The 56,050-nt window shown below is 38.2% G+C and overlaps 1 protein-coding gene across 2 annotated transcripts; it reads left to right on the forward strand.

Moving 5' to 3' along the window:
- The first annotated feature begins 8,373 nt into the window (after window positions 1–8,373).
- On the forward strand, window positions 8,374–44,488 carry LOC124231364 (MORC family CW-type zinc finger protein 3). 2 transcript variants are annotated; one of them, XM_046648141.1, is made up of 17 exons: window positions 8,374–8,500; window positions 17,745–17,817; window positions 19,591–19,723; window positions 20,654–20,868; window positions 21,442–21,589; window positions 22,971–23,118; window positions 24,997–25,125; window positions 25,339–25,458; window positions 28,090–28,187; window positions 31,409–31,513; window positions 32,904–33,026; window positions 33,133–33,207; window positions 34,198–34,243; window positions 35,604–35,770; window positions 37,964–38,849; window positions 40,133–40,290; window positions 42,894–44,488. In XM_046648141.1, the coding sequence occupies exons 1-17, from the start codon at window positions 8,462–8,464 to the stop codon at window positions 43,045–43,047; spliced, it is 2,817 nt and encodes a 938-aa protein (XP_046504097.1). In that variant the 5' UTR covers window positions 8,374–8,461; the 3' UTR covers window positions 43,048–44,488. The 2 variants fall into 2 exon arrangements, with proteins under 2 accessions (XP_046504097.1, XP_046504098.1); XM_046648142.1 differs by lacking the exon at window positions 8,374–8,500 and adding an exon at window positions 15,794–15,838 and having other exon boundaries at window positions 42,894–44,485.
- Window positions 44,489–56,050: the final 11,562 nt, after the last annotated feature.

A 56,050-nucleotide genomic window follows, 5' to 3' on the forward strand; every position in this document is an offset into this window, starting at 1 on the left:
GATCCCCACCGCTGGAGCACTTTCCAGGGGCCCAGCATGGCGCGAGCTGCATCATGTGCGTGAGTTTCTTTCTTATCCCGCCTTAGGAGGTGGGCTGGTCTACAAAGCCATCAGAGCCAGGAACCGAAACCTAGGTCTTCCTTGTTCTAGAGCCTCACGTCCTCAACCCCGGGGCTGAGAAAGTGAAACAGGAAAACCCTGTGGTGGCTACTGGTCTCCGGATGGCAGTTTCTGAGACGACCCCACCCACTCACAACTTCCTGCACAACCAGCTCATCTCAGGGCCACCACACAGAGGAGGAGCCTCCTAGCTCAAGGTGTGGTGAGGCGCCTTTGAAAGGAGAATAAGCCTTATTTTCCAGTATTTGTACATTATGACCAGTTAATTTAGGAGGAGAGGTAGCTAGATTTGTGGAAATAGTTAATGAAGCCTGTATGTAAAAGTCTTAAACAACTACCTGGGAGGCCAGACAGAATTCTGTGCCATTGCAATTAAATGCTGTGCTATAGGGGCTGGCCCCATGGCATAGTGGTTAAATTGCACCCGCTCCACTTTGGGGGCCCTGCTTCATGGGTTGGGATCCAGGGCATGGACCTACACCACTTGTGTCAGCCACGCTGTGGCAGCAACATATGGGATAAAGTAGAGGAATATTGGCAGAGACGTTAACTCAGGGCTAATCTTCATCAAGCAAAAAAAAAAAAAGGAAGATTAGCAACATGTTAGTTCAGGGCTAATCTTCCTCAGCAAAAAAAACCTCTGATGTAAGACAATGCCCTCTAGGAGGTATTACTTGTAATTCAGTGGGACACACAAACCATATTATCTTAAAGGAAGAAAATATAAGAGAATATGATTAGGAGTAGGACCTGGGCCAGCTAAGGAGCCCACCCATTTTCCACTAAGAGGCAACAGGATCTTGTGAGAATCACGTTAGTATCTTACGTGTGTGATCATGCTTATGTAAGTGGTATAGTAATCATTCCATGCCATGAATTCAATCAGACTCCGTGCTGGCTCTGAAGTTCAGAGTGAAGAGAAGCCCTTCAAGCGTTTTTCAGGATGGTTATGAGGACCCTGCAGTTAGAAATCTGTTGGTTGCAGTTGTAATCTAGCAAAGCAAGCATGCTTAACAGGGATCCTCGCACTTGTGTGTGCATGAGAATCATCTGGAGAGTCTGCTCCCTTCCAGAGTGCCTAGTCTCTCCAAAGAGTCTGAGTCAGTAGATGGGATGACATTCAGGAATCTGCATGTGTAACCAGTTATTTTTTATGCCGGTGCTTCTTGGACCGCCTGGAGAAACACTAGTATTCAGAGCAGTGCCCTCACAAAGATGATAGCTCTCACGGGAACAAGGAGGAAGCCAAGCAAGGCTGAAGCTTGTCTGGTTACTTCTCATCCTGTACAGGTAGTTCTTTCCAAGTGGTCTCCATCTAAATCGAATAAGCCCACCTTTAAGTCAAGGGGGAAAGGAAATGGACTTTAAAATACTATGGGTCTAGAGAAAGAGTATGACAGTTTCCCAAAACCTAAAAATAAAATTGCCATATGATCCAGCAATCCCACTAAAAAGAACTGAAAGCAGGGTCTTGAAGAGAGATTTGTACACCCATGTTCATGGCAGCATTAGCCACAATAGCCAAGAGGTGGAAATAACCCAGATGTCCAAGAACAGATGAATGGATAAACAAAATGTGGGATAGACATGCAGTGGAATATTACTCAGCCTTAAAAAGGAATGAAATTCTGACACATTCCACAACATGGATGAACCTTGAGGACATTATGCTAAGGGAAATAAACCGGTCACAAAAGGACAAATATTGTATGACTCCACTTAGGTGAGGTACCTAAAGTAGTCAAATTCACAGAAACAGAAAATGGAATGGTGCTTGCTAGAGACTGGAGGGAGGGAGGAATGGGAGCACTTGTTTAATGGCTACAGAGTTTCCATTTTGCAAGATGAAAAGAGTTCTGTGGATGGATGGTGGGGATGTTTGTCCAACAATGTGAATGTAATTAATGTCACCGAATTGCACACTCGAAAAGGGTTGAAATGGTAAATTTTATGTTCTGTATACATTACCACAATAAAGTTTTAAAAACCAAGTACTGTGAGTTTGAAGTGAGAGTAGGGGACATACACTGCTGATGGGAATGTAAACTGGTGCAGCCACTATGGAAAAAAGTATGGAGATTCCTCAAAAAATTAAGAATAGAAATACCACATGATCCAGCTATTCATTCCACCTCTGGGTATTTATCCAAAGAGCACAAAAACACGAATGTGTAAAGATATTTGCTATGTTCAGTGAACCGCTATGTTCCTTGCAGCACTATTCAAAATAGCCAAGACTTGGAAACAACTTAAGTATCCATCAATAGATGAACAGATAAAGAAGATGTGGTATATATACACAATGGAATACTACTCAGCCATTAAAAAGATGAAATCTTGCCATTTGCGACAAGATGGATGGACGTTGAGGGTATTAGGCTAAGTGAAATAAGTCAGATGGAGAAAGTCAAATACCACATGATTTCACTCATAAGTAGAAGATAAAAACAACAACAACAATAATAAACAAACATAGATACAGAGATTAGATTGGTGGTTACCAGAGGGGAGAGGGGAGGGCAAAAAGGGCAATAGGGCACATGTGTATGGTGATGGACGGTAATTAGTTTTCGGGTGGTGAACATGATGTAGTCTACACAGAAATCAAAATATAATGATGTACACCTTAAATTTATGTAATGTTATAAACCAATGTGACCTCAATAAAAAATAAATAAAATGAGGGCAGAGGAGACAGTCAGGCTCCCCTCCTCTGAGGAACAAGCAGCTGTCTCAACCTGATTTCCTCCCCAAAGTTAACCAGAAGCACATGAGAGGTGGGACATTAAGGAACAACTTGCCCGTCAACGTTTGGGCTCTAGAAAAAGCGCTCACTTCACATTTTACCCTAAACTGAAACTGTAATAATGACTCTTGGGACCTGATGGAGGTTTCTAGCCCCCTTCCTGAAGCCCCTCATCCATTTCTTCTGTCTCCTCCAACCACTCAGGGTTTCTTATCTCTTGCATTTTTTACATATCTTGTTCCATCTGCTTAATACTATTTTCTCCTCCTCTCACACCTGGCAATGTCCTACTCAAGCCGTTTGTTGGTTTACTTAACAAATATGTGGCAACCTGTCTTTGAGATCCAAACTCCTCAGTCTTGCTTCTTTCTACACTTCCTCAGGCACAGCAAGGCACTTTGTCACATGGGCCCTATTAAAGCACCTAATAATGTCACAGCCCATCACTGGCTACAAGGCAAGCACCCCTTTCGTGAAAGAGATGGAGCCTGTATCTTCAGTTCCTTCGGTATCCAGCATATATAGGCAGCCAGTAAATAACTAAATGGAGAACATGAAGGTTGATTTCTCAGCCCAAGGTGGTGCTAGAAGGAAGAACAAATTTAGAATGAATGAATTGCAGGACTACATAGGTGGGGGCTCAGGGAACAGTGGGTTTTCTGGCCCGAACTTGGATTCTCCATCACTCTAATAATCACCTCCCTGGGCTCACGCTGTTTCACTGACCACCCACTTTTGGCACATGAGGACGCTCTGCTTGGCTCACTTTCCACACTCTCCCCTGCTGGTCCCAGAATGGCCCTATTACATAGAGTCAGTCCAACCCACTGAAGCGTTCGTGAGGCTGCCCATTCTCTCTTCACTGGGCTCATCCTGAATTCTTACTAGACCCTTGGAGAGGCAAAAACTTCTGTGCCGTATGGAGAGTGAATGCCTGACTCTGCACTGCTGTGCCGTATGGGGAGTGAACACTTGAGTGTGCACTGCTGTGCCATATGGGGAGTGAACACTTGACTCTGTACACTGCTGTGCTATATGGAGAGTGAACATTTGACTCTATGCACTACCATACTGCTTAGAGAGCTCTTTGTGTCATATTAAAGATACTATTTTAACTAATAAGTAGTTGATTGTATATTGTTTCACATGTTTCCCTTCTAATTATTGTGTGTGTTTTGAATCTAAGCCTGGCTAACAATCTAAAGCCCTTCAGGAAACAGACAAATTGGTTAATTCAATAGGGTGGAGTGGAGCTTGTGGCCAACTGAAGAGTATAACTGGCCCAAAGGCAATTAAATTAAAAAAAAGTTAACATATATACATCAATATAGTGTTTTGTTCTTTTTTTAAGGAAGATTAGCCCTGAGCTAACTGCTGCCAATCCTCCTCTTTTTTTCTGAGGAAGACTGGCCCTGAGCTAAAATCTGTGCCCATCTTCCTCCACTTTATATGTGGGACACCTACCACAGCATGGCTTGTCAAGTGGTGTCATGTCCACACCCGGGATCCAAACTGGTGAACCCCGGGCCACCAAAGCGGAACGTGCGCACTTAACCTGAGCCACCATGCCAGCCCCAAGTTTTTTGACATCAATATCTTTTTATATGTATAAATGACCAGTTATGAGATAAATGAAATCCCACTTACACTAACAACAATAATAAAATATCTAGGAAAAACCTTTATAAGAACTCCTTGAAGAAAACACTACCAAAGGAGTAAAGACTTGGAACCAAAGGCAAGGTTTCCTAGGTCTTGAAGAGGAAGATTCAACATCGCAAAGTTGTAAATTCTAAGTTTATTTATAAATTTAATACAATCCCCTGAAACCAACACTTGGATTTTTTTTTAAGCAGATAAACTCATTCTAAAATTTACATGGAAAAATAGGCAAAAGTAGCCACAAATTTTCTGAAAAAGAAGAGTAATGAAGAGAACTCACCCGAGCAGATCTCTAACATATTATGAGGCTAAAATAATTGGTACGAGGGCCAGAATGGACAGGAGATCAACAGAATGAAACAGAAAGTCCATCAGTAGACACAAACGCATAGAAATATTTAGTGTATAATAAAGATGGCAATTCAAATCCATAGAGGGGAAAAAAGGTGGCTTATTCAATAAGTGGCATTGGGATAACTGGGTAACCAACAGGGAAGGAAATAAGTTGGATTCATACCAGACATCTTTCATCAAAATAAATTACAAAGAGATCAAAGATTGAAACCATGAAGAAACCAGGAAAATACTAGAATAAATCAAGAGAAGATAGAAGCCAAGAATGGAGACGATCTTTCTTAGATGAACATGAATTCCAGAAGCCATGAGAGAAAGTTCTATAATTTTGACTATATACATTTTCTTTTAAAAATTAAGCAAAGTAAAAGACAAATGGCAAACTGAGAAAAATATTTAAGACTCATATTACAAAGGGCTAATTTCTCCAATACTTAAAGAACTATCAAAAGAAAAAGAAGAGAAAAATGGGCAAAAGGTATGAATAGGGAGTTCATACACACACACACAAAAATTGGCTTTTACACTTGTCAAAAGATGTTCAACCTTACACTATGAGAAAAAAATTAAAATTGTTCTGAAATATTATTCACTGATCATTTCAGCAGATTCAGTAATAGGAGGAAAACAGGATCCCTCCTTTATTGCTATAGAGAATATAAAATGGTACAAGTTCTGTGGAAGAAATTTGGCAATTTTTATCAAGAACTATGAATGAATATATCTTCTGACCCAACAATTCTACTTTCAAGAATTTATCTGACATACATACATACGTGCAAAATGACATGTACAAGTTATTCATTGTAGTATTATTGATAATAGCAAAAATTTGGAGACAACCTCAGTGCCTACCACAAGGAGAGTGGCTAAATAAAATTACAATACATCAATAAGATGGACGGTTATGAAGCTGCAAAATAATGTGAGGGAGCTCTTTACAGACAGCTGTGAAAGGATCTCCAAGATATAGTGCTCAATGTAAAAGTCAAGAGGTATAACTGTATAGGTTTGTGAAAGCAACCAGATTCACACTGGGTTTGATTTAGATCGGGCGGAGTTTTCATTTTATCTGACCAATATTCTAACCCTCGAATGGACTTTAAAATTTTCTCTCTCCCTGTCTTAGTCCATTTGGGCTGCTATAACAAAAATACCACAGACTGGGAGACTTAAACAACAGACATTTATTTCTCACAGTTCTGGAGGCGGGGACGTCCAAGATCAAGGCAGCTTCTTGGTTCTTCTTGCTGTGTCCTCACATGGCAGAAGGGTTTACAGACCTCTGTAGGGTCTCCTTTATAAAGCCATTAATCCCTTTCATGAGGGCTTCACCCTCGTGACCTAATCACCTCCTAAAGGCTCCACCTCCAAATACCATCACATTGGGTGTTAGGATTTCAACCTATGACTTTTGGGGGGAGACAAACATTCAGTCTACAGCACTCCCCAAAGAAGATAGTTTTTATCATAAAAAAAATCACATCAAACTCAGCTTTGACATTTATTAAAATAAATATTTTCAAGTAAGCCTGAGTTTGTCGATATTAGTACCAGAAGGGTGTGGTGGAATATTTCCTTTTCTGGAAAAAGCCCCTTTTAAACCAGCCTACTGTAAGTTTAGCCTGTACATGTTTGCCTCACATTTCTTCTCTATGAGTCAGCCTTGAAAATGTAGCATTCCACAGTATGCTCAATTGGGTTAAAAAGGTGGCGGCGGCGGGGGCGGGGGGGGGGGGGGGGGGGGGGCGAGGGGGGGGGAAGAATTTGAATAGACTTGTCTATTCCTGTTGATTTTCTAACAAATCACCACAAACAGTGGCTTGAAACTACAGAGATTTATTCTCTTCTAGTTCTGGAGGCCAGATGTCTGAAACAAGTTTCACTGGGCTGAAACCAAGGTGTCTACAGGTTCTCACTCCCTCTATAAACTCCAGGGGCTCTAAAATGGAGTTCCCTTGCTTTCTCCAGCTTCTAGAGTTGCATTCCTTAGCTCATGGCCCTTTCTCCATTTTCAAAGCCAGGAACATAGCATCTTCAGGTCCCTCTCTGCTTCAGTGGTCAAGCAGCCTTCTGTGACCAAATCTCCCTTTGCCTCTGTCTTATTAAGACACTTGTGATTGCATCTAGACTGCACCTGGATACTCCAGGCTAACTTCATCTCAAAATCAAAGTAACTTGCTGAACATCACACAGCTAATAAGTGAAGAAGTTGGATATAGGGCTGGACAGACACTGCACTATACTATTAAATTAAAATTCTATTCTATTTTATTTTTTACAAGGTGCTAGTTGAGACTCACCAAACTGACTTTGCAACTCACTAATGGGCCACAACCTATTTAATAAACACAGCCTCGAGCGGTATTTCTCTATTTTGCTCACCGCTACATCCTTAGTGCCCTCACTTTGACAGCCACAAAATGAGCTCTCAATAAATAGTTGATGAAAGAGCCTCGCATGTAACAATACAATTTTAAAGCTGGAGGAAACCTAAGATATCATCCAGTTCAGAGTATTAATGTATTAATTAGAACTCTTACTTAGATGACTCATATTGTCATTTACTCAATGGTCAGTGGCAAGGGTGACAACAGAACTCAGGGTTTTTTTTTAACATTTCCTCACTCATTTATTTATTCATTAATCAAAAATATTTGAGCACTCACAAGCCTCAAGTTGAAATAATTGCGAAAACACAAGTTGCAGAAGAGTTTGTAAAGTCTAGCCCCATATTGTAAATAATATCTAGTATACAGTAAGTCTGGATTAATGTACACCAAATTTGTTTATATGTTCTGGTGAAGGATTGGGGGTCAATTTTATGTTTTATACTTCTGTATTATTTGAATTTTTACAAACAAAAAGTATTACTTTTACAATTATAAAAACAGAATAGATATTTTTTAAAAACCTTTCAATCCTTTCTTTACCTGCAATGTCTGACAGCCCTTGACTTACTCATTTCTATATCTTGCTCAGCCCAATGACTGGCTCAAAGTCGACACTGAGTAAGTGTGCACGAGCGAAAGCACTCAAGAAATGTGCACGCGAGAAACGACTCTCTTTATCAGGACGAAGGATGACAATTTTCAGGGTAAATCCAGAAAGTGCAAATTAGTGTCTGCATTTCCTTAACAAGGTTTCAAATCACGTTGACACTGGTGGGCATGGGGTGGCTTTTTTCAGCGCAATTCACCTCCAGCCAGGTCAAGCGCCTCGAGCGCACCCCTGCGGACCACCAGTGCCCATCGCGCCAGGCTTCAAACTCCGAACTCCCAAGCCGGGTAAGGCGGGCACCAGTACGCGCCCGCGGCGCCTCACGCAGGCGCCCTTCCCTCACAGGGCCCTGCGCTGCAAGCCCCGCTCTCCCGCTCTCCCCGCTTTCGCAAGCCCGGCAAATTCATCTTCCCTGGCCTTGCAATTCGACTGCGCCTGGAGGCGGAAGTGGGTGGGCGGGGCCAGCGCGCGCCACGCCCCGGAAGTGGGCGGACCCCCCCGCGCGGCCTCACAGTCTTCGCCTCCACCTCCCAGTCGGGTTGCGGCCGAGGCCGGTCCTGGCTTTGTAGCTCGCTCAAGATGGCGGCGCAACCACCCAGCGGGATCCGCCTCAGCGCGGTGAGCAGCCGCGAGGGGTGGAGCGGGCCGTGTCCCAGGAGGGCGGGCAGGCGGGCAAGCGAGGGGGGGCCGGCAGTGGGCGGTGGCGACTCGTTGGCCCGGCGCGGCGGCTGGGGCCGCGGCGGGGCTCGGGGAGGGGGCGGCCATCTCGCTGCGCGCGGCGGAGCGGCTCGGCGGCGGGCAGGGCAGGGCCGGGCCGGGCCGCGTTCCCTTCCCTCCGCGTTAGGTTTCTGTTTTGCCCCCGCGGCTTCGGGGCGGGCCGGGGCCGCGGCCCCTCCTCCTGGCTCGCTCCTGGCTGCCTCGCAGCTGTCGTCCGAGGGCGAGGCCTCGGCGGCCGGCCCGCGCGCGAGCCCCTCGGCCCGCGGGGCCCCTGACCCTTCCCGGCCTGCGGGCCCGCGGGGCGGCCCGGAGGGGGAGGGAGCAGCGTCTGCGGCCAGAAATACCGGGCGGCCTTGACCTCCTGGCAGCGGGCTGCGGGGAAGCGAGTCGGGACGAGTTTTCCTGACTCGTTTAAATTCCTGCCGCTTCCCTCCGGTGACGTCCTCGGGCCCAAATCACTAGGTCATCTCGCGCTCCTGTCTCCCTTCTGGCTCCTTCGTCACGTCTGTTTCGGGGCGTTTCGGGTTTTTGGAAATCCTTGGGCATTTGTGGTATCTGGGAGTCTCCACTGGCAGGGAGCGGTCACACAGTATGAATTAGAATTTCACTTCCTGCAATGTGGGCGTGCCCTCCCTACCTGATTATCCTCAAAAAGTTGGTGTTGTTATGCAAAAAAATACCTTCTCTCTTGAGCGTGTTGACTGTTGGCAAAGAATGGCTGCTCCAGTTTCGTTTAACATTAAAATGGTCGTGGTGCAACCGGTACTTAAAAAATGGTGCATTGCCCTGTGACTTCTTTCGTTCATTTAGCCAGATTGTTACCAACACCTGGTATTGTCGGACTTCCTGTCTGATGAGAGTGAAACGGTATCTGGGCTTACTTTGCATTTCCTTGACTGCGAAGTTGAAAGTTTTTCACATTTCACTTAAAAAAGCCTATTCATATCCTTTGCCCGTTCTTCTGTTTTCTTTTTCTTTTGGGGGGAATCGTTATTGATTTATAAGCGTTCTTCACATATTCTGAACATAGGTCCTTTGGTTACATAACTGGTCTATTGAATGAGATAGTGTTTAGTAGTTTGAATATAGAGAGCTGCTGGATTCTTTCTTACCGCTGGCTTTAAACGTTGTTTTCGCTAGTTGTTCTTGCCCACACCTGGGTGAATCTGGGCCGATTCTAACGCTTTCCAGTTGGCCTCGGGGGTTGTAAAGTCTGACCTCGTCTAGTTTTAAAATTTTTTGTTTCGTTTAATGCCCCGCCGCAGTCTTCCGCCCCCTAGATTGGGCCAAATTGAGGCCCAGAAACCTGTAGTGGGGAAAAGGAGTGAACTCTATTTCTTTCTGTTCCTGCGCTTGAATTCTCTTCTCCTTTCTGCGGCCCCTCCCATATTGCTGTCTCTGGCCCTTCAGTGTTGAGCTTAAAAAGGGAGGGAAGATAAGGGTCAAAACAGTCTTGAAGACGCTGGTATTGTTGTTTGCCGACTCCCTGGGTGAAGCAGCTGTCCATGTGTTAAATCTTTCTTTTGTGGGTAATATGGGCTGTTTGGAACCTCATTGACAAAAGTCTCCCCTCTGCAGCTTCTGGGCTCTCTCTCCACTGGTCTCTTTGCTCTGGGACAGGAATTGGCAGACTGCAGCTCATGGGCCAAATCCAGTTTGCCACCTGTTTTTGTATGGACCACGAGCTAAGAGTGATTCCTAAACGGTTGGAAAAAATCAAAGAATAATATTTCGTAATATGAAAATTATGTGAAATGGACTTTTCCGTTTCCATAAATGAACCATGCTCATTTGTTTATGTATAGCTCTCAAATGGTTGCATTAGGAGAGGGTCTAGGAATTAATGAGTTTATGCATTTGTCAAAGCCGTGGAACCTAATGCACAAAGAGTGAACTAGAATGTATGCAAATTTCAAAAAATCATTTAGGAGGTTCCGGAATGGAATGTAGAGTAACAAAAACTTATTTAAAATTTTGCTTTTTGCCTCCATATTTCTAAGTAAAATGCTGATACCATTTTGTCGTTGTTTTCCAGAAATCTTGCTGTGGGTTTAGCTGACACACACACACACACACACACACACTCTTTTCACCTCTTCCCATCCTTCCAGTTCTTTACATCACTTTGGTTGAATTACCGTATGATTTGTTATCATTCTTCAACTGTTCACAAGTGAGCCCATCAGCTATGACTGCCGTTTTCTTTGCGGTAGAGCATTTTGTTTGCCCTGAAGTTAATAATTGATTTCTATTTTGTTTACTTGCTTACTTAGTTTTTCTCCATACTGATTACTATTTCATCCAAACTTTCAGGGAACTGGGAAATTTTTTCCAGATGTTGTTCAAGCACACCCAATATTTTGTCAGTTTTGTTGGCTCAGTTGTGATTTGGGGACTTCCCTTTATTATTTTTCTGGAAATTTCCTTCCCTTTTTTGTTGTGTCTCCATCCCACATATTCCTCTTTTGGGGTTCACTCCCTTAGCAAGCACAGTAGCTTGTGACCGAGAGCATGGGCTCTGGAGCCTGCCTGCCGGTATTCAAATTGTGACAGACAACTTGACATGTGACCTTGGGCAAGTTACTTAACATGCTTGTGCCTGAGTTTCCAATCTGAAGGATGGGAATAATAATCTGACATTCCTCGAAGGGTTGTTATAAAAATTAAATAAGCAGATACATCTCATGGTCCTGTGCATGCCATAAGCACTCATTAAATATTTGCCAGTGTTGTTACTGGTAGTGGTGGAGCCCATCCATCCTTCCAAAAACGGGTGTAGCTTCCTAAGGACAGAGTGCATGGGAAGAAAAAACTTTTGGTCATTTCTTGGAACTGTTTATACTATCATTGCTTGCTTTTTACATATAATTTTGCCTGGTCACATTTTAGATATAATTTGGCTGGATTTGTAACTCTAGATTAGAGATAATGTCTCTCAGAATTTTAAAGGCATGCTTTATTCTTTAATAGAATCCTATGCATTGTATTGGGCAGTTAGGCTAGAAACTCAAGTCCTTAATGTCTGGAAGATTCTCTCATTTATTTGACAAATTTCTCCCCCTTTTTCTGTTCCCTTTGGCTCCTGTTTCCCATCTCATTGTTTTTTCTTTCAGGGAGATTTCCTCCACTTGATCTCCTACCTTTCTCTTACCATATATTACATTATTATAAATACTGTCTTATTCTCTGAATGTCTTTTTAAGGTCTTCCTGGACAAAATATTTGTTCTTATCACTGGGCATATTAATCATAGTATTTTTGAAGTTTTCTTTTACTCACTGCATTGCCTCTATGTTCTTTATGTTCCTTTTACTGTGTGTTTTAGATTTCTAATGTTACATATTCTCAAATGGCTGGAGCTAGCTAGCCTTCTGCTTACATTTCCAACTGAGACACTAAAAGTTGACCAGAAGGTGTTCATACATGAGTAGAGCTAATCCTTTGTTGGCCTTCAGTGTTGGGTGATCAGATCGGAAGGAGCCAGCTATTTTGTTGTGGGCACCCTTTGGCAGTATCTGTAGACCCTAAAGAATGGAAGTGTTAGACTATATAATAAGAATGTTTAAAATAACTTAAATTTTTTTTTTTCTGCTGAGGAATTCACCCTGAGCTAACATCTGTTGCCAATCTCCCTCTTTTTTTTGCTTGGTGAAGATTAGCCCTGAGCTAACGTCTGTGCCAGTCTTCTTCCACCTTTTACGTGGGTCGCCACCACAGCATGACTGACAACGGTGTAGGGTCTGCGCCTGGGGTCTGAACCTGCGACCTGGGTCACCAAAGCGGAACATGCTGAACTTGACCACTATGACATGGGGCCAACTTAAAAATTTTTTTAACGGTCATTTTTAAAAAGTGAAAGCTATGAAAATAAGATGCTGTCCAGAAAGATCTGGCACAGTTGTAAAAGAACTAAGTAGAACTTCTAGAAATCATTCCATTTTTCAGAGAGGAATTCTACATCTAGTCCCCTGCCATAGTATATATAATCCTGGCTGTTCTTCTGGAAGCCCAACAGGGGAAAGGAGATGGAAGTATCCCATTGTTCAGTTTGCTGAGTTTGTATTTGTTTATTGTGGTAAAATACATATAACGTATAATTTACCATCTTAACCACTTTTAAGGGTACAGTTCAGTAAATATATTCACTTTGTTGTGTAACCAATCTCCAGAACTCTTCATCTTGCAAAACTAAAACTGTATACCCATTAAAAAAAATAGCTCTTCATTCCCCTTTCTCCCAGCCCCTAGCAACCACCATTCTACTTCTGTGCATTTGACTACTTCAGGTAGCTCGTATAAATGGGCTCGTACACTATTTATCTTTTTGTGACTGGCTTATTTCACTTAGCATAATATCCTCAGGATATTATGTTGTAGCATGTGTCAGAATTTCCTTCCTTTTTTTTTTAAAGATTGGCACCTGAGCTAACATCTGTTGCCAGTCTTTTTTTTCTTCTTCCCCTCCCCAAAGCACCCCAGTACATAGTTGTATATTCTAGTTGTAGGTCCTTCTGGTGCTATGTGGGACGCCACCTTAGCATAGCTTGATGAGCGGTGCCATGTCCATGCCGAGGATCCAAACCGATGAAACCCCAGGCCGCCGAAGCAGAGCACATGAACTTAACCACTAGCCATGGGTCCAGCCCCTACCCTTCCTTTGTAAGGGTGAATAATAGTCCATTTATGAATATACCACATTTTATTTATCCATTCATTCATTAATGGACATTTGGGTTGCGTCCACCTTTTGGCTATTGTGAATAAAAATGCTGCTATGAACATGGATATACCAATATCTCTTTGGGACCCTGCTTTCAGTTTTTTTCAGTATATACCAAGAAGTGGAATTGCTGGATTATATGGTAATTGTATATTTAATTTTTTTTGAAGGAACTCTCATACTGTTTTCCATAGTGGCTGTACCATTTTAGGTTCCCTCAAAGAGTGCACAGGATTTCCAGTTTGTCGACATCCTCCCCAACACTTGTTATTTTCTGGTTTTGTTGTTGTAATGTACTTGTGGAATTTTTGTGTTTTTTGCTAGTAGCTGTCCTAATGAGTGTGAGGTGGTATCTCACTGTGGTTTTGATTAACATTTCCCTAATGATTAGTGCTTAATGGACACACATCTTTTCATGTGCTTCATGGACATTTGTATACCATCTTTGGAGAAATATCTGTTCAAGTCCTTTGCCCATTTTTAAATTGGATTTTTTTGTTGTTGTTATTGGGTTGTAGTTCTTTATATATTGTGGATATTAACCCCTTATCAGGTGCTTGATTTGCAGATGTTTTCTCCCGTATGTTGCCTTTTCACTTTGTTAATTGTGTCCTTTGATGTACACAAGTTTTAAATTTTGATAAGGTCCAATTTATTTATTTTTTCTTTTGTCTCCTGTGATTTTGACGTCATATCCAATAAATCATTGTCAAGTCCAATGTCATGAAACTCTTCCCCTACGTTTTCTTCTAAGAGTTTTATAGTTTCAGCCCTTATGTTTAGATCTTTGATCCATTTTTAAGATTTTATTTTTCCTTTTTCTCCCAAAACCCCGCTGTACATAGTTGTGTATTTTTAGTTGTGGGTCCTTCTAGTTGTGGCATGTGGGACACTGCCTCAGCATGGCTGATGAGCGGTGCCATGTCTGCGCCCAGGATTTGAACCGGCGAAACCCCGGGCCACTGCAGCAGAGCCTGCAAACTTAACCACTCGTCCAGGGGGCGGCCCCTTGAGTTAATTTTTGTATATGGTGTAAGGTAAGGGTACAACTTCGTGCTTTTGCATATGGATACCCACCTTTCCTAGCACTATTTGTTGAAAAGACTGTCTTTTCCCCGTTGAATGGTCATTACATCCTTGTGGGAAATCATTTCACTGTATATGAGAGGGTTTATTTCTGGGCTTTGTGCTGTTTTGCTTTTTAACCCACCTGTTTTCAGTTGTCCCTGAGCCTGACATCATCAGTTTCTCCAGTGAGTAGACCTCCAGTCTTACACAGGGTTGCCTAGGGTAGTTGCAGGGTTGCTCAGGGCTAAAGGAGGATCTGGAAGATCAACTGCTTCTTTTAAAGATTTTCAGCCTATCTTGTTTTCATACAATCCTTTGATTCCAAAGGCACGAAAGTAATTCCTGAGCCTTTCTGGGGTTCTGTCAAGGTTCCTGGCCTGCTTTTTGTTGGGTTCCCCATCTCCTGTAGGCTTCAGATTTAGCTCTTTCTAGGTGATTAAATCAGTTATCACTAGTCTGTACTTTCCACTTTCCAAACTACTGACTTGTGTCTCCTGTTATCCATCACTTCTCTGATTCTTTCTGTTCTCAGTTTATGCTTTTCCCCCCCCTTAATTGTAGAGCAGTTTCAGGAGGAAGCAGAGGCAAACACTCTCCATGTGCTCAGGCTTCCATGTTTAAAAAATTTTATATTTAAATGATTTTTAAATTGTGGCTATTTGTCAATTCTGAAAGTTCTGTTGATTCTTTAAAAAATCTGGTCTTCATAGCATCTCATTTTTGTATGTGTGTTTTTTTGGGAAATTACTTTTTAAATGTCTAGATATTTAAAGGGATTTACAGGGCAATACTTTTACTTAATGTCCTGGGGCGGGGCATCTAATACTGCTGTGTCTTGTCTGCTAACATTTTCTCCTGCTGGATTGTCTCCTTAAATATTATTTTAGATTGTGTACTCAAATAGTCCCTAAATAATGATGTAGGGGAATCCTATGCTGTCTGGTCGAGGCTCTGTCTCCATGTGGTTCTGCAGGTTGTGTAAACTGAAACGCTTAACCCAAGTGAAGGCATGCCTCTTTTTACAGAACTTCACTTTAGACGTTTTTTTTCCCCTGACCTAGAGTTCAAAAAACAGACAAACTTCCTCTTAGGCAGATTCCCTCCACTCCGTCTACTCTTTTTATTTGAGGGGTGGGGATGGGGGGCAGTTACTTCCAAGTTCATGCTTCTCTGTTGCCAAATGTGCTACCTGCAAGTCTCCATTAAAACCGAAACCTTCGTGTTCCAGTTTAGCACTCCACTCTAATCCGCACTGCATCCCTATTTTGAAATCTTATTTTTGTTTTTAATTCCTTTTTGAGGCCCTTGAGGATTTTCCTTATTTTTATGTGAATTCAGTTTGCCTTTAAAGGAATGCTTATTTTTTTTAACGCACTCTTACAATGCTTTTTATGTTCCAGGTGTTCTTCTAAGCATTTACAAATATTAAGTCATTTAATTCTCTTTACCTGGTAAGCTGATACTATCAACATCCTCATTTTTACAGATGACAAAACTCGAGGCACAGAGGTTGAGCTTCTTGCCCAGGATCACACAGCTAGTTAAATATACTCCATAGTTTTGTCTGTTTCTAGTGTGTGTGTATTACACTGCTTTGGCTGTTCAGGGATGTTTTTCTTTCCAGCTAATGGCATGTTCTAGAGATTAGTATTGAGAATAGCTGAAAATAATTGCTTATATTTAAATACCTGGAAAGCCACTGTGTAGCATTCATTATTTCTTGCTGATGCCTTCTTTGCTTTGTGCTCACGGGACTCATACTGAAGAAAGAACAACGCGTACCATGTCAATCTGTAGTCAGTGTATAGCATGAAGTCATGAAATGAAAATTGACATTTCCACTGTCACACTAGGCCATACAGCTAAAATCAAAAGTGTTGCAGTGTGGACCAAGATACCCCATTTTTAACTCTAGACTTCACGCCTGACAGAAATGCATAAAATAGAACAGAGACAGAAACGCTAAGGGTTTATGGTGGTTGCTTAATCATTTTCTCCATTGGTAGCCAGAAATTTTTCACCCCCAGGTCATGCCCCCATGGTAAGATTTAGAATGAATGAGGAGTACACCATTCTTTTTATAAATGGTAGAATGACTATTGTGCAAGAGGAGAGGCTGGGACAGGAAGATTTTCCCGATGGCTGACTGCTGGCACATTCTCAGATTAATTAGAGAAAAGGCTTCTCGTGCAAGATAAAGATGTGGAAATTCATTTTCACTAAAAACTCTTGTAGTGTATGCTTTAGAAAGTCTGAATTAATTTATACACCATATTACATGAATGTATGCCATGTTACATGGTGTATGCCACAGAACGTCTGAATTACATACACTCCAGTTGGAAGACCTTTCTACAGGATCCCATTTCTCAGATGTGTACTTCAGCCTAATGGTGAAGAAATGCTTGGGGATTGTCTAAAATCTAGTGTGAGCAGAGGAAAAGTAGACCTTTCTGGCACCTTGTGGCAGCAGCTTAGCACTACAAACATTTATAATTGAATCACATTTCTAGGGCTCTTAACATGAAACACTTAAAAGTGCTCCCTCTTTTTTTTCTTAAATATGAGAGAATCTGTTCAAAATGAATACAAAAAATCCTCATTACATGGAAATTCTCTGCATGTTGAAATTTTCAAGCCTTGGCCTTTTAAAACCATTTGTACATTTTTATACATTTGATATATACGTTACTCAGGAATTTAGAGAATTCCCTATACCATAAGGTTGATTGGCATATTCTTCCATACTATATTACTGTAGAATCAGACATAAAAATTCCCTAGAAATCAAGAAGATTCGTTGCATTTGAACTATTATTTGACATTATTTGAAGGATTTGTAGGTGTATACTACGCTACTGCCGGAAGTTCAACTATAATGAACTTGCAATAAATAATATAAAAAAGTGTCAAGTATTGAGAGACCACCAGAAAAGCCTGTTGATTAATAAGCGAAGCTAAGTTTATTAAACCTAATGCACTAAGGAGGAAGCACCATCTTGACAAAGTCTTAGGGTGTCTCACAGTAGGGATATTAGGAAATGATGTTTCTGGATTTTAGGGCCTTGCCTGGGTAATTTTGAGGTAGATCTTGCAAGGCTGGTAACTTTGTGATTGGGCAGTTTATGATATGGCTTTGGATTGGTGGACATAAGGAGGCAAGAGTTTTGAAGCAAGTCTTGAGTAAACTATTTAATTGATTCACAGCCTTATCTTCCGGGTGTATCCTGAAGCAAGCAGCTAAGTTATTTTTGCTTGGTTTCAGTGTTGTTTCACACAGGGATAGAAAATTATATTGGTTTCTGTTCTTAAAAGTAAAACCTGAATTAATTTACATGAATCATTGGTGTGTTGCAGCTGTGCCCCAAGTTTTTACATACAAATTCCACCAGTCACACTTGGCCATTCAGTGCAGTTGCTGAATTAATAGGTATGTAAAATTGACATTTCATATGTAATCTCTTGCTTGCAATTAAATTTGTAAAAAACTTTTCAGTGAAATATAGTATGTAAATATGCTTTTTAAAAAACATGTATCTTGAATGATAACGTTGGTAAAGGTTACCTAGCATAACAACTATTCAAATGGATGTCAAATTAATCACTGTTCAACCTTCCCTGTACTGCTATCAAAGTATTTTAATTTGCTAAGTTCATAAAGCATTTATGTTGAAAGTGTTTTTATTCTGATTATAAAAGAAATGTCTATTGCAAAAAATGAAAATTATGTTTTTTAATAGTTGGAAAGTATGTCTAACATAGAGTGGATTCATTTTTCTGGTCTTAGTAGAAAGATTAATGTTTTGTTAGTTTTGTGATTATATAAATTCTTGTTTCCTCCAATAGGCTGAATGATCAAGGTATAGGATTGTATTTTAATAATGTCTTAACGTGAGAAAAGAGGCGAAGTTGTGATCAGATTTACATTATGGGTCATTTTATTTTTCTGGGGAAAATTAATGCACATGAATTTTTTTGTATTTAAGCATATATTTTAGAAACATAATAAAGGAAAATTATATTCTTAGGAATTCTTAGATATACTTCAGATTCTTTATCAAAAAAGGGTTCTATCTTAGATGTTCAAGAAAAAGAAAAAAGGAATTTGTGAGCATCCTTCTTTTCTTTGGTATAGATTTTCCAAAGTCTCCCAGCTAACATGCTATTCAGGTAGGTTTTTTTAAACTCTGGAATGGATGTGCTATAGCATTGCAGCTATTCACGATTATTCTTTTTTTGTGGCAACCCAGGGGAGAGGTACCCAACCTGGGATTGTTCATTCACATGGAATGATTCTCTAGCTTTGGGTTAGAGCAACTGAAAGTCGTAGTGCTTGCTCGTTGTGGTATATCAGATTTTAAGTTTTTTATGAAACAGTCTTTCCTGAAGTGGTTGATTAAGAAAGGTTATTTGAGTTGAACTGTAGGCTGCCTTATGGAAAGATAGTTTGAGAACCATTTTTATAAAGACTTCAAATATATCTCAGGTATTTTCAGTCAGTTAAGGATATTCAGATGGATATTCACAAGTTGATTTTATTACTGCTACTGTTGAAAATCTTCATTTTTCTTTCATGTATTCCTTCATACTTACATATTTTGAGAGAAACAAGGATGCTAAACAAGGATGTTAAAACGGGGAGAGATCACAGAAGTATAAAAGTGTAAAAGTCACTGGAAACTTAGGTTAGATTGAAGGGGCCACAATTTGAAGAATATGTAGAAAGTAAACCTTCATCCTTGTGTGTAACTTAGCAGAAAATGATACTGCTTTCTCATTTAGTCAGTAACCACATTGTGTTCTTTCCATGCCGGCTCATAGTGCTAGTTGACACTCAGCTCTCAGTGATATTCTTTGATAGCCAGGCTAGTTCTTTGGGCAGAAGAAGACTTTCCTGTCTTGATCATCTCGGTAGTACAGTAATTCTTCTTGCTTTACACTTTTTCAGTGTAGTGGGTACCAGTCTTTGCTCTCTATGTAAAGAATGGAGAGCTTTGGAAAGAGTTAATTCTGTAATAGTCAATGAATGATATATAGCAGGACACAGTTTAGTTTCATGTTTTCAGATTCTAGGAGTTCTTAAACATTTCAACTTTTTAAATTTCCTTGAAATATGTTACTCTGTTGCTTGTTAAAGGATTGTTGTGAACTAATTGCTTTTCTTTAAAATGCAAATCAAAATTCTCAAAACTTTGTTTCTCAGATAATGCTTATGATCCTGATGTGAATGCTAAACAGATATGGATTGACAAAACAGTGATAAATGACCATATATGCTTGACGTTCACTGATAATGGGAATGGTATGAATTCAGATAAATTACATAAAATGCTAAGGTATGTAAAAGTGTCAAACTTGAAATCATTGCTTTCACCCAACTCAAGGGTTTCCTGCATCATACTTACTGCATGTAGCTTTTGTTTCTTAAACATGAAATGCTGTACCTACAGTGCTCTATTTCTAAGTCTTCCATCGTTTTCAACTACTATTTGATTCTTAGGCAATCCCTACCATTCTCATCACCCTCTCCCCATGTCTGACCTACCTAAAATGCCACCGTTCCTAAAGGAGTTGTAGCACATTGATAGCAGTTATTTATAATGTAGCGTAAATTAGTTTTAATCAGTATTTCCAGTAAAACTTACCACTTTGTGTGTCGGGGGTTAATTTGAAAGGGATTCAGAGGATGAGGAAACAGCATAAAATAGTCACAGGGTCTTGGGCTCTAGGATCGCAGAATAGGATGTTAGTATGAGGCCAAATGTGTTTGAAATGGAAACTAGGATACATAATACCAGATATGGGGTAGAGGGAGAATTTGCTAGCAGAGGGCTTTCTACTGTTCCTCAAATACTGCTTATACTGCCAGAAAGTCAGGTTGAACCCATCAGTAATCATACTACAGTAGGCTTGCTGAGAACAAGAGAATCATTCAGACTTAGAGGAAGAGATTCCATGGGGTAGAATCTCAAGGTTCCCGCAGCCCAAATTATAACTCACCTGTTTAGCCAGGATGTGCCAGGCAGTGAGCTCCTGTTTTAGTATGTGTAATCCTTAAACACTACTGTGATGTAGATTTGGTTTCCTTCATTTCAGAGATGGGGAAATGCATCGACATAGATTAAAAGTAATTTGCCCAAGATTATACAGCTAGGAAAGTGGAGGCCTGCATATAAACCCACGCTTTTTACTTGGTATGATAGTTTCTGAATTTAAAAAATGAATATTATATGTATTTATTTTTTAAATCTTTCTTTTCTTTTTAGCTTTGGCTTCAGTGATAAAGTCACCATGAATGGTCATGTCCCAGTTGGATTGTATGGGAATGGCTTCAAGTCAGGTTCTATGCGTTTGGGTAAAGATGCAATTGTTTTTACCAAAAATGGAGAAAGCATGAGCGTGGGCTTCTTGTCTCAGACCTACTTGGAAGTCATAAAAGCAGAACATGTTGTTGTCCCAATAGTGGCCTTCAACAAACACCATATCCTTTTGATTTTGAAATAGAAACTATGTAGAAACTCTAAAGAAATATTCTGAACCATTCTATCCTTTTGCCCTCCTCCAGATTCTTGTTTTTTAATCACACCTTCCATGCTAGCTCTTGTTCCAATCCATTGCCTCTACCCTACATCTGAGGCTGTGTGTTTGTCTTTTCTATTCTCTGTCAGAATTGTGCTATGGAAATCTTTAACATAAGGTGGTTGCATTTTATGTTAAGCTTTCCATAGCTCTCCTCTTTATTTCAGTTTTATTGTGATCTAATAAGACTTGTGGTCTGGTCTGAAAATTTCACTAATTACCATGAAAAGCAAGATATCTGTAGGAAAACACCTTCTGTATAAATACATTCAAATTTGGAAACCATTAAATTAGGAATAAAAATAAACTTGCTCACACTTTATTCTTCTTGGTGTTCATTTGAAATCAAACTGCCATTTTAAAACTGAGAAAATAGTTTAGGAAATAGTTTTCTGTTAATTTAAATTTGAGTTGGTTTCTATATTACAATTGTGAAAAATGTGTTGTTGGTTTAAGTCTTTAACTTGGGATATACGACAAATGATTAATTTAGCAGAATCAAAAGCAAGCCTTTCTGCAATTCTGGAACATTCTCTGTTTACTACGGAACAGAAATTACTGGCAGAACTTGATGCTATTATGGGTAAGAAGGGGACAAGGATCATCATTTGGAATCTTAGAAGGTAAGTGTAGACCTCAGCTAGTTGTTAACCATTTGAGAAGTAAAGTACACGTGCAGGAATGGTTTCATTACATTTATTCATTGTTACACAGAGTAGAAATACATTGGAAGGTACTCATTTTTTGGCATAGTTAATGATTTGTCTTTTCCAAGGGTATTTTATTGAGGCCCTTTTGGCTTCAATCTGAGATAATTTCGTATTACTCAAAATAAATTTCCTAACCCTGCCATTCAGTCTCCATAGTACTCTGTTGTACTGTTTGTGATTCCAGCCCTCTCCTCCAAAAATGAAAGAAGACGAAAGCTCAGCTTAGTCCTAGTCATATAAGTTAGAAAGAGAAATCTTTGTCCATTTGGTCCATTTCTTAAAGCTAAGCATGACTTAACATCCAATGAGAAAAGTAATATAGATGAGATTTCCATTTTACTAAAATTTGTAATCCTTTATCCTTATAAGGATAAAATCCTTCGCTAATAAAAGTTTTAAAATTTAGAGTGAATTTGTAATATTAAGAGATCCTAGAACATACTGAACCATAGAAATAAAGTACAAATAATGGTAAGCCTAAAATACTTTAAATTTTATGCTTTTCTGGCCTCTCTATGTTCCCTTTTTTTTCTGTTGACATTATCAAATTGTCATTGACATTGATACAATCTAGCTAGACATTACAGACATTGAAATCACCAGGATCCCTCCCGTTGCCTTTTATGCACGCACCCACTCCTCCCTCCTTAATCTGTGGCAACTTCTAGCATGTCCTCCATTTCTGTTACTTTGTCATTTCAGGAATGTTATATAAATGGAATCAATCACACAGTGTGAAACCTTTTGAGATTGACTTTTTTTCATTCAACGTAATTTTCTGGATATTCATCCAGGTTCTTGCATGTGTCAGTAGTTTGCTTCCTTTTTCTTGCTGAGTGGTATTGCATTGTATGGATGGAGCACAGTGTGTTTAACCATTCACTGGTTAAAGGACATCTGGGTTGTTTACAGTTTTTGGATTACAGGTCTATAAATATTTGTATACAGGTTTCTGTGGGAATATAGTCTTCATTTTTCTAGGATAAGTGCCCAGGAGTAGATTGCTGGATCATATGGTAGTTGCATGTTTAGTTTTTTAAGAAACTGCCAGAATGTTTTTCAGAGTGGCTCTACCATTTGATATTCCCACCAGCAAGATGTAAGCAAATACAATTTTTCTGCATTTTCCTGGATTCCTTTTCTTTCCTTTGTTTTCCTTGCTTTTGTTCTCCCCCCCACTACCGTGATGCCCACCATATGTAGGTGTTTTGTTCCATTTTGTTAGCTAATAGTATTTGCTTGCTTATCTTTCTGTAAAGTAAAATTTAGCTCCTTCAAAAAATTATTTTTACAGCTACAAAAGTACAACAGAGTTTGATTTTGATAAGGATAAATATGACATCAGAATTCCAGAAGATTTAGATGACACAACTGGGAAGAAAGGTTATAAGAAGCAAGAAAGGATGGACCAAATTGCCCCTGAGAGTGACTATTCCCTGAGGGTATGTACTCAGCTCTCTTCTTGGAAATGAGAAAATCATCAAATAATGGAGATTATGTTATCCACTTGTGTTATAAATGCTGCCAGCGATCTCTAGGTGACAGCATCTCAGACATGAACTTACTAAACTTGTGTAACCTTTCATGGGCACACTGGTTATTTTGTTTGCTTAGAAACAGGGGGAGGGTTTTGGGTGTTTTTTGGTGAGGAAGATTGTCCCTGAGCTAACGTGTGTCCATCTGCCTCTGTCTTATTTGTGGGACACCACTACAGCATGGCTTGATGAGTGGGATTGTAAGCCTGTGCCTGGGATCTGAACCCACGAACCCTGGGCTGCCGAAGCCAACCAAGCACGTGAACTTAACCACTACGCCACCAGGCTGGCCCCAGGAAGCAGTTTTTTTCATTGCAAAATCATCAGGTTTAACGGTGCTTGTAGTTCTTTCACTGTGTGATTAGATTATTTGAATTAGGAATACTAGAATCAGTGTATTCCGTGATGGCCCTATTGGTTAATTCTATCAGAAAATACCAAATTCAGTGTCTCTTTTTTTTTTATTTAAAATATTCGAGAATACACACACACACACACACCCTTTAAATGACATCCTAAAGCAAGAAATTATGTATAGACTACAGTTAATGTACATTAATATAATTTTGTGCTAAATATCTCTGAGATTTGACCTTAGACATGGGTATGTTTTTAGGATTGAAGAAATTAATATCTCAATATAACAATGTTGATATAATAATATTAAGTTTCTTAGTCACTATAATAGGACTTACAATACTAACTTTTCCCTTTATTTTTTGTGCTAAAGTTATTCCATAACCCCAAGCTGAGGACACATCTGACATTTACAGGTTTACTATGTAACTTTTTCTGAGATCCTAGCAATTACAATGGCAGATATTACTATTCCTTGATATACCCCAGTGTGTTGTTGAAGTAGGTCCTAGTTGTTAAGAAAGGCTTGCTCAAGTGTGAAACAGGTCGAAGCAGCCAGAGCAGATGGTGTGGTTTTAGTATACCATCAAGTAAAATGTTTTAAAATATCATTAATGAATTTTATAAACAACAGAACACCACTAATTTTGAAATCAAGAGTCAGAAAAAAAAGTAAGAGAAATGTTCAAATTTTAATTTTGTGTTGCACTTTTCATCTGTCTTCCTTGAGTTACTCAATTCATTTCCTTCAGAGTTTCTGATAGTTTGGAGGCAGGCACAGAAGAGCATATTTTAACATGTTTAGGATGTAAAATTTGGTCAAGATTCTAAACTCTCTAAACTTTCATGCGTTAAGAATTGAAAACACATTTAGATGACTGCTTATTGTTACAGGTCAGTTTTGAAAAAGTACTGTTTTTGTCTTCCCTGTTTGAGTGTTCGTATTTATAATTTTTTCCTTTTCAAACTGAATTCCCTTTGTTAAATTAGATTTTGCTTGTTATTTTTGGCTAAATAAAATTTCTTGGTGCTTTTTAAATTATAATAGTAATATATGTACTTGACAGAAGAATCAGGAAATATAGACCTTTTTGTACATACATACACTTTAAAAAGAAATTAAAATGAGATTATACCATATATGCTGTTTTGTAGCTTTTTTCACTTAACTTATTAACATCTATATAGATCAATAGATTGTTTTCTGCAAATCATTTTTACTGGCTACAGTATACTGAGTTTATTTTTAATGAAAATTAGTCACATTAACTAATACAGGATTGTAGTCTGTATTATTATTTTGAAGAGTTAGTGGGTCTTTTATCAAAGCAAGGTGGTGGCAGCTTTCTTTTTAAAGATGTGTAAGTGATGGTGAAGAAATCTAGGTAATTATTTGGAAAGGACAGATATTGTTGTGTGTCTTTGCAGGCTTACTGCAGTATATTATATCTGAAGCCAAGAATGCAGATCATCTTACGAGGACAGAAAGTGAAGACACAGCTAGTGTCGAAGAGTCTTGCCTATATCGAACGTGATGTTTACCGACCAAAATTTTTAGTATCCTTTATTTTCCTTCTTAGGATGCCATATAGAGCTATGTCAGTCAAGGGTATTTCCCTTCCCCCTTTCTCCTTTTATCCTGATACACATTCTAATCCTCTCCAACTTTGCCCTTTTTTATGCACTTTTGGACTCAAATAAATAATGAAATAGAAAGGATGATTTGAAGGGAGTGAGGTGGTATGTTCAGAATTTTCCTTAACACTTAAGACTAAAACGGTGAGAATTACTTTTGGATTCAACTGCAGAAATAAAGATCATTATGGGATAATGATGTATCACAGAAATAGGCTTATCAAAGCTTATGAAAAAGTTGGATGTCAGTTAAGGGTAAGCTTCATATCTGCAAATGTCTATATCTTTTATAAAAGTTAGAATAACTTGCTTTTGGGTCAGACATGAAATAATGTGCTTTTTGCCTAATGACTTTTAAATGTCGGTGGTATAGCACTTGAACTTAGAATACTTTTATATTAATTTCTCATTTGGTCCTAAATAATCTTATGAGGCAGGGATAGAATATTTTATCTCTGTTTTACAAATAAGGAAATTGGGGCTAATAATTAGTTAAGTAACTTGGCCTGGACCCAATAGTGAGTATGGATATCAGGTACAGATGGAAATCTTTTGACTGCATTTGGATATGGATCCCTGATTATTTTATGCTGGAGTGAAATTGGTTGTTTTTAATTAGTGCGGACTCAGTAGCCTGAAAAACAGTATCTCATAGGCCATTGACTTTTTTGGAGTTAGTTCCTTAAGTATATTGGAGCTTTCCTCCTGAACCACTTCCCTTGTTAGAGAATTCAGTTTAGGATGGTGAACATTGCCACTCTGTCAATCTGTTTATCCTTTACATGTTTTCACAGAAAGGTTATTTTGGGGTGTGTATGGTTAAGAATTCAGTGGTACAAATTCTGAAAATCACCTTTCTTAAAGGTTTTAAGTCTAGGCAGATTTTGGTTTTTAATTCTATGGTTTTAATTTTCTTTTCATCTTATTTCATTTTAAATTTTTTGTAGGATGATGTGAGCTCTATACAGTATAATAGTGTGGGTTTATCTTGAATATTATTCAACAGGTGTTGTAACTGTATTACATATTTTACATGGAATGAGCTCAGAATATAGCATTTTTGCAAAGGTAAATGAGCTTTGTTGAATTCTTCGTAACACTAAGTTTAGTCAAAAAATAAAAAGTCTGGCAACCATGATATGAGGTATCAGTAACTTTTATTTAAAATGCTAATTTTCATTTATAACTGGAATAGTAATTTTCACCAGAAATATTTTATAATTAAAGTTACTGAATTTCATTGGTAATTGGAAGTGCATTTTTGGTAATAAGCCTTGTTTCTCAAGTGCTTTGGGATTCAAAAGAAATAATGTATCTGCTACAGAATGTAAATTATTATTTTATTTTATTCCTTATTAATCTGACTTAGGTCAGATACATAGTCCATTTCTCAAACCTTGTTAAATTTGCATTGTGTATAATTTCTGGTTAAGGTTGACCTTTTGAAAAATAGGCTTTTACAACCAACTTTTAGTGTTTTCTTTAACCAGATGATGGACTGGGCCTAGTATTTGCATTCTGTGGATTCCAGAAATATTTATTAAATAGGTGTCAGATACCTGGTACGATTTGCCATGCTAGACACTCAACATAAAAAGATGATAAGAGAGAAAGCATACCCTCAGTGAGGGGGATGTGATACATCCTTGGAGCATCAGAAAATGCTTCTTGGAGAAAGTGGTGATTAAGATAAGTCTCAGTTTATTATAGTGTTCTCGAAAGTCTGGCAAGGATTTTCCAGGCAGAGAAAAGAATATCGGCAAAGGAAGAGAAAGACTTCCAAGAATATGACATCATTAAGGGAGTAATTTGCTATGCCTGGACCAGACGATAAGTGAGTAACAGAGTAATGAAAGAGAAACAGAAAGAGGAGGCTGCAAAGAAGGTGCACAAGAACTACAGATTGAAGGATACTGTGGTTTACAAATGGTGTGAGATGTGGAACCACTGACGGTTTTTAAAAGAGTAGGATTGTGATTAGATTTGCATGGTTTTATCTATAGCTGTATTTATGAAAATTTTCATTTAAAAGTTACATATTCACTTTTTGTATGTAGATTCAGAAATAAGCTGCAATTGTGAACAAAATACACTTGTTAATCACATGTAGATGATGAGAATGTGACTCAAACTTTGAGGTCAATATTTTAGCTAGCAGTGTTTAAAAATAACCTCAATTCAACTAACCTAGGTTTTTATTTCATCAGCATTAGCAACTGGCTGTGTAACTTTGGGTAAATGACTTGAATTTTTATCTAGCAAACTTATAGAGTATCACTTGCCAGAGCCGTTGCTAGGCACTGTGGAGACAGACATGAGTGAGTTGTAGTTTCTGCTATCTAAGAAGTTGCATCCCAGTAGCAGTGGTCCTTGCTCCGTTGTATAAAATTAGGGATGCTAATACTTGTCGAAATGAATTCGTTTTTTTCCCTAAAGATTTTATTTTTCCTTTTTCTCCCCAAAGCCCCCTGGCACATAGTTGTGTATTTTCAGTTGTGGGTGCTTCTAGTTGTGGCATGTGGGATGCCGCCTCAGCATGGCTTGATGAGTGGTACCCTGTCTGCGCCCAGGATTCGAACCAGTGAAACCCTGGGCCGCTGAAGCAGAGCGCTCGAACCTAACCACTTAGCCACGGGGCTGGCCCTGCTAAATGAATTCTTGACAACAGTGGAAGTGGTTTTGGAGGAATGCTTTAATATAGTTAACCATTAATTTCCAGAAAAGTAAATTACCTACTAGATACTTTTTCAATCTAAATTTTATGAGAATCATATGAGATAAAATATGGAAGATGATTCATATAAATTGTAAATCTTTGTGGAAGGGTAATTATTCTGAACATCATGTCTTATGCTTTTAAAATGCCAGTTTCATTTTATTTTCCAGGCAAACAACATGGGTGTTGGAGTAGTGGGAATTATAGAGTGTAATTTCCTAAAGCCAACTCATAATAAACAGGATTTTGACTATACTAATGAGTACAGGTATGTTATCTATTTAAATTATTGACTTCTTACAGTTTCTTTTGGAAATACTTCCATAACGTTTTCTAAGATGAATTTTTTTCTATCTTGTGGATGTTTTTACATTATAGAATTTTAAGGATGGGTAGGTGAGAGGCTTGCACAGAAAACAAGTTAACCGTCTTCTCCCATCCTGGGAATTGCATTCTTCTCCCTCATGAGTAGAAGTATAGTCTCCCCTGTCTTTACTGATGAAGTATTTCTGAGATTCAAAGAGAAGAGAGGAAGTTCCTACTTTGTCAGTATCAACATTTTTTGCATAATCATAAAATCCTGAAACTTTGTGCTTAGATGGGAACTTAATACTCATACCTTTTAAGAGTGGTTAGAAGTCATAGAATAAACATGACCATCAATTTTACTGTAAATTTAGGAAGCACAAACAGTTGTCCTGATGAGCGTATATTATGGAGTGGAATGCAAACGTCATATAAATATTTGTGATAAAGGCCATAGGCCCTCTCCTCAAGTAAACAACAAATAAAACAAAGTGGAAGGAAGGACATAATAAAGATAAGAGCAAAATCAGCAAATGAGGAAACACACAACAATAGAGAAAATAAATATATCTTTCAGAGTTCAGTCCTGAGACAGAAGATATCCCTGTTATTGGAACAGGGATAATTTAGCATGAGGAATTAACTAGAATAATAGCAGGTGATTACTAAAAGGGTACAAGAAGACAGTCGGTGTCCAGAACTAGCAGGTACAGAAGTACAGCTATTACCTCTGGGTTGAGAAAGAGTGGACAATAAAGGAACTAGGAGAAGGTCTCCCTACCTCCAAGTCAGAGATTCCCATCTCTTTGTAGAGGTCATGGCACAAACAGGAACAAGCTACCTGCCATAGCAAGAAACTTGCCAGAAGGCCTGGCCAGTGCTGGTGTGTAGACATGGCCTACTGTTGCTAGAGGGTATGACTGGGCTAGAACTGGTTTGTAGAGGAGGCCTGTCTTTGCCCAAGGATCTGGGCACTGGAACTGGTCTCTTGCTGGAGGGCAGAGCATGGCCTGAAGGCACAGCTGGAGCTCCACTTTGCTCCAAGCAAATAACAATGCAGTACCAAAACTTGAAGAATGAGTGTCTTGCTGCTATCACCTGGTAGGTTCATTGCCCTGTTAACCCAGTTTAACATTCCTGAGGCTAGCAAAGGATAAATGTTTACAGGATGAAGCTCCAGTATTATAAAACTGAGCAAAGACAACTGGATTTGGAGTTGAGAGACAATAAATTGATACTTGACGCCATCAGAAAGCCCCAAGTTTATTCTTTGATAAGATTAATAAAGCGTATAAGCATCTGGCAAGATTAAGGGGAAAAAGGAGAGAACAGAAATCATCAATATCAGAAATAAAAAGGGGGGGAGGATATTACTACACATTTACAGACAAAAACATCAAAGGGATAGCATCAACAATATTTCACCATTTTAGATGATATGGACACATTCCTTTGAAATTGAATCAATTTTTAGAAAACTTCCCACATATTAAATTCAGACATTTAAGGAAGAAGTGGCACTTTTTCTTTTTTTTTACAAAGATTAGCCCTGTGATAATATCCACTGCCAATTCTCTTTTTGCTAAGGAAGATTGGCCTTGAGCTAACATCTGTGCCCATCTTACCCTATTTTATATGTGGGATGCCTGCCATAGATGGCTTGATAAGTGGTCCCTAGGTTCGTGCCTGGGATCCAAACTGGCAAACCCCAGGCCGCAAAAGTGGAGCCTGCAAAAGTGGAGCACACAAACTTAACCGCTACCCCATTGGGCCAGCCCCCCAAGTGACACCTTCTTAAACCCTTTAAAGGTTTTATGAGGCCACATAACTGGTAGTGACCTCATGAGTATGTTACAAGAAAGGAAATTTATGTCAATTTCCCAGGCTCAAGATGTAAAAATCTTAATTAAAATAATAGTAAATACCATCTAGTGACGTATTAAAACCAAGTGGATTGTGCTTCAAGATGGCAGGAGTAGTTTTAATATTCAAAAACCAATGTTATTCATCACATTGATGTTAAAAAAGAAAGCTCTCATGGTTATTTTCATGGGTACAGAAAAAACGTTGATAATCACAACAGCCTTTTGTGGTTTAGGGAAAAGGGAACATTTACAAAACCATTAGTAGAAGGGCATATTAATGATAGAGTATTTACAAAAAACAGCAACCATCATTCCTAATGGTGAATTATTAATAGCTTTCCCCAAGAGTGAAAATGAGATGAGAATATCAGCTACTCACCATTATTCTTGAGGAAGTAAACAGTGCAGTAAGGCAAGAAAAAGAAATTATAAGGGATAGAAAGGAAGGAATAAAACTTTTCTATAGATGACAATGTTAAATATATAGAAAGTCCAGGAAAATATGCAAATTTAGAATTAATAAAGAACAAGTAATATGTATTCAAAGGTTGCTGGATAAGTATTCAGAAATCAATTGTAGTTGTGTATATCAACAACAACAAAAACAACATGAAATTGTTAAAAAATAATTTAAAATAGCATAAAACAATCAAATACTTGGAAGTAAATAAAATATGCAAGGACTTCAACACACTGAAAAGTACAAAACATTGTGGAATGAAATTTAAGACCTACATAAGGGGCTGGCCCAGTGGCCTAGCAGTTAAGTTCATGTGTTCCACTTCGGTAGGTGCTTAACTCATTAACGAGTGATTACTCATTTGTGGCTTTAGTCTTATCTCAATAGATCCCATTAATTTGCTTTTTATTGACATCTTATTGTGGGAGAAGTGAAAGTCTTAATTGTGGGACAGAAGTATACTTGCTGGTAGTGATCGTATACTTTTATAAACCAGAAGTTTGGGTGCTCATTCGAATTAAAGTTTATAAGTTTGGTTGGAGTTGAAATTCAAAGAGTCTGTGGTTCTCCCAGTAATGATCTACAAAATACTTTCTCAGCAGAGGACCCAGAGTATTAACTGTTTTATGTCTTATTTCCTAGATGATCCTGGCTCTACTCTAGGAACTTAGAAAGGTCCTTATAGAAAATTGCCATTACTTTGAGTGTTCTTCTTTAACTGTACTTTTGGAGTCCTCCCCACTCAACCCTAGTGTCAACATGATCATTAGGTTGTTTATACTTTCTCTGTGTTTCACAAAGATTTAATCTTTATCATTTTTTTTTTCTTAAATTGACTTTATAATTTGCTTTTTTAAGACTTACAATAGCAGCACTAGGAGAAAAGCTGAATGACTACTGGAATGAAATGAAAGTGAAGAAAAATGCAGAATATCCTCTAAATTTGCCAGTTGAAGATATACAGTAAGTACATTTAAAAATTATCAACCCTCTAATATTGGATATTGGAGGGTATATGATTGTACAGTGTTCTCAACCTTTTGAGTGTAACCCATGGTAAGAAATAAATTCTACAATTCAAATCAGCATGGCATTAAATGAACAAATGAATATATACATATACACAGAAGATTCTTGAAACAGTATTTATCCATATGTTGTGTGTTGATAGCATTTATTTGATTTAAAAAATGCAAGTCTTGACCCATTAAATTGATTTCACAATCCACTAGTGGTTTGTGTCTCATAGGTTGAAAGCCCTGCTTTTGTGTGATGACTAGGTCATGAGTCTAAAGCCAGACTCGAGTTTAGATTCTAGTCCTACTGCTTAAGTAGCTTTGTGACACTGAACATGTTACTTGGCCTCTTAGAAGTGTCTGTTTTCTCATTTGTAAAATGTAAACATTACTAGCACTTAACCCTCTAGAGTTGTAAGAATTGAAAGATAGGATGCCTGCCAAGCACTCAGTAACACACTAGCACATAATAACAGTCCTGTGAATGAATAATAACTGTCCTGATGGAAAGATGACAAAAAAGATGCAACTCACTGTATTAATTTCTCATTGTATTTTGCAAGTGTCCATATACACAAGTGTAATTCTATAAGCATAGAAAATTTCTGCCAGGATTTAAAAAATTAACAGTGGTAACCTCCTGAAACAGGGAGTTTATATTTACTTTATATACTTCTGGATTGTTTGAAGTTTGATGGAACTCTGTAAATGCATGTTTTTTTAAAGCTAGATTTAAAAAGTTAATGGCATTAAGGTGGAGTCTTCATTATGTTAAATGAGTGTACATAAATTTTTTACAGAATCATAATTTTTAAATGATAAAAATATGAGAGCATTTTATAAACTATAAAAGAATATACAAATTTTAGTTATTCAGAGATAATGCTATAGTAGAGGATAAAAGTGTAATACAACTATAGAAAGTTACTTAAATTATAATACTACAACTTGTCTGTTTTCTGTACTTGAATAGTTTATTGTGCTAATCAGTATATTACGTTTGACATTGCAGATGTTAACTTAATATAAATTTCAAAGCAAGGCATTTAGAATATTTTAAGTTGAGTTTTTATTAGAACAAATTTAATAGTATGCTATTAAGCAAGACATTTAAATTGCTTTGTTTAAATTAGACTGTTACCTTTAACCTTTGAAGGTAACCAAATTGTTTTTAAAAATTTAACTTGCTCTACAACAATAGTAGTTATATCACAGAATTTTCAGGGATAGAATTAAATCATAGGGGCATTTTGTGGTGTAAATGATGCAGAAAATCTAATGAAGTGTACTTTGCAGCCATATTTCCATGGTAATATTTTCTTGTGGTTTTGTTACAGGAAACGTCCTGATCAGACATGGGTTCAGTGTGATGCGTGTCTAAAGTGGCGAAAATTACCAGATGGGATAGATCAACTTCCAGAAAAATGGTATTGCTCCAATAACCCTGACCCACAGTTCAGGTACCATATAGTTGGTAGTACCCTTTTTGGAAAGGCAGAAAGTACTGTTCAAGATGTATGAACAGGCGCTGGTGACGTGTTATTCCCATGTGATTTTTCTGACTAGAAATTGTGATGTTCCAGAAGAACCTGAAGATGAGGATTTAGTACATCCCACTTATGAAAAAACCTACAAAAAGAAGTGAGTGTTGTATTAATGTATAGTGGGAAAATAATGCCCAAAGCAACAGTGGTATGTCTGCAGCATTAATTGATGCTTCTCCAAGATAAAGCTAGTACAGCCAGAAAAGATGATGGCCCAAAAAAAGATCTGATGTGGAGTGCATAATAGGAAGTGCCCCTTTTTAAAAGTTTATGCTGTGGATATCTGCCGTTGATTGCTCTCCTGTCTACACAATAGTTTGCATACAGAATAATTTGTCTTTTGGGGCCACACACAGACGAATCCTAATGAATACTGCCCTGTATGAGTTATAGTCTAACAGGGGAAGTGAGACATGGGTGTATAGAAGTTGGCGAGTACCATAAAAGGTATGATCCAGTCTTGCTGGAAGCCCACGGGGAGGGACTACTTATGACTGGGGATGGGAGGGCAGAAATGGATCAGGAAAATTCGTGAAGGACATTTTGTAGTAGACCTTGAAGAATGAGTAGGATGAGAATGTACAGGGAACAAGGATTTGTTCAGGTTAACTAGAGTAAATATGTGAATGGGCATAATGGAAAACGGAGGTGAGATAGAGAAGCTGGGTAATGAATGATAGTCAGCCCTGGTGAACTTTAGGCTGATGTACTGCACGCAGGAAGCTGAGTTCACTAAGAAGTTCCAAGTGGTTTTAATTTTGAGTGCACTTTTTGAAGATAAATCCAGCAGCAGGATTGGAAGTAAAGAAACCAATTAGAAGCCTGTGTGATATTTCCCTTCAGAAGTCTGAGAATAATGCTAATGGGGATGGAAAGCTTGGGGCAGACACATTAGTGCGATAAGAGGTGGAAAGTATTCCCCTGCCTACGGGCTTACCACTGATGATAATGAAAATGAGGCAAAGTTCAGTGTACATATCGGAGGGACTCGGTAGTGAAAGGCAAGTATGTCACTGGAAAACAGAATTGAAAAATGATGACGTAAATTTAAATATGTTCATTTTTCATCTTTTTTTTTTTTTTTAAGAGAGAAGGAAAAATTCAGGATCAGACAACTGGAAATGGTCCCTCAGGTAATTAAGCCTTCATTTTATAGCTGTGTCTTATATTGGATAGTGGTTGGTGTAACAAATACAGAATTTTAAAGCTTAGGAGTTACTAACAAATTGAAGTGATCCTATTCATTCGGTTCACTATTCCTCCTTTCTTTTACCGTCCTTCCCAGCCCTCCCTCCCTAACCCAACAACTTCATTCAAACTGTTCAGTTTATTTTTTTTAAGATTTTACGTATTTATTTTTCCCTCTTCTCCCCAAAGCCCCCCAGTACATAGTTGTATATCATAGTTGTGGGTCCTTCTAGTTGTGGCACATGGGCCACCGCCTCAGCATGGCTTGATGAGCGGTGCCATGTCCGCGCCCATCCCCTAAACTGTTCAGTTTTGTTGTTTGGTTGGGCATCTTCTGAGGAAAGGCAGACATCCTTTTAAGAATCTTATAGATAGGTAGTCAAGAAAAAATTCTCAGAAACTCCCAGGGAGCCATGTTCTGCTACTAACCTGGACTAACGCTCCAGTGTTTCTCTTTGTCTGTTGCCTGCTGTCCCTGGCCCTTCCCTTTCTCTCTTAGTGCTTAATGGTGTCAAGGAGTTTTTGCTGAGTATATGAGCAAGTAGTTGTACTTCTTGTGTAAGAAGTTTTGGTCTGCTGCAGATGTGTATGTTTGCTTATAATTACATTGCAATGTTTCCTTGTATGAAGGCTGAGGGTTTCAGAGTGAGAATGGAACTGGGGGACAAAGAATAATGGGCTTACTTTGGTTTTTAAAGGCAGAATATTTATGGCTTTATCTTCAATTTCTTTCTCTTAGAAAAATAAGTTTTTATTATATCTTGATAAGCCCTGTATATAGTACAGGGTCAGCAAATCTTTCTGTAAAAGGCCAGATAGTAAATATTTTAGTTCTTGGGGGCCACATACAGTCTCTTACATGTTCTTTTTGTTCACACCTTTAAAAATGTAAAACCTGGGGCCGGCTCCGTGGCTGAGTGGTTAAGTTCGTGCGCTCTGCTGCGGCGGCCCAGGGTTCGGATCCTGGGCGTGGACATGGTACCGCTCGTCAGGCCATGTTAAGGTGGTGTCCCACATCCCACAACTGGAAGGACCTGCAACTAAGATATACAACTATGTACGGTGGGGTTTGGGGAGATGAAGCAGGAAAAAAAAATGTAAAACCTTTCTTTGCTCCCTTGCAGGCTGCTTTTGGCTCATTGGCCTGTTGTTTGTTGCTCCCTGGTATAGCACAGGGAATTTACATGGTTAGCATAGTTCTCAATGTCTTCTGGGATATGAAGAAAAGGGCAAATATTATCTTGTGTTTTGGACATGGCACATTTAAAAAAATCCTTTAAGATCAATTTATTTTTCCTCCAACAGATTAATCATGAATTGTTGCTTCGGCCAGCCCCTGTGTCAAGGCAAAGTTTTTCTCCCGTGAAGGAAGGTGTTCCAAGAGGACATCTTTCAGAAGCAGCTAATACTTATGCAACAAGACTTATAAATAACCATCGAGGTTCACCCCAGTCTGAACCTGATAGCAACAAGTCAGTGGCTAAAATGTGTTTTTCCATTTGGGGAATGAATATTAACCAGCCTTTATTTGACACTAATAGGGCAATAATGCACTTCTAGGAAATTATAGTTTATGCATGTAAAAAGTCTTAAGGACAAGTTACTTCGCTTTTATTGTCCAAACTTAACCCCACCCCACTTATGCCACCTATTTAAATCAATTTAAACATTAATTGTATTCCTGTGGATTTGATCAAATTGTTACCGCTATGAAATTCCATATCGTATGAAAATTCTTGCTTTAAAGATTATCGGTATCTAAGTAAAAGAAAAACATGAGGCAGTTAACAGCACAATACTATACAGTAATGTCAAGTATAACCCATAAGTTCTTAGCATAGCCCATGACATGCTGTATATTTTGGGTGAGTGGATGGAGAAGGAAGAGAGAAAGAAAGGTAAGGTGATATGTGCATTTTTCAGTTAGGTCTCCTGATGGGAATGGTCAGGGAAGGCTTTGCGAGGGGGTAGTACTTAGTTTGGTTCCTGAAATTCTGAAAACAGTACTCTGCACAGGTCGCCCATTCAAAGGGACTAGAATGAACATAGGTAAAGAAGAAAGGGCATGATGCCAATAAACTAGTAGATCAGACCAACTACACCTGATATTTGTTGTTGAAACAAGGTTCTCTGAGATGGTGGGGCCAGATTTTCTGAGAGGTTGTGTAGCCTTATCAAATTCTCACAGGACTTTTTGACCTCAGAAAAGATTAGAAATAACTGCCTTTATGCATATATACACCAAGGAGGGCATGTTCTAAAATAGTTTGCTGTTTATAGCCTACATTTTGGGGGCTCAATTTGGGGCTGGATTGCTACTTAACTGAGAACTTGTATGCATTTTTTTTTAATCTTAATATTCTTGGCTTTTCTTCATAAAGATGGTTCCAGACAAAGTAAGAAAAAGTAAAATCTGTAAAGTTTACAGACAAAAGATAAGGAATTTATTTTTAAAAGTGCCATCCAAATGGAAGAAGAGAACAGAAAATTTTCATTAATTTTCTTTTTTGGGTGAGGAAGATTGGCCCTGAGCTAACATTTGTTGCCAATCTTCTTTTTGCTTGAGGAAGATTGTTGCTGAGCTAACATTTGTGCCAATCTTCCTCTGTGTTTTGTATGTGGGGTGCTGCCACAGCATGGCTTGATGAGCAGTGTAGGTCCAAGCCAGGGATCTAAACTCATGAACCCAGGACCACCGAAGTGGAGTGCACGAACTTAACTGCTACGCCACCTGGCCGGCCCCATCATTAATTTTTAAAGCCTGTATTTATTCTCAAATTCATAGAGCCAAAGTCTGTGGAAAGGTGGTGCCTAAACTAAGTCTTGAGAAAGACAAATAGGAATTAGCCTGGTAGGAAAAATAATAGGGCAACTCCCAGTTAAACGATTAACTCTAGATCTCTAGACAATCTCAGAACTTGGGAGCACTAGGTACTTTTGAAGGTGGAAAACAGCGGTGGGAACAGGAGGCTTGTTTGAAAGTTTAAGGAAGAGTAGTTCCCTAGGCCTCTTCCCAACCTGCAAAGTCTGGCAATGCTGTTTCTCTTCCTCTGTCAGAAGGTAGCAAGTTTACTTTCTGGAGCATATATATGCTAGAGAGTGGATCTGTACATATATCCCTCTAAGTGGGGCAAAAAGTAATCAATTGGTGATACATTCACAGAAAACTAAGCAGATGAAGAAAATGAGGCAATTTTCAATACAGGGAAAATTGTTTTACATGAAAGGATAGGGCATGTTCGTTTACTTTGTGGCTCACCTTTGATCACTGAATGCCAATAAAAATTAAGATGGGCAGACGGGAATGGCAGTGCCATTCATTGAGCTCTAGCATAGAAGGAGCGGACCTGGGGTGGGTGATGGCATTCTCTTTTGGACATGTATACAGTGAAGTGGCCAGAGGACATCAAATGAAGAGATGTTTGGTGGTGTATAGATCTGGTACTCTAAAGAGATCTCAGTAGTTTAATTGTTTTCTCATCTGTAAAAGGAGAAAATAATCTCCACTTTGTTCAATCCATTGGGCAGTACTGTGTAATATATCATTTTTTTAAAAATGAGCATGGGCATTTCTTAGAATTTCAAGATAGATTACTTCAAGGCCATCCATTTTGTCCATATCTGTATTTTATAACTTTATATTTTATACATAAAATTTTTTCCAGCCTGAAACGGAGACTCTCTACTCGTTCTTCAATTTTGAATGCAAAGAATCAGAGATTGAGTAATCAAACATTTGAAAATTCAGCTTATAAGGACGATGATGAAGATGTTATCATCTTAGAAGAAAACAGTACTCCCAAGCCTGCTGTAGATCATGATATTGAAATGAAATCAGAACAGAGTCATGTTGAGCAAAGCAGTGTTCAAGCCGAGCCTGTGGGTGATAATGAATCTTGTGGCCAGATTGGTTCACTAGGCACGTCATCATCCAGGTGTGATCAGGGAACTGCTGCAGCTACCCAGACTGAAGTACCAGGTTTGGTTGTTAAAAAGGAAGAGACTGTTGAAGATGAGATAGATGCAAGAAATGATACAGCTGTGCTGCCATCTTGCGTGGAAGCTGAAGGAAAGACTCATGAAACCCAGGAAACCTTTGATAAATCTGCGGGTGATGCTGATTGCCAGTTAAATGAACTGAGAAATGAGCTGCTTCTAGTTACCCAAGAAAAAGAAAATTATAAAAGACAATGTCATGTGTTTACTGACCAAATCAAAGTGTTACAGCAGAGGATACTGGAAATGAATGACAAATACGTGAAGAAGGAAACTTGCCATCAATCTACCGAAACTGATGCTCTATTTTTACATGAAAGTATTAACGGTAAATCTGAAAGTCCAGATCATATGGTCTCTCAGTATAGGCAAGCTTTGGAAGAAATAGAAAGGCTGAAAAAACAGTGTAGTGCTTTGCAGCACGTCAAGGCAGAATGCAGTCAGTGTTCCAGTAGTGAGAGTAAGAGTGAAGTGGATGAAATGGTTGTGCAGCTTGACGATGTATTCAGGCAGCTGGACAAATGCAGCATCGAGAGGGACCAGTTTAAAAGTGAGGTGAGTTATCATCATTCAACATAATGATGGTCATGGGGGTCCAGAGGCATCTGAACTTTTAAAGAACTGCCAGTTGCTAGTTAGGAATAAATCACCTAATAATATTTCCATTTATTGACTATCTGTTATTCCACTGGTTCCCAACTGGGGATTGGTCCTCTTGGGGGCATATGGAAATGTGGAGATGGGCATTGCTGGAATTTGATCGTGGTGACCAGGCATGGTAAATGCCCTCTAGTGCACAGGACATTGCTGTACAATGAAAGGTTGTCCTGCTAAAGCTACCAATATCATTCCCATTGAGACACTCAGTTACTAAATATCGTGGGAACTTTGCATCCATTATTATAAGCCTTACAATAACCATACAGGGTAGATGATGAGATATCCTCATTTTATAGATGTACCCTATATTAGTTATGATTAGGTTTGTTTGCATGTGACATAAAACCCCAAATAACTGGCAGCCCCACAGTCGTCAGAGACACAGGCTCCTTCTGCGTTGTTGCTTTGCTTCTCAGCATGCAGTATGTAGTACATTCCAAGCAGCAGGAAAGAGGAGGAGTATGGGTCCTGAAAGTTGCTTATAGTCCATCTGTCAGAACTTGGTCATCTGGCTAATAGGTGCCTTGGAAATGTAGTCTATTCAGGGGTTCTTTTACTGAGAAAGGAGAAAAACGATAGATACCACCAGGAGACAATTAGTAGCCTCTGCACATGCCCCCAATTCAGATTTGGGTGGCGCCTTTTTAAAAAAATCTATTTTATGTGTTATATTTACATGATGTTTGAAAGGAGGGTTTCTCTGCTAAAAAGAGTTTGGAAATGACAGTATGGTGCAGTATTGTCCCTTCTTCCTGGAAATATTGTTGACATAACTGTTCATTCAGACGTTCATCTTGATGTATTGCCTTAGGAGCTAGACAACAAAATATATAAAAATCAATATAAACTTTGTTACAACTTACACTTGGTGAGTGTGCAAGAAATGAAAGCCATTGACTTCAGCATAATTTAGGCATTTATCTTGGTTTTTCAGTTTTTAGAGTCCATTTGTTTTAGTCAAGCGGTAATTCACGTTTTATATGCTTTCAATGTAAAAAGATGGAGAGGTGAAATTAAACAAGTGAAGCTTTGTTTATAGAAAGCTATTGGATTTTTTTGTGTAATATCTTTTGGTGGTAATTTTCATCAAGCAGAATTTCTACATCTCTTAGCTTAAACTTGTACGTTGATGTTAGTACTTTTAAATTTGACAGTTATAAAATTAATTTTTTTGTCAGGTTGAATTATTGGAAATGGAAAAATCACAAATCCGTTCACAGTGTGAAGAACTGAAGACTGAAATAGAACAATTAAAATCTACAAGTCGACAGATAGGAACGGATGTTTCAACTTCGAGTAACACTGAGGAGTCTGTAAATTATACTGATGGGGAAAGGTAATATTAAATGAGGCATTTGGCTGGGGTGCAGTTGTGGCTGGCGTGATACTGTTTGCTAGCAGACATCAAACAGATATTGTTCTGTCAAAAGAAGTTATTGACTGTCTGCTCTCATCCCAACATCGTGGTAGACAAAGAGAGATGCAAAAGAAGTACATGTGATCAACCTTCCCTTTAAGGAACAGTTTAGGTTTAACTTAAGTGAAATAGGAATTTCGAGGGAATAAAGCACTTGAGTGGTCAGAGTGGCTTGGAAAGCTTTTGGGGGAAAGTGAAAATTGAACCAGATATTGAAGAATGGGATGAATTTGGCCATGACTAGAAGACAAGGGAATATTTCATGAAACTTAGTTTTTCACCTTGATTTCTTTTACTTTTGTACCTGGCACCATTTTTTTCGTGGTTTGTTATCCTCATTTTACTACATGCCCTCTCCAATCTTAACTTTTAGGAAATAACAAAATTACTAAAAATTGCCATAGTCCATGTGATTATTAGGAAGAAGTTTCTTCTGTCAGAATAAGAAAACAGTAAATCATTGAGGACCCATCTCAGCAAGATATAAAATGGGGTTAGGGTTCTGTTTCGATGTGTTTTGTTTTTGAGAGTGGGGGAGGCACAGGTTCAGGTGGGAGGGGATGACAGTGGTGGTGTGTTGATGACTCACATTCAAAAACAGACATTAAGGGCTAAAATTGTACAACTCTTCCTGCTAGTATGATAAGACTTCAGAGCTAAAAGTACTGTTGTCATCCTCACTTGACATCAGTTATATTATTACTTTGCTTTTTAGCTTAAGTTTCTGAAGGATTTCATTAAATCTGTTCATGGCAATAGAAAGAATAGAGCAGTACATATAAGCGTGGAGGGCACGGGGTCAGAAAAAATCCCACTTGGTGTTTCTGAAAATGGGAACCACAAGAATCTGTGGTACTTGTAAGAATGCAGATCCTTGGACCTCAGTCCAGTTTATTAAATTGGAAACTTAATCTCCCAGGTGATTCCATTGCACATTAAACTTTGAGTAACTGATGATCTTTTAGCCCTATGCTTTCCAAAATAGTATAGCTACATGTAGCTACTGACACTTGAAATCTAACTAGTCTGAATTGAGATGTGCTGTAAATATAAAATATATGCTGGATTTTGAAGCCCTAGTGTAAACAAAAAAGAATTTTAAATACCTCATTAATAATATATTTTGATATGATGAAATATTTTAGCTATATCACTTAAGTAAAATATATAACAGATTAAATTTATTGTTTCATTTTACATTTTTTTTTTCTTCTCCCCAACGCCCCCCAGTATATAGTTGTAGATTCTAGTTGTGAGTGCCTCTGGTTGTGCTGTTTTACTTTTTAATGTGGCTATTTGAACATTTCAAAATTGTATATGGAGTTCACAGTATTTCTCTTGGATGGTGCTGTTCTGTATGCCAAAAATAGGAATCTGTCACATGTCCAGTAGACAGGAGGAATTAGCCGCTGACAATCAAAGACTTAAAGGAAAGGATGGGTAGAGGGTCGTAGGGTCATCATAGTCTTTCATCTACTTTTTATGTAGATGACAAAGGGAATATTCTTGGTAGGACATAGGATGGTTAATAACTTCAGGAAAGCAAAGCAGAAAAGTATTTAGACCGTGGACCTCTGATCAAAGATGATTGGGAAAGGTGGAACGAAAAATGGCTGGCATGGGAATGATGGAAAATTTTATCAAAGGTCCGATGGAAACTTAACCATGCAAGCTCACAAAACATGCTTAAAGTCACATTTTTGTGCATTGTCAACCCAAGGATGAGCATCTTGCCCCTTCAGAGATTTCCACCAGAGAAAGATCAGTATCTAAACTCAATGTGGACTTCTGTATCTGGGAGGGGGGCAGAACAAGAGCCACAGTGACATTCTCTTCATCCGTGTGTTTCACTCCATCTTTGAAGCAAAGGCTACTTACTATATAGCTGTAGGTATTTAAAGTCTAGAATGTTGATATTCAGATCCGTGTATATACACTTGAAAGAAATGATAAAGATGATCTAATCCAGGGTTTTCAGCAAAACACTGTCACCTATAAATGCACAGTAAAATGGATAGACAGTGAACTTTAGCATTTGAAAGGTTCAAAGAAGTCATGCATTTTAAAAAGTCTTGTTTAACATTATTTAACCCAGGGTTTTATAAGCCTATTTGACCACAGAACCATTTCTTCTTCCTCTTCTACAACAATGGATATCTCATAGAACATGTTTTAGGGAACAATTCGGTTCATCTTCAAAAGGAAGCGGAAATCTCATGATGCATTCTTAGTCTTAGACCAGTGTTCTAGTAGTACGTCCCTACTGTTTTCCAGGTGATAACAATATTTTAAATTATAACTAACATCTTGTAATTTATTTTATCAGTCCATGTTTTCTCCAGTCTCAAATTAAAATTTTATTAGTTGGAACCAAGTGGAGCCACTAGTTTTATGAAACACTCTACTTACCAACAGATTTATTAAATTAAATGTATTAATGTTTCACTTAAATTTTAAGCCCTAGATGAATATTAAACTGTATTATAATGTTCATCTAATAGATGTAATATTTGTATTTGCAGCCTCAAACTTCGATCTCTTCGAGTTAACGTAGGACAGCTGCTGGCCATGATTGTACCTGATCTCGATCTTCAGCAAGTGAATTATGATGTTGATGTAGTTGATGAAATTTTAGGACAAGTTGTTGAACAAATGAGTGAAATCAGTAGTACCTAAAGTATATTTTATGTGAGATAATAAAAATATTTGCTCAGTCCTTTTGGTTGTACAGTTTTGAAAATGTAAACAAATTTGTTTTATAGATATGATAGGTAACAGACTGAAGAACCATAATCTTTATTCTATGCATTCAAGCGTGGCCACAAATACTGTGGACACATTCTCACTTCTTTGAAATGCCTGTGAATCATTGGTATTGAGCGGCTGAATAGCTGGCTCATGATTCTGTTCTGAAATGTAAATATTTGTAATTAAGTCTGCACATATTTTTTTATTACCCTAGAAGATTTAAGTGTTTTTCACCAAGAGGTTTTCAGGCTGCCCCTAACCTTTCTGTAATCTTTTCTGGTTCCCTAAAGTGTATTTTTCTCTAAACTGAGGGCTGTGCCATAATACAAATGGAAATGTTACCTTTGATTTTCTTACAGAGAAGTTTAAACAGGATTTTTAAAGAATGGAATAACACTCTTGATAAGATAAGTTGTAAGTGAATTGAGCATTACTGTTTCTTTTCTATAAATTCTTATCTCCTGAATATCTTATTCATGAAAATAAAGTAAGCAGAAACTCTCCATCCATTTTGCCAGGATTTTTCTTCTGCTGAGATTGCCAATCATGGTTAAACACAAAGTGTTTTTATAGAACAAAGAAATTATCTTAGTATAAAAAAGTATCAAAAATATGAAATGTTCCACCACGTTTATTTTGAAGCCCATTTTTGGCTGCTTAATCGGCATGGAGTGGGCACAAGAATTGTTAATATTTCTTTTTGTGAAATTTCCTGTACAGCCTTTTGTAGGATTACTACAGGTTAATGTGAGTTGAGGAAGACAGTCTTTCTCAAACAAAACTGCATACCTTTTATTATATTACAAACCTAAGTGTTTTATATCCTGGAGTTAAGCAACAAAATGCCCTAGGATTATAGTATTACATGCCATAAAATTTATGCTTCATTTGTCCCATGTTTTGTGCAATTTTAAAGAGATGGCTTTCTATTAATTATAACTATGTATATATAATTAAGAATCATATTTTCCACAACTAAAATGTGCATTATTTTTTCAAAGTTTTATCATGCTATTTATTTTTACTTTTGTTTCTGAACATTCATGTTCCTTTTATATGGATGCTTAATTATGTCTGTCATATACAGTATTACATTTTTACTGTACATTAACTTCTAGAAAAAGCAAATAAATGAAGATTGTTTTTATTTGCTTGAGAAAGTAATTGAAAGTGTATTTTTGGTATGAAGCTGGTTTTCTGTCATAACTGTATCTGCCCAAATTTTAAAATATCTTGTAATAAAATAAAATATATATATGATGGCTAACTCTTCAGATATTACTTTTAAAGAGTCCTATATTCAAATTATATTTTGAAAACTAAAGTTGTGTCCATGAAGACCCTCCAGTTGAGGGGCCAGCCCGGTGGCGCAGCGGTTAAGTCCACACGTTCCGCTTCGGCAGCCTGGGGTTCACGGGTTCGGATGCCAGGTGCAGACATGGCACTGCTTGGCACGCCATACTGTGGTAGGCGTCCCACATATAAAGTAGAGGAAGATGGGGACAGATGTTAGCTCAGGGCCAGTCTTCCTCAGCAAAAAAGAGGCAGATTGGTGGTAGATGTTAGCTTGGGGCTAATCTTCCTCAAATAAAAAAGACCCTCCAGTTGAGCTCATTTTACTATATTAATTACAAATTATATTTAGAAGACTAAGACTTTGTTTCCAGTAATATTAATCTAAGTTCATCTTAAGAGACTGTATTTTACACTTGGGAAGAAACTTTTTCATTGTATAAATCATTTAATCTGAAGAAACTTTGCCTAAATGATAGCAGCTATGTAGAGCATGTCTAAGTTTGTGAATATTTATGTAGCAGTTCTTTCTGGAATTTGCTGTTTTTCCCCTTTGGTCAGCTTTATTCTTGCAAAAATACACATTGAAATGGCTGTTACCTGGCTTAATGGGAAAGTTAATCATAGGATTAGTAAGAGAAACTTGCTTGCTAAATTGATTCTTTGGAAGTACTTAGATATTTTTCGCCCTTTAAGAAATTATTGCCAAGATAGGATTCTTTGAAAATGTGGTGAACAAGAAATTTAACAGAAGAACACGGGCTTCCATGGCTTATATAATATTCATACCTGTCTTTTTTGTTAAGTTTGTAAAAGGCTAGTGAGAGGACAGTGTTGCTTAAACTAATTATTACTTTAAAACAAAAACAGTCTAAGGAAGTAAATCAGATAGTCCACAATCCCTACAAACAGGCCCACTTTTACTCAGCTGAGGCTACAAAATCAGTAAAAGTAAGTGTTGACACAGCAGGAATGTGTCCTTTATTTGGGTCTCAAAATCCTAATGTGGGCAGGTACTGCTGGTGACTCTGCATATGATCGCAGATGCTTGATTGTTCTTATCAGACAGCCCATTAGGTCATTATTTGTCATTGAGGAATAAGTAAAGTGATAGGTACTGGTGTTCTCACCATTGGCTGCATATTAGAATCACCTGGGAGTTTCTAAGACTCCCAGTGCAGGGTTGTACTCCATAACTAATTAAGTCAGTCTTTGGGGTTGGCCCCAGATACCAGTATTTTTTTTTTAAGACTTCTCAGTGTGCCATTGGAGCAGAGAACCTTTGATCTAGATCTTCCAGTAATGACTATTTACAGATACTGAACTCAAGCGGTTCCTGAAGCAAATTCAGGATCAGCATGGCCACATTCTCACGTGCAAACAAGGAGGGGGAAAGGGAAGCAGAGCTGGTACCCAAGTTAGAAATGTAAATGGAACAGAATAGTATAGAGTGAAAAGACTTCCCCACTACCTCCCTAAAGGTAACCACTATTGCTTTTTGTCCTTCAGAAAATATTAGCTGCATACATACACACATTCATACATATGCATTCAGTTTATGTTAAATTTTATATCTTTATATTCGAATCTCAGATTTACACAAAGGTGTTAAACCATGTAAGTGGTAAAATGAGATGTACAGATTTCAGTTCCCTGGTATGAAAAGTGATGTGGCAATTTTATAAATGTTGCTTTCTGGTTTTTATCAGAGTGAGAAATTAAAATTGATTTCATATAAAAATCTTATTTCCATATTACTCTTTTGAACAGCTTTAGTAATTCTATGATATGAATATTCTAATGCTCATTTATTTCTCTCCTTTTGAGGTTAACAAGTGTTAGTGTGAAAATTAATAAATAACACATCACACACTTTTTCAAGTATATCCAGTGCATAAATTCCTTGCAGTAAATATGGATGGAAAAACAGTGTATGCTATGTAAATTTTAGTAAATGTTGCCATCCAAAAATGGTTGCAGGAACTTATACTCCTATGAAAAATAAATGTATGTGTGTGTTTTGTCCTCTATACATCAAACTTACTTTTGCTAATCTGATATGTGAAAAAATGGCAGCCTGCATTTCCTTGTTTCAGGTTGAACATGTTTTCATGTTTTATTGGCCATTTTAATTTCTTTTTCTGTGTACTATATTCATATTCTTTGCCTGTTCTTTTCTACTGAGTTCTTTGTCTTAATACTTTAAAAAAGCTAAAAGCTTGTGTTAATGTGGGTACAAACACTACCCAGACAACTCCTAGCTTTCAGAAAATCCACAGTAGGTTAAATCTTATTTTTGTACAGTGTCTCAAACAGACTCATGGGAGTGGAGTGAGAGACCTCCTGTATTCATGTCTTTCGTGTATTTGTCTTTTGGACATTGGCCATGGCTCACAGAAGGAATGCCATTAATACCTGCTTGGAGTAAAGGAAAATATGTATGTGTTGCTTTTTAGAATTAAATTTCATGATCACAAAGTTATTTGGCATATACTGGCCTATAGGGAGAAAGTCAAGACTAACAGAGACAGTCTTGGTAAATTCAAGCCATTCAAATATAGGTGAAGTTACTAAATGCGGCGGCCACAGAATGAATTAACCATTAGAAAACGCATGTGAATCACAACTGAAGTTAATTTCCTACACAAATATTCTAATAATAATGAGTTGTGAGTAAGTGCAATTTCCTATTTCAAATATGTAAAACAAGTTTAACTTCAAGGTTCAGTGTTCATTTCTTGCAAAGCAGTCAGGACTCAATATTATGGTAACAATATATAGAATGAGTTAAAATCTGACTCAAAAGGACTTTTACCCCAGCCTGGCTAATATTTAGGTTATGAGTGTCTTCAGTTTGTAAATATTATCCAGAATTCGGCTGTATCTTCATAACAAAAGGTCATGGTGCTTTATATTCACAAAGTATGCGAGCCAACAGTCTTCCTAATCTCCCATGGGTTTCCTGTTGAGTGTTGTTGAAAGTTGGGGCTTGGGCTGCCCCAGTGGCGCAGTGGTTAGGTTCACACATTCCACTTCTGCGGCCCGGGGTTTGCTTATTCGGATCCCGGGTGCAGACCTATGCACCACTTGTCAAGCCATGCTGTGGCAGGCGTCCCACATACAAAGTAGAGAAAGAAGGGCACGGATGTTAGCTCAGGGCCAGCCTTCCCAGCAAAAAGAGGAGGAATAGTGGCAGATGTTAGCTCAGGGCTAACCTTCCTCAAAAAAAAAGTTGGGGCTTGTATTTTGAAAGTTTATAGTGTGATCTGAACCAAGGCTGATTTAAAATAATTTGGGTTTACAATTTTCTTTTTCTGTGCAAGCACTTGTCCCATGTTTTTGTGACTCCCTTTTTACTCCCTTGGTCGAGTATCTCTCAAACTGTGGTGCTCCTGGAGGCAGTTGAGAGACTGTAGCGCACTGTTCCCAGTTTCCTGTATGACTTTAGGCGGTTCAGTTCTCGGGGAGAGGTGTTCGTAGACTGCAGCATGGAAACTTGCTGGGAGATGCTCAGAGTTCCAGGAGTGTGAGTCATCTAACCGGCTGACAGAAAGAGAAGTGACACAGCCTGACATAACGATACCTGTTATCTCTTTTCCTGGGTAGGGAAATACAGGGGTCCAGGACAATATTACTAGTTTATTATATATCACATATTAATGATAATACTTAAATGTACTTATATAAAATATGATAGTGTTATACACTGTAATCACTCTTAAGCAGTAGTTTTTCATTTCCCACTAATTTACTGTGTTCTTAAATTGATATTTTTTAGTATCCGTTATTTTAACCTATTAGGGAATTTTCAAACCCATACAAAAATAGAGAAACTATTATAATGAACTGTGTACCTGTCATCCTGCTTCAATGATTTTCAACTCATGGTCAATCTTGTTTTATCTATGCCCCTATTTACTTACCCCCTCCCATAATATTTCGTGTGTGTTACAAATATTAACTCATTAATTTTTTATTGTGGAAAAATATACATAAAATTTACCATTTAGCCATTTTTAAGTGTACAGTTCAGTGGCATTAAGTTCATTCACATTGTTGTGCAACCATCACCACTGTCCATTTCCAGAACTTTTTCATCATTCCAAATAAACTCTGTATTCACTAAACAATAACTCCTCATTCCCCCTGGCCCCCAGCCCCTGGTAACCTCCACTTTATGTCTCTATGAATTTGCTTATTTTAGGTACCTCGTATAAGTGGAATCATAAAATATTTGTCCTTTTGTGTCTGGCTTATTTCACTTTGCATAATGTTTTTAAGGTTCATCCATGTTGTCATGTATATCAATTATTTAAGGCTGAATAATCCATTGTATGTATTTACCACATTTTGTTTATCCCTTCATCCATCCATGGACATTTGGGTTGGTTCCACCTTTTCCTATTAAGAATAAAGCTGCTATGAGCATTGTTGTATAAGTATCTCTGAGTCCTTGCTTTCAGTTCTTTGGGGTACATACCTAGGAGTGGAATTGCTGAATTATATGGCAATTTTATGTTTAAATGTTTGAGGAATTGCCAAACTGTTTTCCACAAAGGCTACACCATTTTACATACCCATCAGCAATGCAGAAGTTTTCCAGTTTTTCCACATTCTCTACAATACTGTTATTTTCTGTTTTTTGATAATAGCCATCCTAATGGGTGTGAAGGGGTGTCTCAATGTGGTTTTGATTTGCATTTCTCTAATGGCTAGTGATGTTAAGCTTCTTTTCACATGCTGATTGACCATTCTTATGTCTTCTTTGGAGAATATCTATTCAAGTCCTTTGCCCGTTCTTTAACTGGGTTGTTTGTTGTGGAATTGCAGGAGGTTGTTTTTTTTTTAATGTATTCTGGATATTAATCTCTTATCGGATATATGATTTGTAAATATTTTCTCCTGTGGGTTGTGTTTCGCTCTTGATAGTGTCCTTTGATGAATAAGAGTTTTTAATTTTGGTGAAGTCCAATTTATTTTTTCTTTTGTTGCTTGTGCTTTTGGTATCATATCCAAGAAATTATTGACTAATCTGATGTGAGGAAGATTTTCCCCTGTTTTCTTCTAAGAGTTTTATAGTTTTAGCTCTTACATTTAGGTCTCTGATCCATTTTGAGTTAATTTTTGCATATGGTATAAGATTCCAATTTCATTCCTTTGCATGTGCTATCTAGTTTTCCCAGCACCAATTGTTGAAAAAGACTATCTTTTTCCCGTTGAATGGTCGTCTCACCCTTGTCAAAAATTGATTGGCCATATATGCAAGGGTTTATTTCTGGGCTCTCTATTCCATTGATCTATATATCTGTCCTTATGCCAGGACCACACTGTTTTGATTATTGTAGCTTTCTAGTAAGTTTTGAAATCAAGAAGGGTGAGTCCTCCAAATTTGTTCTCTTTCAAGATTGTTTTGGTTACTCAGGGTCTCTTGAGATTCCCTATGAATTTTAGGACAGGTTTTCCTATTTCTGCAAAACACACCATTGGGATTCTGATAGGAATTGCGTTGAATCTGTAGACCATTTTGAGCAGTATTGTCAGCTTAACAATATTAAGTCTTTCAATCCATGAACCATGAACATAGGATGTTTTTCCGTTTATTTGTCTTCTTTAATTTCAGCAGTTTTGTAGTTTTCATTGTACAAGTCTTTCATCTACTTGGTTAAGTTTATTCCTAAGTATTTTATTCTTTTTTGATACTATTGTAAATGGAATTGTTTTATCAATTTCCTTTCTGAATGTTCATTGTTAGTGTTGAGAAATGCAACTGATTTTTGTGTGATTTTTGTATCCTGCAGCTTTGCTGAATTTATTTATTAGCTTTAATGAGGGTTTTTTTTGTCAAATATTTAGAGTTTTCTACATATAAGATCATGTCATCTGCAAAGAGATAGTTTGACTTCCCTCTTTTTAATTTAGATGTCTTTATTTTTCTCGTGTAATTCGTCTGGCTAGAACTGCCAATCCTGTGTTGAATAGAAGTGGTAAAATTGGGTATCCTTGTCTTGTTCCTGATCTTTGAGGAAAAGCTTTCAGTCTTTCACCATTGAATATGATGTGAGCTGTGGGTTTTTCATCTATTACCTTTGTGATATTAAGGAAGTCTCCTTCTACTTGTAGTTTACTGTTTTTGTTATTTTTAATCATGAAAGTGTGTTGAATGTTGTGAAATGCTTTTTCTGCATCAAATGAGATGATCATGTGGGTTTTCCCCCTCTTCATTCCTTTAATATGGATTACATTGATTGATTTTTGTATGTTGAACCATTCTTGCATTCCAGGAACAACAACTCCTTGGTTGTGAATAATCCTTTTAATATGTTGCTGGATTTGGTTTGCTAGTATTTTGTTGAGGTTTTTTGCACAAATATTCATAATATTGGTCTGTATTTTTCTTTTCTTGTAGTGTCTGTCTGGCTTTGGTATCAAGGTAATGCACCAAATAGAATGAGTTAGGAAGTGTTTCCTCCTCTTTAATTTTTTGGCAGAGTTTGAGAAGGATTGGTGTTAATTCTTCTTTAAATGTTTGGTAGAATTCACCAGTGAATCCATCTGTCTAGGGCTTTTCTTTGTTGGGAGGTTTTTGATTATTGAGTCAATTTCCTTACTAGTTTTAAGTGTTTTCAGATTTTCTACTTCATAATTAAGTTTTGATAGATTGTGTGTTTCTAGAAATTTGTCCATTCATATAGGTTATCCAATTTGCTGGCATACAATTGTTCATAGTATTCTCTTTTGGAGGGGGGGGGGAGGAAGATACATCTGTTGCCAATCCTCTTTTTTTTTTTTTTTTTTTGGCTTGAGGAAGATTAGCCCTGAGCTAATATCTGTGCCAGTCTTCCTCTGTTTTTTTGTATGTGGGTCACCTCCACAGCATGGCTGACCGGTGGAGTAGGTCCGCACCGGGGATCCAGATCTGTGAACTGGACCGCCAAAGCAGAGCACTTGGAACTTTAACCACTTGACCACAGGGTCGGCCCCAGTATTCTCTTTTTATTTCCATAAAAATAATCCTCTTTATTTCCATAACATCAATAGTAATATCCTTGCTTTCTTTTGTGATTTTAGTAATTTGTGGGGTTTTTTTCTTAGTCAATCTAGCTAAAGTTTTGTCAGTTTGTCTTCTTCCTTTGTTTTCTTCCTTTTTAGTTGTTGAAGAAACAAGAACATTTTTCTTTTAGAATCCCTCATTTGGGTACCATTAATTTTTTAAAAATGTCTCTCTTGTATTTCTGTAAACTGGTAGTTAGATCTACAGAGTTAATCAGATTCAAGTTCTTTTTCTGTTTCATTTTTTGGGTTTTTTTGAAGAATTCTTCTTAGGTGCTACTATATTCTTCCTATTGTATCATATTAAGAGGTACACAACGTATAGTTGTCTCTTTTTGTTATGTTAAGATTAGTCAGTGAGTTTAGGTGTTGTCATCCTAATCCATCCATTATAAAGTTTCCTATCAGTCTTTTACCTAATGATTTTAGCATCCATTAATAATCACACCTAAATCCATTATTAGGAGTTGTGAAATGGTGATATTCAAATTTCATTATTCCTTTTGAATTGGGAAATCTATAAAGAAAACCTATTTAGTTATCCTGAGGTACAGTTCATACAGAATAGGCAGTATAAATGCTTGACTCATACCTCGTTTCCAGATTTCTTCCAAAGGTAACCAATGAGGTTTTTGTTATTGATGTTAATATCATTATGAACTTGTGAATTTTAACATTTAATGTGTTTCAATCCATTGTGGCAATTTTCCAATGTTAAATTGTCTCACTTTGGCTGGAGGTCTCTTCAGATTGGCTCCTATGTTTTTGTTACATAATCCTAGTAGTCTGATGATTTTCTTCCTTTTTGGTATAATAAGGTTTCAGGCTCATCAAATACATTTCCTGTTCTGGACATGGAAACATCCTTTTCTCCAAGGAGCTCTGGTTCTTTGCATGGGCATGCTATTTGGAGACCATAATCTAGGCACAGATATAGTCAATGCTTCTTGTTTGGGCATTTCTTGTAGGCCTTTTTAGTGGACTGAGTTAGGAAACCCTTCTTTTTTTAAAAAAGAAAATATATATTGAACATATATACCAATATTGCCAATTTAGTGATTTTATTAATTTTCTTAGATTTTAGATTTCTAGATTTCTAGTCTTTTTTGCTGGAAATCTTGGTTCCTAACCCCAAAATATAATTATTTACTTGCTTTTCCCAATATATAGATAAACACATATGTATGTATACACATATGTAACAACATCAATATCACTTTAGCCACAGGATGACTGAGAAAGTTTAAGGTTTCTTTGGGATATCATCACATTTCTGTTTGCCAATCACTTGAAATAATTTCTTCTTGTGTTTATCATAATGCTTCTTCATCCATGCTGTTGCATGTGTCAGTATTTCTTTTTGATCACAGAATAGAATTCCATTGTATGGATACGGCACAGTTTGGTTACCTTTTCTATTGACGGATATTTGGATTCTTTCCAATTTGGGCTATTATGTATAAAGCTGCTATATACATTCTTATGCATTTTTCTTTCATACATACCAAGGAATATTGACTTTGACTTTATTAGAAACTATTGAGCAGTTTCCTAAAGTATTTGTCTTAGTTCAGGCTTCTGTAGCAAAAACACCATAGACTGGGTGGCTTCAATAACAAACATTTATTTCTCATGGTTTTGGAGGCTAGGAAGTCCAAGATCAAGGTGCCAGCAGACCCCGGTGTCTGGTGAAGGCCCTCTTCCTGATTTGGAGATGGCTGTCTTCTCAGGGTCTCCTCACTTGGCAGTGGGAGAGAGTGTCAAGTTTCTTCATCTCTTATAAGGACACCAATTCCACCCCCATGACCTCATCCAAGCCTAATTACCTCCCTAAGCCCCCACCTCTAAATACCATCACATTGGGGATTAGCCTTCAACACAGGAATTCTGGGGGGACACAAACATTCAGTCCATAGCAATTTGTATCGATTTATACTTCCACCAGCAGTGTGCCAGAGGTCCTATGTATTCTCTTGTGCTGATTTCTGTCATTTTCTCCTGTTTTTCCTCTGTCTTTTTATTCTGATAAAATTTTCTCAGCTTCTTTTCCCAACCCTTTATTAAAGTTTCAATTTCTGCTATTAAATTTTTTGTGCATTCCTATTTCCTATTCTTTAATAATGTTTTATTAGTATGTATTCTGACTTCAGATTTTTATTCCAGAGTTTTCACACTTCGAAAAGGAAATCATAGTAGAGTGGATTCAGAGAAGTCTGTTTTTGAAGCCAAGTTAAGATTTATTGCCTTTATATTAATTTTCACCAGAGAAAAGTTCTTGCAAGACCAGATAACATTGGTCCCCTTAGAGTGATACAGTTCTGCTAAAATCAATGCTGGGGCTCACACAGAAGTTCGGTGGTGGTTGAGGCATCTAGTTGGAACCACTCGCAGTAGAACTTCTTTAGTCCAGCCTGGTGCAAAACGCTGGGGTCTCAACCAAATACTTTTCTTTCTTTCTTTCTTTCTTTTTTTTTTCCTGCTTTACCTCCCCAACCCCTACCCACCCCCCCACCCCCCCCGCCCCGGCCCCGTACATAGTTGTATATCTTAGTTGCAGGTCCTTCTAGTTGTGGCATATGGGACGCCCCCTCAACGTGGCCTGATGAGCGGTGCCATGTCCACGCCCAGGATCCAAACCGTGGGCTGCCGCAGCAGAGCACACAAACAACCACTCGGCCACGGAGCCGGCCCCTCTTTTTTCTTTTTTGAGAAAACATTTGGCCCTGCCCAGGGCCCCACTCTGGGCCACCATCTCCTGCATGTGACGGCTCACCAGGCAGGCACTGATGTCAGGTCCCCAAAATTTTCATCCAGAAAGCCAACTCTTTCATGTATATTTAGTACCTAAGCATATGTCTTATCTTTTTAATCCATAGTCTAGAATCCTAGCACTTCAGGAGATGATCAGAGGATTCATTTATGAATTGACAGCATTTGTCAGAAATTTGGAGAAACCTGATGGTTACAAGAGACACTGAACCCCGGGCTTTCCAAACCAGATTGATTATCAGACTCACCTGGGAGTTTGTGAAAATGCAGGTGCCTGGGCTCCTCTGCTGGATATTCTGAATCAGTGGGCCTGGGTGGGGGCAGGAATCTGTACTTTTGAAACAGCCAGATTATCTGCAGTACATATTAGTCACTCCCAGTCCAAGCTCTCTAAATCCAAGCCATGATTTAAGAGAGAATACCTAACAGCTGTGTATCTGGATTACATTATCCTAGCTTCCCACAGAAACCAGGCTTAAGGAGGCTCCAGTCATTCTTGTCAACATGAGGCATCCATTTGTAGACAATTTCTATACCTTTCATAAAACTAGCTAAAAGTATCAACCAGCATTTATATAAGAATCCATGTCAATTCTTCTTCCTAAACATGCCAGGAAGAGTTTACTTCTCAGATGGACATGGATGTTCCTTTTATCAAGTAAATGCTCTGCATCACCAGGTGTTTGTTTCCTGGCCTTCCAGGAAGCTCATGGATAAATTATTCCATCTGGGAAGTTATCCCATTTCAAAGGGCCTGCTACATCCATTTCTGCCTTCTGACTTACAACCTCACCCTCACTTTAAAATGTTAAATTCTGTTTTTAAAAAGTGTTTATAACCACCTCTGCTAATTGAGGTATAATGTAAGCAATCCAGGAACTGAACAATCCCATAGCTTTGAACTCTCCAAAATGTTCTAGAAGCCAATATATAAAAAACAGAAATGTCAACTTTTGTTTGCAAAAAGAGGAAGAGACCTTGTTGACTTCAGTGCCATGATGTCTACAGAGAGGAGAGAGAAGAGGGAAACAGGGGTGGGAGAGTCACCTGGGGCAGGCTGGCATAGGGCAACACTCATTTTGCAGTCCCTTGGCCTTGAAGGCCCAGAAACCCGCTGTTAGACTGTACAAGGAGAGTGTCTATCTGTCATCTCATCCAAACTCCCAGATTAGTTTGTGCAACCCGGATTCCAGTTAATTTAGAATGAGAGTAAAAACTGCCTTTGAAACACACACGTTCATATGACCTGCTCATTCACGCCCAAAGGTTTCCAGGCTAATTGCCCATCCATCCTTTTCCATCGGCTGTCCCATTGCTCCCCCTTTGTGTCTCTACTGTCAACTGTGAGTTTCTTTAGCTTGAATCCCTATATCCCAGAGCTGCTTATCCAAAACTGTCACCTGAAGCCCATTTTAAATGTCCGCTTCTCTTCAAATCCTTTGAGCCTTCAGATTCAAAATAAGCTCATCCTCAGAACTGTAAGAGCACACTGTTCCTTTCACACTCCTTGCACTTTATCTTTTTATTATAATTATTTGTGAACATGACTACAGGAGGCCAGAAGACAGTCTCTGGGTTTTATTGATGACTGAAACTCTAGAGGCCAAAACGGGGCCTGATACAGGTTACAGCTCTCAAATATTCGCTATACCAGTGAAACACTTGGTAGTCTTGGTCAGGTTTCAGAGTTACAGCCTCCCACCAGTCTTACAGGACAGCTCTTCTTTTCCCTTCCTGGACTGTAAATTCCCTGAGGGTAAGTCTGAGCTTCGCTCGCCACTGTGTATCCAGCGCGGGCATACGGTCCAGCACATAGCAG

The sequence above is a fragment of the Equus quagga genome, chromosome 21 (assembly GCF_021613505.1).
Source record: "Equus quagga isolate Etosha38 chromosome 21, UCLA_HA_Equagga_1.0, whole genome shotgun sequence".
In the NCBI taxonomy this organism is placed as follows: Eukaryota; Metazoa; Chordata; class Mammalia; order Perissodactyla; family Equidae; genus Equus; species Equus quagga.

Excerpts from the sequence above, each read along its gene's own strand:
- LOC124231364 (XM_046648141.1), top strand. The coding sequence starts at position 8,462 with ATGGCGGCGCAACCACCCAGCGGGATCCGCCTCAGCGCG. Across the intron at positions 33,027-33,132 it reads AACCCTGACCCACAGTTCAG|AAATTGTGATGTTCCAGAAG; the intron begins GTACCATATAGT and ends TTTTCTGACTAG. Across the intron at positions 40,291-42,893 it reads AATTATACTGATGGGGAAAG|CCTCAAACTTCGATCTCTTC; the intron begins GTAATATTAAAT and ends TTGTATTTGCAG.